Below are 72,089 nucleotides of genomic sequence, written 5' to 3' on the forward strand. Positions count from 1 at the left end.
GTCTATGGTTGGACGAATGATGAGTAGCGTGTGACAAGTTATCGGGTGCATTTAGGTACGAGTCGTCAGTCTTTTGTGAGAGCTGGGTTCGTTACCCTTTTCATTATTCTAGTCCTGACAAGGACGTCGGTTGTCCTATTGCCATGAATTCGGAATTTGATCGCATAACAGATCCATCATAGGTATGGTTCATAATGAGCACAGTGAGAGACCATTCTAGAGAGTTCAGGGGTGTGAAGCCTTGTTTCGGCCGACTGAACCTCACCGTTAGCCGATCAAAACCCTAGGTTTGGCTGACCGAACCTCCTTCACTAGCCGACCGACAGGCTATTTTTGGAAAGTCTCGAGAGCACCCATTTTTTATAACCGTTTTAGCTGCCCGACCATGTAGGTCAGCCGACCAAACCAGCCCTGTCAGCCGGCTGATTCTTTCCCTTTGACTTGTAAATTTAACCATCTTTATAAAGTTGTGCCTTTGGAGTATTTTAGACCTTGGATTGACTCCTGTGTCAAGTATTGACGTAGGAAAAAGACGGTGTTATCCTTAGTAGACCCCCGAGTTCGGGTCGTTACAAATGCCTTTCTCAATGGTGATTTGCAAGAGGAGGTGTACATGGTTCCTCCTCAGGGCTTTCGTTCTCCTGCTCATTCTGGTATGGTATGTCATCTTCGTCATTCTTTATATAGCCTCAAGCAGTCTCCTCGAGCTTGGTCTGATCATTTTGGCACTGTTATGCTCAAGTTTGGTTTCCATCAAAGTGTAGCTGATCATACTTTATTTTTACGTCATTCAGGCAGTAAGACAGTTGCTCTCATTGTGTATGTCGATGATATTGTTCTTACTGGCGATGATACTACCAGAATTGATGAGGTTAAGAGCTATCTTGGCCGTTAGTTTGAGATTAAGGATTTTGGTCCCCTATTGTACTTCTTGGGCATTGAGGTGGCTCGCTTATTTTCATCTCTCAACGCAAGTATGTTCTTGACTTGCTTTCTGCTTCTAGTCAGCTTGGTGCTCGTCCTGCTGATACTCCGATTGAGCAGAATCATCAGTTAGCTGATTCTGAGGGGGAGTTGTTATCAAATATTGGTCAGTATCAATGACTTGTGGGGAAGCTTATCTATTTATCCTTAACTAGACCTGACATTGCTTATGCCGTGAGTGTCGTGAGTCAATTCATCCACTCTCCTATTGCCGCTCACCTTGATGCAGCTATTCGGATCCTTCGCTACTTAAAAGGGTGTCCAAGCCATAGTATTTTGTTTGCCAGTCATGGTCACTTACGTGTTGAGGCTTGGACATATGCTAATTATGCAGGATCAATTTCAGATAGGAGGTCTACTTCTGGTTACTGTACCACTATTAGTGGTAACTTAGTTACTTGGCGCAGTAAGAAGCAAGATGTTGTCTCTCGATCTAGTGCAGAGGCAGAGTATAGGGCTATGGCTCTTGGGGTAGGTGAGTTGCTTTGGCTGAAAATGTTAATAACAGACTTATGCCTTCCAGTGTCATTTCCATTCTCACTCTACTGTGACAACAAGTCTGCCATTAGCATAGCAGCAAATCCCGTTCAGTATGACAAGACTAAGTATATAGAGGTGGACCGTCACTTCATTCGAGAGAAGATCATCACTGGTCAGATTTGCACTCCATTTGTCACAAGCTCTCAGTAGCTTACAAACATTCTTACAAAGGGCATTAGCAAGATTGTGTTTAAAACTGCATTGTCCAAGTTAGGCGTTTCAGATATCCATGCACCAACTTGAGAGGGAGTGTTAGCATATATGATATCACGATTTATGGTATGACTTACCATAGTAGCAGAGATTTGACTATGCATATGTTAGTATATATGATACCACGATTTATGGTATGACTTACCATAATAGCAGAGATTTGACTGTGCTATAGAATATGCCATAGAATATGCTTTAGAATAAGTTGTGATTTGATTACGATTTATGGTATGACTTATCATAATAGTAGAGACTTGACTATGCATATGTTAACATATATGCTAACAGTTTTGTTTTTTTTAAGATGAGAAGTCTTGTTGTACCATGTGGTTGGCTTGACTATGATGGCCAACCTTGTAGACAAGTCCAAAATCCTTTCTTATACTTAGTTTCTATGAATACCATTCCTTATAAATCCACATTTGGTTTAAAAGAACCACTACATGCAATTCTCACCAAAAAGGGAGGGAAAAGAAGAAGAAGTCACCAGAGGACTATGGAGAAACTTGTTTCAAATTGGTATAGTAGTGTTCAATCCTTACTTGAAATGTATGTGCTTCCACCAGACCAAAGACCAGGGAAGCTTATTGTTCCTCTATGCAAGACCATTCCAGTTATTGATCTTGGGAAGGCCATGATTGAAGTGATATAGTTCGACAGATTTTGAATGCCTGCCAGGAGTTCGGATTCTTTTAGGTTTATACATTTTCTTAATTTTGGCCACATCCAATCTCTATGGATGATTTATTAAAAAATGATCAACCAACTAATCTTTCTGCTAGTATCTTGGATTTTTTGAAATGGCAAACCATATACTACATTGTACAAGTGATTAACCATGGAGTTTCAGAAAATCTAATCAAAGATACAAGGAGTATATTCAACAAGTTCTTCAATCTGCCAGACGAGGACAAGGCAAGCTTTTATTCTGAGGACTCCAGTAACAGTTGCAGGCTTTCCACAAGCAGTTTTAACGATGCCAACCTAAAGGTTCGATATTGGAGAGATAACTTGAGACACCTTGTTATCCTTTGGAGGAATACATGCAATTGTGGCCTGAAAAGCCAACTAGATATCTGTATAATCCAAAAATTGTAAAACTCAATTGAACAGAAAACTATTTAAACCAGAACTCATATGACCATATAAATTTGAATGCCTAGTGAATCATATAATAGAAAAACTTAATAATTTTATGTTTCCTTTGCAGAGAGGTGTTCGGGAAATATTCAGTGGAAGTCAGGGAGCTGTCATTAAAGATTTTGCAGCTAATTTGTGAAGGACTAGGTCTTCAACCGGGGTACTTTGGGGATGAACTGACTAAATTTCAGTTACTGACAGTTAATCAGTACCCACCATGCTCTGACCCAAGTTTAACTATAGGATTACCTAAACATTGTGATCCTAATCTCATAACCATTCTACTCCAAGGAAATGTATATGGGCTTCAAGTCTTCAAGGATGACCAATGGACTGGTATTGAGCCTCTACCAAATGCATTCGTGGTTAACATAGGTCACCAATTACGGTATATATATATATATATATATATATATATATATATTTCTTTCTTTTTATGGTACATTTTATTAGTATTGTTAAGTTCTATGATGGCTCAATTTGGTTTTCTGGCAGTGCAATTTGATATTGAATATGCATACACATTTCTTCAACAAGATGTGTTCAATAGCTATTCTCAGTAAACTCATATTACTTTTCAATTATCCTGATTACAGGAAGGATACTGTATTTTGAGTGGGTGAAAGAAGTCCTAAAATACATTCATAATCAGTCTGCAATTAAATTTTATTAAATTATCCCTTGGTGCTCAATGTTTCCTAAATTATTTCTACTGTGATGATTAGATTTTCTAAACCCGGCCGTTTTTTTCAAAATTATTGTCGAATTACACTTATAAATGACTATCCCATAGAATGCATATCTTTAAAATTGTTGTGATGCTTATTGCTAATTCAAATAAAATATAGGATGGATAGACTCCTGTAACCGTGACATATTTGCAATCCCCCACTCTATAGAGCCTTCGAGTATGAAGAGTTTTCTAGTACCTGCACAGCCTGCAATGGTGACACGGAAACTGTATTGGAGGCTTATAAGCTCCGTATTTGAAGTAATTGTGTGAGAATAAAAATGCTAGAGTGTGAGTTGCCAAAAACGGTTCATTTTAACAGGCTCTTCAAAATTTAATGTATTGAATTAGTAAAATGTCACTGGTTTGAACAAAAGGCCTACTGATTCTGGTGGCTCTTATACTTGCAACGTCGAAAACAGTAAAGGTTATTTTATATGTTTTTGAATTTCAGGAAGAGTGCTTGAACCAAGCCACTATGTGTGGATTATAATAGAAAGTCAGTTTATATAATTTTCTGTTTGGATATAACAAACTAGTTTTATTCTATTCTGTACTTTTCAATTTAAGAATGTCTTCTATGGTTTTATATAAATTTTATTTTTATTTTTATTTTTTTTGGATGAATAGGTTAGTTTTAATTACAAGATAGACAGGGCATACCTAGTTTTTATAGACTCAACAAATGAAAATGGAAAAGGATTAGATGGACTGTAGTATAAATGGCAATAGTTTTCAGGTCAATATTATTTGTCCTGCAATGAATCACACGATCAACAATTAGATCAATTATTGTGATGGTGTTCCTAATTGATTATTTATTGTCTCAACAATTAGATCAATTATTGTGATGATGTTGGGGTGTCGTCAATCACAATGTCAAAATATTCTATTATTAATCTTCAATTAGATCAATTACTGTGATGATGTTTCTAATTGATTATTTATTGTCTCAACAATTAGATCAATTATTGTGATGATGTTGGGGGTGTCGTCAATCACAATGTCAAAATATTCTATTATTCATCTTCAATTAAATTTTCAAACAATAGCAGAATAGGAAGCATTAGAAAAGGAATACATATTTGTTTTTCTACCATATTGTGCATAATGTTGTACACTGTGGCTGGCTTGACTATGATGGCCAGCCTTGCAGAAAATTCCAAAACCTTTGCTTTTATTTATTTTCTATGCATTCCATTCCTTATAAATCCACATTTCGTTTAGAAGAATTACCAGAGAAAAAAAAAAAAAAAAAAAAAAAGGGGAGACAAAAAAAGAAAAAAGTAAAAAAGAAGAAGAACTAGTGACTAGAGGACTATAGAGAAATTTGTTTCAAATTGGTTTAGTGTTCAATCCTTGTCGGAAACACACGTGTTTCCACCAAACCAAAGACCAGAGAAGCTCAGTGTTCCTCTCTGCAAGACCATTCCAATGATTGATCTTGGAAAGTGAAACTCAACCATATTGTGTCTGGCCTTCAAAACCTAGGAAAGAAAGTGACAGATAAGAAGATTAACAAGAAAATTGTTAGGTCTTTGCATAAAAGGTTCAGAATCAAAGTTAAAGCACTGCAAGCAACTCAAAACATCACTACCATGCAAGTTGATAAGGTTGCTGGTCATATTAAGAATTATGAGATGAAGTACTATGGAAATTCCCTAAACCCTAAAGACTTATCCCTAAAAGCTTCAAAGTCTGATTCTTTTAAGTTTGAGGTTAGGTATAACAGTGAGTCTGATGAAGAAATTGCTCTCATCACTAGGAAGTTCAGAAATTTGATCAAGTCTGAAAAGATGAATGCATTTAAGAAATTGCTCTCATCACTAGGGAGAGTCAAGGTTTAGGAATAGAGAGTTTTCATCTAGGGGAAGTGAGAAACAAGATAAAAAGAGAGAAGAGGAGTCTAAAGGAATTGAGATTAAATGTTGGACATGTGGTGGTATAGGTCATACATCAACAGTTTGTCCAAGTCCTAAAAATAGTTTTGTTGCTAAGAAAGAGTCCAAAGTTAAAAAGAAAGATAAAGTAATGAAAGTTTCAACTTCTAAGGATAATGATACTTCTTTTTCTGATGATGACTCTTCTTGTGATAATGATAATGATAATCCTCTTGCTTTTGTTGCTATTGTGAACAGTGATGCTTCTAAAAGATTTTCTTTGTCTGACACAGATGACTCGGATTGTAAGGACATAGCAAAACCTAATAATGAAGATTGTTACAAGGAAGTAACAACGGAGAATTATGATAAAGACTTCAATGAATTGTATGTTACATATGTTCAAATGAAGAAAGGCTTCAATAAGCAAGCTAGAGAATTGAAAGAAGTTGAGAAGCAAAGAGATACTCTGAAAAAGGAAAGTGAACAGAAAAAAAAGGAAATAGAAGATCTTCAGGGAAAGGTAAAATTCCTAGAAGGTGAGGTAAGTCAAGTTAATTCTACAAAAGAATTTCTTGAAATTGAATTGAAAAAGTCACAAGAGAAATTGATTGGATTTACTTCTGGGTAGATTAAACTTGATGAGATGATTAATGTTGGTAAGAATATGAAAGACAAAACTGGCTTAGGTTTTAATGAGGGTTCATGTAGTAAAGAGGGTAAAACTTTTTTTGTGAAACCCAATAACTTGAATGTGCTTAAAAATAAATTTGAGGTTGTTGATTCATCACATGCTACTATGTCTTTTGTGCCTACTATTTTGCATTGCACTTATTGTGGTAGGAATGGAGATAGCCAATATTATTGCTTTAGGAAGAGAAGAGAATCTTTTTCTAAATTTCATGCTTTTGGTTTTTATGCTAAGAATAGAGTTCATGCGAGAAAGCAAAATTTGGTGAATCAACCCAAAAATTCTTATGCTAAGAATTACTCAAACAAGAAAAAGGTTGAAATTGAAAAGTCTTTTCAAAAGTTGAATGTAAAGACTGTGTGGATCAAAAAGGAAGACTTGATTAATTATGTGCCTGTTGATGCTATGGGACTTCGTTCCTATTAGGTCTATGGGTGCAAACCCCCCTAACGAAGTCCTAAAGAGTTTTTATGGTTATGGACTATGCTTTAATGTCTATCTTATTTCCATTGGACCATATCTTGTAGTTTAGGATTTATGTTATTTTTCTTGTCAATGTATGAGTGATAATTATTTCTCTTGAATTAATTATTTTTGAATGCAAATTGGGGATACATGATTATTTGATGAAAAAATTCTTGATGTGTAATCTATATGTTGAAAGACAATTTGCTTTGTTTATTTCTTTTTAGAGATGAGTCTCTTGAGTTCAAATTTTTCATGTGCACTAGTCCAACTCTGAGAAATTTAATCGGAAATCATTGTGAAGTTGACTAGGTCATATTGCTCATAAAAGGTATAAAGGTTATTGTTTAAAAATATATATATAGAGAGCATGTGTTTAAGGAAAAAAAAATGAAAAATTTTAGCATAAAACAAAAACAAAAATCAAAAGAATGCTGAAAATATTTGCTAAGGAAAAGGCTACCTATTGAAATTAGTTTGAAAGTTCCTACTAAACTTTGAAGAGGAGCTAATTGAGTAAAAAGAAAGGAGGAGACAAATCGAAATAGGGAATTGCTGTCTACTCTTTAGAGTGAAAGCCACCTTGCTTATAAAAGTTTGCTTAAAACAATCTTATCTTGATGCTTTTCGATCAATATGGTTTGGATAGTTGATCATGTTGTGATTGTATGCTTGAGAATTAATCTGATTGAATAATTTGTGGGGTCCAAAAATTGTGTTTTAAAATTCTCTTGAATTCTTCAGAAATTTTTCGATCTCATATATGCTTGAAATTCATCGAAATTGCTATCTCATATTTTTTTTTTGTTCGAATATCAGAAAAATGAAAAAAAAATTCAAAAATAAAAAAAATTCAAAAAGATTTTCCTTCTAGTTTTTATTAGGAATTGTTGTTTTTGATTGGATGGAGATATCATGTGTGTGATTTTAAGCATGATTGGTTCTATATATCTTATGAATGGAACATGTATTATCTTAGATACTTGTCTTTGCTTCCATTACTACTACATATCATCATGTTTTTGTGCTTATAGCAATATCTTATGCATGGATGATAGTTTTGATCTTTCTTCTTGTCAATTCTCCCGCATTTTTTTTTTCTTTTCCTTCTTTGGTGCGGTGAATGTAGTGAAGTGTGCATATTTGTTAATTTGTAATAAAAAGGGGGAGAGTTTTTAGAATTGAGGGGGAGATATATATATATATATATATATATATATATATATATATATATATATTGATATTCACACATATATATGTTGATTGAGGGGGAGATATATATATATGTTGATTGTTTATCTTTCTTGATTAAGCTTCATGGGTAGTTTTGTTGAGCTAATATGTAGATTACAGGTTACTACATGTGTTGAAGCTTCATGATGTTCAAGAAGAGTTTCATTTTTTTTCATTGACAATCATTGTAATTTGATTTTTCTGCTTGGGCAGATTACATTTTGCTTTCAGGGTTTTGTCACGAATTTGCCAAAGGGGGAGAATGTGAGATATATATATATTTTGGGAAGATTGTGAAAAATATATATTCTGTAATTACCAACTTTCGGTGTCAAAATAAGTCCTAGTCGAGTTGTAATTCAAGTTACTATATCGGAATCGACAGCGACTACGGAATTGGAAGGTTGTTCAAAGTTACCATGACTAAGAATCATGTTGATTCTTTGCTGGCCATCTTGAACCAGTTCAGCCTCTCTGAACCGGTTCAAGACATCGTGACAGTTTTGGTAACTTGCCTTTCTTGCTCTTTTTGATTCCTTTTTCGACTAGAATTCCTTCCAAGTACTATGTATGAATTTTTCCATATTTTCAGAGGGATTAGGACATTCTAAACTCTATATAAACCTTGTCATACACATAGGTTTATTCGTGGCTTTTGCATAAAAAATTCTAATTTACTTGAGAGCCTTTTGAGAGATATTTTTATTCAGAAAATCAATCTGTTTTTCTGATTTTATTTTTGAGAGCATACACATAAACACAAGAGTGATTTAGTAGTGTTGTTTTCTATCTCATTAGAATTGAAGCATAATTGAAGATTCAAAAATTCCAAAAAAACAGAATTCATTTATTCTTCGCCAAATTCAGATCTAGAAGAAAAAGGGTGAAACGATTAGTGGATCACACTTTAAAGGGGTCAGAGCATTCGTGGAGTGTTTTCTAATCTTCCTGTAACCCTTCTACAGAGATCGAGAGTAAGCTTGAGGTCGAAAGCTATTGGATGGGGGAGTCGCAATGTGATGTTTCAATTTTTCACCATTTTTTTTTTGATAATTTTGTCGTGCAAGGGCATTTTAGTCTTTTGCCTTTTTTCTTACCGAACACCGTGGGGCGTGTCAAGAGTGTCTGAGAGTTGGTTGGGGCATTTTATTGAGTTCAGGACACTTTGAAATCCAAGGTTCGTCATTTTACATTTATACAGTCTTTCGGGCCGGACGGTCCTGTGGGGACCGTTGCCAGAATTTTTGTGTACGGGGCTTATGGTTGGGTCCATTATATATTATGTATTTTACTTAATATGTTATATGAGGTTATGAATTATTAAATGTGTATACATGAAATTGTGATTGAATTAAATATTAAAAAGAAAAGAAAATTGTTTTGGTGGGGCCCACCCTATCCTCCCCCTTTTAAATGGTCAAGAGACCATTATTGGTCTCAATTCTCTCTCTCTATCTCATGCCCTCTCTCTTTCTCTCCTTCCAATTTTCTTCTCTTTTATTGCAATCTTCAAACCTTGATTTCTCTCAAACTGTTGAGAGATTTTTTATTCCATTTGCGGCAAATTGAAGAGCACGACGAGATCTACGGTTTGATCAGAGCCAACCTTTATTTGGCCACCAATTTGGGGATCACAATTCTAGGGTTTGGAGTGTAGAATTGGGACTTTTCATCAATTCGAGGTAGGGATCCCTAATCCATGACTTCTTAGGCCTTAGTGAGTCAATTCCTTCATGATTTGTGATTTAACATGTTACATTTATGTTAATTTCATTTTCCTAAAATGATTTATGTGTTATATATGAATTAGATGCTATGTGTGTTCGATGACTTAAGTGGGAAAACATGTTTGTGTGAAAATTTCATGCCTAGTATGTATAAATTATTGAAGTTGAAGTAGGGAAGCATGTTGAATTTGTGGAATGAAAAGTTCTTTCATTAACATATTATTGTAAAGCATGAGACATCCATGCATAGCATTGGGCAAGAGATTGGGAAAATTTTAGATTTAAATGAAAAGTAAATGGTTTTGGGAAAAAGTTTGGGGAAGGTTTGTGAAAACTCAGACGCTTTGGAGGCGCCTAGTGGTCCGTGGTGTTAATGTAATCTAGAGGGGAGTTGAGCTACCTAGGCCCAGACAATGCCATGGAGGTACCATGTGGTCGGGGAATTACTAGCCCACTCTCTCCTCGTGACGCCATAGAGGTGTTATGGGTCGGGTTACATTAACAGTTTTTGGAACAAATAAATGGATTGGTTTTGGGAAATTGGGGAGAGACACATCATAACATTATATTTCATTGCATGGCATGATTTAATTATGACTTGAAACATTGATTTCGTGCTTTGTTTAACCGGTATGGCATAATCCCGCTTCTATATCCTCTATTCATTGTTGGGATCGCTAGGTTTCAAGAGGTGTGTCTTAGGCGCCTCCTACTGAGCTTAGACTCACCCCGTTGTTATTTAACATTTTTTAGGACTCGAAAAAGAAATGGTGGAAGATCATCCACCACAGACTTAGCTTGGATTAGAGAACTGACCTTTTTGCTATCTTTTGTAACTAGATTCCATTATGTAAAACATTAACTACTAATGTATCATTTTGTGTCTCATGATGTAATTAAAATCTCTATTTTTGTATATGATCATTGGGGAATGTATGAATGACAGTATTGTGCTCATATTGTGACTATTAAATGTATAAAACTTCTTACTTGAAAGTATGGTGATAATTAGGGTGAGAAGATGGCATTAGTCATTGGTGTGAACACGGAATTGTAGAGAGTTTTAAGGCTTGTTCATAGCTAGCCTAGTTAATTTGATGTTTTAGCCGCAGGTAGTGAGCTCCCAAGGTTTGTCTGCCGGCTGACAAGAGCTACCAGCCGACTGACCCTCCTTCATCAGCCGGCCGAACCCCAAATTTCAGTCGGCTGATGAACTACTATAGCAATCCCGAGAGCATGTAACTTTGAGAATCGTTTCATTCGACTGATCATGTAGTTTTGATCGACCGACCATGTGGTTTCAGCCAGCCGACCAAGGGCCATCAGCCGACTGACTCTCTCTTTTTGACCAGTGTTTGACCCTCTTTCCTTGGGCTGTATTTTGTGAAGTGTCGTAAGCCATGTAACAATCTGACTATCACTCATGATCACTGGAACGACAATTTTACCCCTTGTGGATTTCGGGTTTAGGTAGGGACTTGGTCAATGATCCGGACCCATGGGTTCGGGTCATTACAAAATTGGTATCAGTGCGCTATGGTTCGAATACCATTAGGACGACGGGTAGAGGCCTACCTAGGATTGCATGGGAAAATGAGTTGCATAATTATCTATTTATGTGCAAGGTGTTAAATAGTTTAAGAAGCATGCCTACTTGCTTAATTGTTTACCTATTTATGTAATTACATGTTAATTATTAAAGTTAATATTTACCGTTAGCATGATCATGCTCATTATCGATTAAGTGTTATGGGAGTATGGAAAGTGTTTAAGTTTTATCATTTCCTGTCAAGTTCTTCATGTGAGGACTTCACTCTCGTGTGCATTCTAGTGTCACCGTTTTTGATCTATTCTCTGGTTTTATAGCATCATGCCACCACGAAGGGATCCCGGGGAAAGTTCTAGCTTTAATCCCATAGAAATGGATCAGGAGCAAGTTGATGAGGATATATTGTTTCGTGATTTGGTCCAACCAAAAGGGGGACAAGCGAGGGGGACCGTTGATCCACCTTTTCAGATAAATGAGGAGTAATTGAGGTTGGCCGTTTAGGCAGCTCTTTTTAATGCATTTCGACTGGTAGGTGCATCATCGTCACAGGTTGTGCCACCATTGGCACCACCACCGCCGCCACCACCACCTCTAAAGACAAATGAGTTAGATGATACTCTCTACCACATTGCTAAGTTTGTGAAATTGATGCCAACTCTGTTTGAAGGCGATCTAGATCCACTTGTTGCAACCAATTTCATGGATAGGGTGGAGAAGCATCTTAACGCCATGAATTTAGCAACGGATAAGTTGAAGATTATATTGGCAACTTATAACTTTGTTAGGGATATTGAGGTTTGGTGAAAGACCGTTTCTCACACCAACAATTTGGACACAATGACATATGATACATTCAAGAAGTTGTACTATGAAAAGTATTTTCTGGCACCCAAGTAGAGAGAGCTAAAGATAGATTTTGATAGGTTGGAGCAAGGAAATATGACAGTTACAGAATATGAGAATAAGTTTACATCACTTTAGAGGTTTGCACCGAGGATTGCTAATGATGAAGAAGGGACAACGGAGAAGTTTGTTAATGGCCTCGATCTTACCATCAGGCTAATTGTAGCTGCCTCAGAACCAATAGAGTATGCAGGGGTTGTGCAAAAAGCCTTGATGGTTGAGGCTGAAAGCAAGGACAGCAAGGCAATCAGGGAGTCCTACAAGCACAACAGAGGTATGAGCGCTTTCTCCGAGGGTCAATCAAGTAAAAAGCAGAAGCATTAGTAGTCAGGGTTCAGGGAACAGCAGTTAGCCAGGTTCGCACCCACAGCTTCAGTGTCTATGGGGTTTTCTAGACCGAATGTTACTTATTTCAGATACGGACAGCTGGGACACTAAAAGTCCCAGTGCACTCAGGCTCAGATAGCTCAGGTGATTTGTTTCAAGTGTGGGTAGGCAGGGCATCTTAAGTCTCAATGCACGTAGGTTCAAGCTACATCTGATGGATGTTTTGGGTATGGCCAGTAGGGCCATAGGGTGAGGGATTGTCCACAGCAGAACAGAGGCTCGGACCGAGGTAGGGGTTCGCAACAGAGGCAGACACAGTCCACCACAGTTCAGTCAAGGTTTCGACTACCACTCTACCTTAGCCATCGTAGCGAGTCATGACTGCTCAGAGTTCTTAACCAGGCAGAGGGGCTTCTTCGAGTGTTTTTACTCAGCAGTCTGGTTATCAGACGGGTGGTTCTCAGGGGCATAGGACTCAGGGCCGTGGTTTTGCACTCACTCTAGTCGAGCCATCATCTAGTCCTTCAGTTGTTAGGGGTATGTTCCTTGTGTCCCATTCTTGGGCTCGACTGTTGTTTAATTTTGGTGCTTATTGTTCATTTATTGCTTCATCATTCGCACAGCCATTAGGTTTGGAGGTCAGTCAGTTAGATAGACCGCTTTGTGTTGACATACCTATTCGGGGTTCAGTCACTCTTGGTAGAGTTTGTAGGAGTTGTTCTATCACCATTGCCGGACGGATTCTTGAGTTCGATCTCATCCTTCTCGAAATGATAGGGTTTGACATCATTCTTGGGATGGACTGGTTATCTTCCTTTAGGGTTGTTATTGATTGTTTTAGGGGTAGAGTGTCAGTGTATACCCCGGATGGGGATTGCTTCTATTTTGTGGGGGATCGGTGTGATTCTTCCATCTCCTCTTTCTATAGTGTTAGAGGATGGGATCGGCAGACATTCTTTTTGGCTAGTCTTTTCACTAATGACGATGTTAAGTTTGGTAGGGTTGATTATCCAGCGGTTGTATTCGATTTTCTAGATGTGTTTCCGGAGGATTTGACTAAACTACCTCCATATCGAGAGGTGGAATTTGCTATTGATTTAATGCCTAGTACCATGCCAATTTCTATGGTACCGTATCGCATGGCCCCGATTGAATTGGAAGAATTAAAGAAGCAGCTTGACGATTTAAGGGTGAAAGGTTTTATCCGACCAAGTGTGTCACCGTAGGGTGCACCGGTTTTGTTTGCAAAGAAGAAGGATGGTTCTTTGAGGCTGTGTATTGACTACCGGAAATTGAATCATGTTACTATCAGGAACAAGTATCCTTTGTCAAGGATAAATGATCTGTTTGATCAGTTGAAGGGAGTCAGTTATTTTTTTAAGATTGACTTGAGGTTTGGCTATTATCAGTTGCCGGTGAGGGATGAGGATATCCCAAAGACAGCGTTCCGTACACGGTATAGACACTACGAATTCCTTGTTGTGCCATTTGGCTTGACTAATGCACCAGTGACATTCATAGACTTAATGAACCGTGTTTTCCATGATTACTTAGACTAGTTTGTGGTAGTTTTCGTGGATGACATACTTGTGTATTCACGGACTCGGAGGAGCATGAGGTCCATTTGAGCATAGTGTTGCTGATTTTGCGAGAATACCACTTGTACGCCAAATATGAGAAGTGTGAATTTTGGCTACAAGAGGTGAAGTTTTTAGGGCATGTTGTCTCGGAAGGTGGAGTATCGGTTGATCCTTCAAAGATAGAAGCAATTCTGAACTAGGAGCAACCTAAGAATGTTTTTGAGATCAGGAGTTTCCTTGGCCTAACGGGATATTATCACTGATTTGTGATGGATTTTTCCCGTTTGGTAGCTCCTATGACCAGATTGACCAGAAAGGGAATCAAGTTCGTGTGGAATGAAGCCTGTGAGTCTTCCTTTCAGGAGTTGAAAACAAAGTTGACTGGGCTCCAGTGTTGGTGATACCCGAGCGTGGCTTGGGCTATGTAATTTATTGTGATGCATCACGCAATGGTTTGGGTTGTGTGCTAATGCAAGATGGTAGAGTAGTGGCTTATGGGTCTCATCAGTTAAAGACTCACGAGCACAACTATCCTACTCATGATTTGGAGTTAGCGGTAGTCGTGTTTACTTGGAGTGTTGGAAACACTACTTATACAGTGAGAGATTCGAAATGTTCTCAGATCACAAGAGTCTTAAGTATCTTTTCTCTAGAAAGGACTTGAACAACAGACAGAGGCGATGGGTTGAGTTCTTGGAAGATTAGAATTTTGAGTTGAAGTATTATCCGGGCAAGGCTAACGTTGTAGCTGATACCTTAAGCCGTAAATCTCGTGGGACTTTGGCCAGTTTAGCTATTCGGAAATGGAAAATGCTTGAAGATCTAGCAAAGATGGGATTGCAGTGTTATGAAGATGATGTTTGCAGTGAGTTAGCATCCCTGTTTAGTCTTGTAGCTCAACCCACTCTTATCGGATGAGTAATTGAGTCACAGAGACAGGATCCGAATTTAGATGCCATTTATACTTTAATCTCTAATGGCGAGAGAGTGAAGGATTGGACCTTACATGCAGATGGAGGTCTACGGTTCAAGGGTTTGTTAGTTGTTTCCACAGTTTGCCGCGAGGATGTTTTAAGGGAGTTTCACACTTCCTGTTTTGTAGTTTATCCAGGTGGTATGTATCACAATTTGAGGAGACAGTATTGGTGGAATGGGATGAAGAAGGATGTTGTGCAGTTTGTGGCCAAATGCCTTACCTATCAATAGGTGACGGCCGAGCATCAAAAACCAGTTGGTTTATTGCAGCCATTGCCGATAGCGCAATGGAAATGGGAGGAGATTGCAATAGATTTTGTGACAGGTCTTCCTAGGTCATAGAGGGGAAATGAGGCCATATGAATCATTATTGATAGATTGACCAAGACGGCTCACTTTTTGCCTATTAAGGCAACGGATGACGCGGAGGCACTTAGTGTGCTATATGTGAAGGAAATTGTGCGATTGCACGGTGTTCCAGTGGCAATTGTTTTAGATTAGGATGCCAAGTTCATTTCGAAGTTCTAGGAAGGACTTTAAGCAGCGTTTGGTTCGTCATTGTACCTTAATACGGCATTCCATCCATAGACAGATGGCCAGTCAGAGCGTACCATTTAGATTTTGGAAGATATGCTACGGGCATGTGTTCTTGACTTGGGAGGTAGTTGGGAGGATCACCTTCCACTCATTGAGTTTGCCTACAACAACAGTTATCAGGCAAGCATTGAGATGGCTCCATTTGAAGCGTTGTTTGGTAGACCTTATAGGTTTCCAGTTTGTTGGACTGAGGTAGGCAAGACACTTGCCTTAGGACCCGACATTGTACTCGAGACTACTGAAAAGATTAAGCTGATCTGGCAGAGATTGCTCACAGCTCAAAGTCGACAAAAGAGCTATGCGGATAGGCGGAGATGACTGCTATCCTTTAAGGTGGGAGATCACATTTTTCTACGGGTTTCTCTACAGAAAGGATTGATGAGGTTCGAGAAGAGTGGCAAGTTATCGCCACGGTACATTGGACCTTTTGATATTTTGGATCACGTAGGGGAGGTGGCCTACAGGCTTGCTTTACCACCACAGCTGGACAGGGTTCACAATGTTTTTCATGTATCGATGTTGCAGAAGTATGATCCAGATCCATCTCATATTCTCGATTAGATTAATGTAGATATTGATAAGGATGTTTCCTATGAGGAAGGGCCAGTTCAGATCCTTGACACTTGGCAGAAAGTGTTAAGGGACAAAACGATACCATTGGTGAAGGTTTATTAGAAGCATCACGAAGTTGAGGAGGCTACTTGGGAGCTCGAGCACAAGGTTCGCTCCAAGTATCCGACGTTGTTTTCTTCCCCAGGTATGGGCTGATTTTAGGGACGAAATCCTTTTAAGTTGAGGAAATTGTGATGTTTCCATTTTTCTTTTTTCAGGAATTTTGTCTTTGCAAGGGCATTTTTTTTTTTTTTGCCCTTTTTCGTACCGGACACCGTGGGGTGTGCCAAGAGTGTCTGAGAGTTGGTTAGGGCACTTCATTGAGTTCAGGACTCTTTGAAATGTAAGGTTCTTTATTTTACATTTTTACTGTTTTTCGGGCCAGACGGTCCCGTGTGGGACTGTTGCCGGAATTGTCGTGTATGGGGGTTATGGTTGGGTCCAATGCATCTTATTTATTTTATTTAATATTTTATATGAGGTTATGGATTATTAAATGTGTATACATGAAATTGTGGTTGAATTTAATGTAAAAAAGAAAAGAAAAATGTTTTGGTGGGGCCCACCCTATCCTCCCCCTTTTAAATGGTCAAGGGACCATTATTGATCTCAATTCTTTCTCTATCTCACGCCCCCTCTCTTTCTCTTCTTCCAATTTTCTTTTCTCTTTTATTACAATCTTCAAGCCTTGATTTCTCTCAAACCGTTGTGAGATTTTTGATGCCGTTTGCGGCAAATTGAAGAGCACGACGAGATCTACGGTTTGATCGGAGCCAACCTTCATTTGGCCACCAATTTAGGGATCACAAGTCTAGGGTTTGGAGTGTAGAATTGGGGTTTTTCATCAATTTGAGGTCGGGGTCCCTAATCCATGACTTCTTAGGCCTTAGTGAGTCTATTCCTTCATGATTTGTGATTTAACATGTTACATTTGTGTTAATTTCATTTTCTTAAAATGATTTATGTGTTATATATAAATTAGATGCTATGTGTGTTAGATGACTTAAGTGGGAAAACATGTTTGTGTGAAAATTTCATGCCTAGTATGTATAAATTGTTGAAGTTGAAGTAGGGAAGCATGTTGAATTTGTGGAATGAAAATTTCTTTCATTGACATATTATTGTAAAGCATGAGACATCCATGCATAGCATTGGGCATGGAATTGGGAAAATTTTTGATTTAAATGAAAAGCAAAAGGTTTTGGGAAAAAGTTTGTGAAAACCCGGACACCTAAGAGGCACGTAATGGTTTGTGGTGTTAATGTAATCTAGAGGGGAGTTGAGCTACCTAGACCCACACGACACCATAGAGGTACCATGTGGTCAGGGATTGCAAGCCCACTCTCTCCTCGTGACGCCATAGAGGTGCTTTGGGTCGGGTTACATTAACGGTTTTTGGAACGATGAAATGGATTGGTTTTGGGAAATTGGGGAGAGACACATCATAACATTATATTTCATTACACAGCATGATTTAATTAGGACTTGATACATTGATTTCATGCTTTGTTTAACCAATATGGCATGACCCCGCTTCTATATCCTCTATTCATTGTTGGGATCACTGGTTTTCAAGAGGTGTGTCTTAGGCAACTCTTACTGAGCTTAGGCTCACTCCATTGTTATTTAACATTTTTCAGGACTCGGAAAAGAAGTAGTGGAAGATCATCCACCACAGACTTAGCTTGGATTAAAGAACTGACCTTTTTAATATCTTTTGTAACTAGATTCCATCATGTAAAATTAACTACCAATGTATCATTTTGTGTCTCATGATGTAATTAAATCATTAGGGAATGTATGAATGACAGTACTGTGCTCATATTGTGACTATTAAATGTATGAAACTTCTTACTTGAAAGTATGGTGATAATTAGGGTGAGAAGATGGCATTAGTCATTGGCGTGAACACAGAATTGCAGAGAGTTTTAAGGCTTGTTCATAGCTAGCCCAGTTAATTCGATGTTTTAACCGCAGGTAGTGAGCTCCCAAGGTTTGGGCCGGCTGACAAGGGCTACCAGCCGACTGACCCTCCTTCATTAGCTGGCCGAACCCCAAATTTCAGTCGGCTGATGAACTACTGTAACAGTCCCGAGAGCATGTAACTTTGAGAATCATTTCATCCGACCGACCATGTAGTTTTGATTAACTGACCATGTGGTTTCAGCCAGCCGACCAAAGGCCATCAGCCGACTGACTCTCTCTTTTTGACCAGTGTTTGACCCTCTTTCCTTGGGCTGTAATTTGTGAAGTGTCGTAAGCCATGTAACAATCTGAATATCACTCATGATCATTGGAACGATAATTTTACCCCTTGTGGATTTCGGGTTCAGGTAGGGACCTGGTCAATGATACTGTAATGTCTGTAAGTTATAAAGAAAAAGAGAAAAGAAAACAAAAAAAATGTGGGACCCACAGCTTTTGTAAAGTTGTCATAAGACCACGTTTTTTTTTTTTTTTTTTCATTTTTTCTTGTTCTCTGTTTTCTTCTCTCCTACAGCCTCTCTGTTCCTCTTTATTTTCTTTTTTCTTTTTTCTTTTACAACTTCAAATCTTGATTGCTCTCTCAATCCTTGGTAGATTTGAGAGCTGTTTGAGGCAAAACGACGAGCACGACGAGCTCTACGTGTTAGTACCAGAAATTCCAGCTTTTGGTCCTCTTTGGGAGATCGAATTTAAGAACCCATTTCTAGGGATTTTGCTCATTTGAGGTAGGGGCATCTTAATCCACTCCTTTCTTGTTCTATTGTGAATTACACCTCCTTGTTGTGTCAAACATGTTTAATTGGGAGTTAATTGTATCTATGATTGTATGAATGATGTCTAGAGAATTTTCAAGAGCTTGACTATGACTTGTTTCATATGTAAAATATGTTTAGATGTTACTTTATCATGCCCACTATGTGTTAACATGCTGAAAATGACAAATGAGAACATGTTTATTTAAATTATGCCATACTTCCCATTGTCATAGTATTGAGATTACATGTACATCCATGCACATGTCATTAGGATGCATGATATGAGAGAATTTGTATTGAAATGAAAATGGGGAAAATTTTGGGAGAAGAGTTTTATCAAATAGTTTTGATAAACCCGGTCGCTGCGGGGTTACCAACGGGCCAGAGGTTAATATATCCTAAATGGGACTAGGGAGTCGCCCTAGCGTGGTTGAGCTATTCGGGCCCCTCGATGACGCTGCGGGGTTACCAAAGGTCTAGGGACGATAGCCAATCCTCCTCTCGTGTCGCGGCAGGGTTACCAAAGGGCGGGCTGTATTAACATTTAAAAGTGATGGTTTTGTGAATGAAAATGGGGAGTGACATTAGCATGCATTGCATTTCATTGCACTGCATGGTTTATAATTAGAATTGACGTGCATATTGTTTTAATTCCCTATATTGCATGATCCCTATTTCCCATTGGTTTATGCTTTGTTTGGATTCACAATGACACAAGAATTGTGTCTTAAGTGTCACCTATTGAGCTTTATGCTCACCCTACTATTTATATTATTTTTTTCAGGTCTTGGAAATGAACCGGTGGACGACAATCCACCTCAAGCTTGAAAGTTGTTAGAAGGTTGTTTGCTATTTTGTATTTTGACCGTTTTATGTATATTCATAGTTGTGGGGATGTAACTAAGTTAGTATTCATGGCTTTGTAACTTAAGAACAAACTTATCTTTTGTTTGATGTAAATGAAACTAATGGAATTATGGTATATGTTTCCATACAATTGTATCATGTAACGTTGTAAGACAGGGGCTTTAAATCTTAACCATGTATTTTGGGACTGTAATTATGTTAATTTAGATTAATTGGTGTGTGAATATTCCACCATGAGAGGAACTATGTTGAGGTATAATGAACGGATGAATGGGATGCTGGATGATTTTATGTGTTTTGTGTATTGGGACAGGTTGTTGAAAGCCCATTTTTAGGGGAGGTTCTACCGAATTTTTTAAAATTTTGGCATCAGTTAGGTTCGTTATAGATCCGGACCCATGGGTTCGAGTCGTTACACACAAAGTCAGGGATTGTCAACAATTGATTTTTGGTAGAACGATAGGGTGTGAGACTGGGTCAAAGTTCAGTATACTTTGCTTCAAACATAGTGAATTGTTTATCTCAGGACTGGAGAGTCCAACGAAGTTTTTCTTATTACAATTGGTTTATTCTACCAATTGGGGTTTCCTTAATAAAATATTGGTGTCATCTCTCAAACTCTATTTACTTTATTTACACTTTATTTTTGCTTTGTGGTTTGGTTTTAATTTTATTTCGGAAAAATTAAAATAAGTAAAAATTGGATAAAAGAGCAAGTTAAATCTGTTTACCATCACTCTATATTATCTATCTATATTATATTCCACAACCATTCCACTGCGCACACTCAACATGAATGATAGAACAACAAGCTTAAGACAAGTAATATATGTTAGTCTTCGTACCGTATTATACCTATTGTTGTACTATGTGGTTGGCTTGACTATGATGTCAAACCTAGGACACAATTCCAAAGCTTTTTCTTGTACTCATTTTCTCTGATTACCATACTATATAAATCCACATTTGGTTTAGAAGAATCACTACAGTATTACCAAAAAAAAGAAGAAGTCACTAGAGGACTATGGAGAAACTTGTTTCAAATTGGTATAGTACTGTTCAATCCTTGCCTGAATCGTATGTGCTTCCACCAGACCAAAGACCCGGGAAACTCATTGTTCCTCTATGCAAGACCATTCCTGTGATTGATCTCGGAAAGGCAGTGGGGCATGATCAAAGCAATATAGTTCAACAGATTTTGGATGCCAGCCAGGAGTTCGGATTCTTTCAGGTTTATACATTTGTTTCCTTCTTAATTTTGGCCACATCCAATCTTACTGAATGATTTTTTTTTTATAAAAATAATCAACTATACTAAACTTTCTGCTAGTATCTTGGATTTTCTGAGATGACATACCATATACCGCAATGTAAAACAGGTGATCAACCATGGAGTTTCAGAAAATCTAATGGAAGATACAAGGAGTTTATTCAAGGACTTCTTCAATATGCCAGATGAGGACAAGGCAATTTTTTACTCTGAGGACTCCAGTAAGGGTTGCAGGCTTTACACGAGCAGTTTTAACGACGCCAAGATAAAGGTTCAATATTGGAGAGATAACTTGAGACACCCTTGTCATCCTTTGGAGGAATGCATGCAATTGTGGCCTCAAAAGCCAACTAGATATCGGTATAATCCAAAACCTGTACAACTCAAATGAACAGAACACCATTTAAGCCAGAACTCGTATGATCACATAAATTTGATTGCCTAGTAAATCGTATAATAGAAAAACTAAATAATATTATGTTTCCTTTGCAGAGAGGTGGTTGGGAAATATTCAGTGGAAGTAAGGGAGTTGTCATTGAGGATTTTGCGGCTGATTTGTGAAGGATTAGGACTTCAACCGGGGTACTTTGGGGACGAACTGACCAAATTTCAGTTACTGACAGTTAATCACTACCCACCATGCCCTGACCCAAGCTTAACTCTAGGGTTACCTAAACATTGTGATCCTAACCTCATAACCATTCTACTTCAAGGAGATGTATATGGGCTTCAAGTCTTCAAGGATGTCCAATGGATTGGTATTGAACCTCTACCCAATGCATTTGTGGTTAACATAGGTCACCAATTACAGGTATTTTTTTTCTTTTGGTACATTTTGCTAGTATTGTTAAGTTGTAAGATGGCTCAATATGGTTTTCAGACAGAGGAATTTGATAACCTTGTTATTAAGACAGGACACAAAATATGCATGCATTTCTTGCAACAAGATGCATTCAATAGCTATTCTCAATTACGTCTGCGATCTCAACCGTTGGTAAAAGTCGCATTACTTCTCAATTATTCTGATTACAGGAAGGATATTGTATTTTTAGTGGGTGAAAGAAGTCCTAAAATACATTCATAATCAGTCTGAAATTAAATTTTACTAATTTATCCCATGGTGCTCAATGGTTCCTAAATTATTTCTACTTTGATGACAGGAGTTTCCAAACTGACAAGATATTTGACTCAATTAAAAATCAAAAAAGGGATTTAATATATACCACACTGTCGTTGTTTTCAATACATACCTTTGCAATCGTTGTGAAGCTTAGAGCTAATTCAAATAATTTTATTTATTCTTATTTGGTGTAGATTATTAGTAATGGGAAGCTTAAAAGTGCTGAACATCGAGCAGTGACTAATTCAAAAGAAGCTCGGACTACCATTGTCACCTTGATCAATCCTTCTTTTGACAGTGTCATAGAATCAGCAGAAGACTTGGTCAGTGAATGCAATCCCCCACTCTATAGAGCCTTCCAGTATAGAGAGTTTTTGCAGACCTATTCAGCCTCCGGTGGTGACACAAAAACTGCATTGGAGCCTTATAAGCTCCATGTTTAAAGAAATGGTGTGCAGAAGAAAAATGCTAGCGTGTGATATGTCAACCACATGTTCATTTTACCAGGCCATTTGCAATATGATGTTCTTTTATTTTTTTTTCCTGCAATGTGATGTATTTGAATAAGTAAAATGTCACTGTTTTGTACTAAGGGCTTATAGTAAGCTCATTCTACATGTTTTGGAATTTCATCAAGAGTGCTTCAGCCAAGCCAGTCAGTGTGGATTCTAATAGAAAGTTTGTATGATTTTCTATTTGGATATAACACAGCAATTTTCTTCTTTTCTGTGATTTTCAATTTATTGTCTTCTACGGTTCTATATGAATATTGCAGGGTTTAGGTCCTCTCTTGCTAGTGTAACTCAAAACCATTAAGTGGACATAGTATATTTAAATAGTGTAACTCATATTTTTCAGGTCAATATTGTTTGTCCACCAAATGAATAAACAAATAAGTGGAATTTGTTCTTTCAGTGATGCACATGATCAACAATTAGATTAACTATTGTGATTATGTTCCTAATTTATTATAAGTGGTTTGAAAATGCAATCTAACAACACTGATTAAAATTTTAATTACCTTGTCCTGCTATGAACCTTGATAAATTCACTTGTTTGTTTATCACCTTGAATTGTCAGACAGAATGGTCATTTTATATCCGTGGCTGCCAGATGATTGATTTATTCATTTTGTTTATACAAACTACACAGTCAAGTTCACATTTTTTGTTTATTTTATTTTCTGTCTTAGTTCACAAGAAAGGTTAAAGTGCAAGCTTTGCAAAATATACATATTAAATTTTTATTCTACATAATATAATATTGTTGGAGATGTTCTTGGCTGATGTGAGGGAATATCTTATATGCAATTCTAGGAACCATCAGCCATTGTTACCCACATTTTTTTCTTGTTCACTGAAACCAAAGTTCTTCTTAGAAGATTTAAACGTTGACTCTTGCAAAGTATACATACATATTAATCAAATTGATGCCCACTCGGCTTAAAGGTAATAAAAAGGAGGAAAAAAAAAAAAGGATATTCTTGAGCGTATGACTTGTAATATATTCTGAGTCTTTATTTTGTTAATAGCTAATTCAACCATTAGATTTTCTGTTATTGGCCATTTTCTCACAATTGTCAGCAAGAGTGTATCATATTCATATTCTTTTATAATAAAATCTTATTATCCGGTGTTAGATTCGCCTTGCATTACGCATACAGGATTGAGGGAAGGTGGGACTTGATACAATCCTGGAAATACCAATTGTTAGTAACACATCATCGTCATCATAATCATTATATATAAATATATATTATATGGTAGGGACAAGAACATCACTACATAAATATTTTTAAGATGGAATTATTGTTTTCATCCTCGTCTTCATCATTACTATATTTTTTTTTTGGTAATCATATAAGAACATTATGATTTTAATATTCATAGGATAGAGCAACAAGGTTGTTTGCTTGAAGAACCTCTGACTTTAAAGTTGGAATCCAACCAGAAACTGCTGGTGTACCAATTCTGTGGGTAATAGTACTGTACTAGTATATTTGAAGTTGGAAGCCCTGTATTTCAAGTTGCAGAACTTGGTAATAAAATACAAAATTAAGCTTTGAAAATACAATTTTTTAAGATTAAAAACATATATAAAAAAATGTTGTAGTTGACTAAACATAAGGGGCAAGGTTGCGTGCAGGTAATTCTAAGGACTCATAGTTGTTGACATGTTCTTTAGTGCCCATATGCCCATATTTGGCTGAGAAGACTTGCATTGAGACAATGGAGAAGCTTGCTTCAAGCTGGTTTGATGTTCAATCTGTGCCAGAGAGCTACATATTCCCACCAGAAAGAAGACCTGGCAAGCATATATTTCCTCTCTGCAAAACCATTCCAATCATTGACCTTGGAAAACTAGAGGGTACGGATCGAAGTAATATAAGCCAGCAGATTTTGGAAGCCAGCCAAAAATTTGGATTCTTCCAGGTATAAAATGTTTATCTTTTGCCTTAGATCAGTTCAACTGCTGAGAACTTAATGAAGTACTAACATTCCAATGTTGTGAGCAGGTGATCAACCATGGAGTCTCGGAAAATTTGTTACTTGATGCAATGAAAATCTTCAAGGAGTTCTTTAACATGGCTGCTGAGGACAAGGCAAATGGCCCCAACAAAGGCGGCTGGGTTTACACGAACAGCATCAGCTATGCAAAAGAAGGTGTTCATTTGTGGAGGGAAAATTTGAAAATCCCTTGTCATCCATTGGAGGAATGCATGCAATTTTGGCCGGAAAAGCCAACTAGATACATGTAAGATCTTCAAACTTGTATGTCCACCTATATTTATTCTTTTGATCCTGCAGTCTCTACCATCATAAGCCAGTTTTATCTAATCAGAACTACCAGAACTAAATGATGAATTGGGCAAAAAAAATAAATAAATATTTCAGGGAGGTTGTTGGGACATATGTGCTAGAAGTAAGGAAGTTGAGCTTGAGGATCTTGGAGCTTATTTCTGAAGGATTGGGACTCGAATCAGGGTACTTCAAAGAATCAAGCGAAATTCAACTGTTGTCGGCTAATCACTATCCACCGTGCCCTGATCCAAGTCTAACATTGGGTATACTGAGACACTTTGACCCTAGCCTCATTACCATTCTCTATCAAGGGGATGTGTGTGGGCTTCAAGTGTTCAAAGATGAGCAATGGATTGGTATTGAGGCTCTTCCCAATGCGTTTGCTGTCAACATAGGCAACCAGTTACAGGTATATCTCCAACCCTTAGTGCTAAAACTAGTTACAAACCAATAAATTTACCTTTTTGCAGCTCATTCTTTTTTATTTCTCGCAATGTGCTATGAAAACATTTTTATGTGCAGATAATCAGTAATGGGAAGCTAAAGAGCGCTGAACATCGTGTAGTTACAAACTCAAGTGAAGCTAGGACAAGCATTGCCACTTTCATCAATCCTACTTCCAACTGCATTGTAGAACCTGCGAAAAGTTTGGTTAACGCAATGAATCCCCCACTCTACGAGGCCTTTATGTACAAGAAATTTGTCAATTCTTCCAAAGCCTTTGGTGATGATACTGATGCAATTCAAAATATTTTAAGCTCTGTGATTCAATGCATGAAAGGAACATAGTATCGCGGTTGTTCTGAAACATAGTTTGCTATAGTATTGTGCTTGATCTGAAACATAGTTTGTTATAGTGTGGCGGTTGATCTGAAACATATAGTTTGGTATAAGAGCTTGTGTGAAATCCATTGTCATGAGGCATTTATTGTGATGAAAAAAAATATAGTAATTCTTTGTCTTGCCATCAATATCTATCATTTGAATTGCATGTTTATACAAATGTTACAAGTTTAAGAAAGTAGTTGCAGTTGTTACTTGTAGTAGTGGTAGTTGAATTGGTTGAGGGTAGAGGATTTGATAAGTGGAAAATCCAGGAGAGGGAGTAAAATTGAGGAAATTTAGAGATTCTTCTTTTCTATTCCTTTGGTTTGATAAGAAAAGAAAGGGGAGGAAAGGAAATTAGGAGGCAATGGAAATTAGTTCCAACTTTGCTCAAAAGTTGATGGAAAAAGAAAGAAAATAGCATACGTACCGAAATGGATCCTTTCCATTAGTTTTTCTCTCCAAGCATCTTTAAATTTCATAATGTTCATATCCGTTGAATGATGGCTTGGAGATGCTTGGAGAAAAATTAAGCTAACTAATGAAAATGATCCAAATCCCATATGTAATTTGTATTGCAGTTTGTGAACCTATGAACTATAAATTTTTCTTCCGCACTACAGAAGTACAAAGAATTACCTTATTGAAAGGAAATATTTTCTAGATAATTTTTAGATCAGATAAAACCAAAATTAAATGATCTTTTTTGTGATTGCATATAAATCACAAAAGTTTAAAGAACTAGATATGACCAAATAATATTTAATTTTATTAAACATTGATCAAAAGAAAAAAAGAACCTAGTTTGACAATGACTAGTCATCATTATTGGCTATTTCAAAATGATTGTCCCCCATGAGGGCGATAGGATTGGAGTCACTATGAACCTAGAACCTTCTTCCGATTAACATATTCAATGCATTCAAAGTGTCACAATCTTATGTCTTCGTGTTGTTCATTTTAACACAATTAACATAGTTTTACTATAATAAAAATAAGAATCCCAACCTCTTGTTGTCCATCCTAAGTTTTTACGCCATAACATCACTTTATGACTTCATTACAAAAGCTTTGATCGTCAATGACATTTTTGGAGATCACTTATTCGGAGTATATATTATTTAAATTGTGAGATCTTCCTTTTTCAAAGATAATCTGTAATATTTATGGTGTTAAAAAAAAAGAAAAAATAAATAAAAGAAGAAGAGATATTTTAAAGTATTGGACCCTACCACTACCATATTAGTGGTCTAACGACCACAATTGGTCTCTCATCCCTCTCTCACCCATAAGCTTCTCTCTCACTCTCTTATTCTTCCTTCAATTTTTCTTTTTCTTTTTGTTGTTAAACTTCAAGCTTTGATTCCTTTCTCAATACTTGGGATTTTTGGAAACCGTTTGCGGCAATTCAAAGAGCACGGCCAGATCTTCACATCCATATAAGTAATTTCAGTTTTAGGGCACTCTAGGAATTCCGATTTTGAGACTCATTTGGAGGTTTTTGGCTTAATTTGAGGTAGGGGTCTCTAATTCATATTTTTCTTGTTCCCTTACGAATTATTCCTTAATATTTGTTGCAAAGCATGTTTAATTTTGAATTAATTGCCTTAAGAATGATGTAAATGTTGTACATGAAGTCTATAATCATATGTGTTAATTGAGTTGTATAAAAAATATGCCTATGTTTTAATTTCCATGCCTAAGTGCTTTTTTTTCTTCTTCTTCTTCTTTTCTTTTTTTTTTTTTTTTTTTTTCCTAGAGATGGATATGTGGAAGCATGTTAAATTATGTGATAGAAATATTTAATTTGAGGTGATTGCTTTAGAAATGATATTAATATTGTAGATGAAAAATATGATTATGGGTAGTAATTAAATTGTATGAAAAGTATGCCTAAATATTAATTTCCATGCCGTGGTGTTTATTATTTTGTTAGAAATTTTCTATGTGGAAACATGTTAAATTGTGTAGTAGAAATTCATTTATTTTCATAGCAAGTCAAAGTATGTGACATGCATTCATAACATTGGGCATGGAAAAAGGGCAAAATGATTTGAAGTGAATGAAAAAGGGATTTTTGGGACAAAGTTTTGATTAATATGATTTTTATAAAAACCCGGTCGCTGCGGAGTCACCAAAGGGCCATGGTGTTAATATAACCTAGAGGGAACTAGGGAAACACTCTAGCGTGGTTTAGCTATCTGGGACCCAAATGACACCGCGGGGGTACCAAGGGTCAGGGATAGTAACCAATCCTTCTCTTGTGTCGCTGCGGAGTCACCAAAGGACGAGTTATATTAATAGTTTGAAAAGCGATGAATTTGAGTTTTGAAAATAGGGAGCGACATACATGACATTGCATATCATGGCATGACATTGTTTATTTGAAATTGGAATTTATGTTGTATTCTTTTCCTGCATAGCATGACCCCTATCCTCTATCCCTATTCATTATTTGGATTCACGAGGCCACAAGAGGTGTGTCTTAGGCACCACTTACTAAACATTTTGCTTACCCCATTACATTTAACATTTTTTCAGGACTCGGGAAGGAAGTAGGAGACACAGACCCTTCACAAACTTAAGGAGGACTAGGATTATATTTTTTGCTATCTTTTGTATATTTGCTAAACTTTTGTAAAGTCTCAAAACCATAGTGAAGTGTATACATTTTGCAAGCCATGGTCATGTTTTGTAAACTATAACTCTTGTCGGTATTTTGAGGGGAAGTGAGACTACGTAAATATTTTGTATTGAATGGAATGATGATGATGATGGGCCGTCTTGAGGAGATTGTTGATATGGTTGTTTTGGGAATGTATTATATATATATTTTTTACAGGTTGAATAAGTTTTGAAGGGGCAAGAAAGGCCATTGCATTTTTTATTTTATTTTTATTTAAGCAGGTTGTTGTAGGCCCCTTTTTAACAGATGTCATGTTGAATTTTTTTGATAATTGGTATTCAGTTTAGGGTCGTGACAAATTTGGTATCAGAGCAATGAATCAAATAACATTAGGACGACGGGTAAAGGCCTCCTTGGGATTGCATGGGGAAGTTGAATTGCATGATTATGTGCTACGTGTTAAAGTGTTTAAATGTTTTAGAAGCATGCCTACTTGTTTACTTGCTTACATGTTTATTTGCTTACGTGATCATATGCTTATTTGTTTACAGTTTTGAGGGCATACCTAATTGCTAAATGCTTACGTGTTTAAATGCTAAAATTTGTGTTACATGGTTATGTACGAGGAATAGTTAGATGATCTTACTGTGTAAATGAAATGTGAAAGAAAAGAAAAGTGTGTTGATTGTGTGAGGAATATGATGACGAGAAGTGGTAAGCATGGTTTGTGCAGTTCGAATTTAAATGCTAATGTAACAAGTAATGAGTATGGTATATGCCAACGTGTTTCGTATAGTATTATGGGTTCCATTCATTTTGTATATGCATATAGCTTTATTCTTATGTGGTTATGCGGTTAAGCATTGGGATAGTTGCTAGTACGGTGGGGTACTTGTCACAGCATTGAGGGTTGTGTAAGTTTTTACTTGAGTAGGCGAGGAACTTGGTCACTCCAAGGTTGTTTGGGTGCCGGTTCTTGTCGAACTAATGGCATGGGCTTCTAGCTCATGGATTCAGCTATTTGGCATGTAGTCATCCTGAACTTCTTAGTTGCATTTTGTGTGGTGCGTAGAGCACGACTTTAGAATGGATTCATATTTCATGGTAAGGTGCCCTTATTGTGTGTGAGTTTTATGTATTGGTGTATGGTTCTGGTGACCGTGGAGGTTAAGTGTACGAGTGAGGGTTTCGGTATGACTTTAAGAGGTCGGTGTTTGTAACTTATGTTTTGGTTTGGTGTGGAGGTTCTCTTCAAACCAGTCGTGGTAGGTGTGACGAGGGTTGATTGAGTCACAAATGTAGTCTATGGATTGTAAAGGTGTATCTCAAGCATATTGGAACGGCTTAAAGAAGTGTGTTGTTTTGATTGTCATAGGAACTTGTTGGATTCTGTAGGTCTATGGTGATTTAGGACCGGTTATCCGATGTAGATCATTTTATTGTCTTAAAGGAATCTGTTTTGGAGACTGGTTTGTCAAGGAGTGATTCTCATTTAGGATAGTTATAGGAGTGTGTTATGGGTGATCGACTCTCGGTGAGTTGGTTGTATGGCTCAGTCGATGAGCGTGGTTTTGGGTTGGCAAGGCTGTCTAAAGGGTCTCGAGGTGAGGTATAATGGTCAGTTTTAGATGTATAGTGCAGGGTTGCACGATAAAGCAGGTAGTATAGGGTCCTTGGAGTGCTTGGTTGTTTATGGATGAAGTGATAATTGGTGAGTATTGTGTTACCAAATGAATTATGTTCTAGAATTTAAAAGCTTTGGATTTAGGTTGTATTTCATATTGCATTTGGCGTATTAGGAGGTAGTGCTTGTTATTTGAGGGTTCGAGGAGATAGACTAATGGTTGGAGTGATTGGGATGAGGTTGATCTTGTAAGTTAGTTGGTAGCCCCATTTGATTTTTATCAGGGCCAATGATGTTTTAAGGAACGGGAATGAGGAAAAGTAACGATGTTGAACTTAGGGATGAAGTTTCCTTGTTTGGATACGTAGATCGATTAGAAAGAGTGGTTTGATGTTATTGGTTAAGCATTAATGATTGATGTCATCGTTGATGGTATTGAGGTGACAATTGGGTGTTGAGTATTTTGGGTTTTATGCTCATTTTTGTTTTAAGGATTTATCAGTATTGAGGTTCTTTTCTAGTAGTATGCAGTGATCATTATGGGGAGTATCGAGAGTAATGGTTATTTTCTTGCTATGATGGTGTTACCTTAAGCATGATGGGAGAAGGATTGCTTGGTAGTGACTTGATGGTCCGGTGGGATGATAGGTTTGAGCTATCGATTTGGATGAGTGACAATGAAGGTGTTATGGTGCGATGTTTAGTGATGAAGAGTGGAACAATTTGAGGTATAGTCCAAATGTGGTTTAGGATTGTAAGTGTTATTATATGTTGTCAGGTAAGTGATGAGATTGTGCACTAATTGAGGAAATTTTGGTTAGCCTAATCTTTAAAACCAGAGAGCGAGGTCTTTCCAGGTAGGCATCTTTTTCTTTTGAAGAGTCAGTGGGTTGTTGTGACCGAGGTCACGGATCTTGTGTGCAGGGTGATAGAGGCAGTGTCGCCTGGGTAGGTAGAAATGACATGGATGGTAAAGTATCATTTTATGGCGTAGAGGTTGTCGATTGGGAGTGACTGATTCTAGGCAGAATGGGACACGCTGTCTGAAAGGTTGTGATTTTTTTTAGTGTTGGTATGTTGTGAGCATTGGTGCTCTTATCTGATAGTTGTGTTGTGAGTTCTATCTTAGTACTCAACGAAGGGGTGGTGTGGACCTGATTGGTTTGGGTTAGCACGGGTGTTGCAGAGTGCCGTATGCGAGGTTTTATGTTGATAGTGTGTGACGATCCGTTAGTGGCAAGGTCGCCTAGAATTGAGGTCGTAGTCCCGTATGTGTTTCCAATTGGTTCTCCTCCTAGTGAGTAGGAAGTTCATTTCATCTCAGGTGAGATTGGGTATCTATGGTTGGACGACTGGTGAGTAGTGTGTGATAGGGTGTCTGGTTCATTCAGGTGCAAGTTATTAGTCTTTTATGAAAGCGGGGTCCGTTACCCTTTCCGTTTGTTCTGGTCTTGTGTCTTTTCCTCCATCTGGAAGTTTTGTACACCCGCGGATTGACGGACCAATATGTGGGTTGTTATGCTGTTGGCGTTCATTGGTAAAGGTTTGGTTGTATGGGTTGACTCACTCCCACGAAGGGATGTGTAGTCTTTGGTTTTTGTAATGCCTGTTTTGAGAGTGGTTTTGACAACACGAGATACCGAATAGGAATTGTGTTTCCGGTGTCTGGTACAACTGGTGATGGCTAGGGATGTGCCGTGAATTGTAAATTTAAGGATGGTTAGGTAATATGATATGAATCATGTCTCGGGTGTTTCTATAGATGTTTGATTTGACTATTATCTTAAGGACAAATGTTAGTATTGTTTGGGTGTTATGCAGCTAGAAAGTGATTATGGGGTTTCATTGAAGAATAATAGGAATGGTTGACTATGGTTTTAAGGTTTCAGGCATGAGACGATCGTATTGAGTGTTCTGAAGAGGTAAGAATTGAATCGAATGATGATATAAAGTCGTTTACCTGGTATGGGTGTTATGAGGAGATTAGAGATCTTTTTTGCTAGTTGATGTTTGTGACGTTTGGTGCTGTATTGTTTCCAGCTTGTTAGTGGTTGTGTGATTAATGTGCGATTGGGATTTTTAGAGCTGGTATGTAACTGTATAGTTGTTGAGGTTTTGTAAAGCAATTGATTGTTTAGAGAGTGGATTTCGTGGTTGCTTTGAGAACGATGTGGGGTTGTGTTTGAGGTTTAGACCTGATGACAGGAACGACATCTGTGTTGAGATTGGATCGATGATAAGAATAGCCTGGCCAACCATTTCTCCTGAGTCAGTCTATCTTTAGCACGATGTCAGGTTAAAGGTCAATGATTGTTCTGACTTGTTAGTGACTATGAGAGCATAGTTTTACGCGTTGTGTCGGTGTGGCAGTGTGGATTTGGATGATTTGTCTCGGGTGACGAGGTGTGTTATGGAGGATCAAGTGTCCGATAAAGGGGTTGTGATACAACCATTGACTATTGAAGATTGTGTTTTGAGGATTTGTGACCTAGGTATAGGATAATACGTTTTATTATTTTGGTGACTCATGATTATGTAATCGTTAGGAAATTCATTGTTTAATCATCTTGAGGTTGTTGAGTGTAATGATTACCGAATGTTGCCGTTGGTGGTCGCTTGTATTGATATGTGATGGTATAGTTAAGTATTGGATAGTGAGTGTTTGGTCTGACAAGGATGTATAGGATAGAGTTAAACTTGATTGAGAGATGAACGAGGTTTTTTGTCTAAAGTCTAGTGTTTCCATTGAGGATGAATTGGGTTTGGATGTTGTCTTATTCGGTGGTCTGATGACTGTTCTTTTCTTGGGCTTTGGAGCCTTATGTGACTGTGTAGAGTAAACTGATGTTCCATTTTGAGTTAGGCGTGAGGTCTAATTAATCTTGTGTTATGACGAAGGGAGAGATGGGTGACCACATTGGGTTTTGGTGGCAGCGGTGTGCGATTTCCTGGTGACATCCGGTGTCAAGGGCAATAATGTTGGCGAGTTCATGGCTTTGGGGTTTTATGAGGTATTCTCGGAAAAAGGTATGTGGCTATGGGCCTTTTTCATAAGAAGGGTAGATTTCGAGGACAAGATCATTTTAAGGAGGATAGATTGTAAGATTTGTGGTGTAAAAGGAAAGAGAGAAAAAAAAAAAAGAAAAAAAAAAGAAAGAAAGAGATATTTTAAAGTAGTGGACCCCACCACTACCATAATAATGGTCTAGAGACCACAATTGGTCTCTCATCTTTCTCTCACCCATAAGCTTCTCTCACACTCTCTTGTTCTTCAATTTTTCTTTTTCTTTTTGTTGTGAACTTTAAGCTTTGATTCCTCTCTCAATACTTGGAATTTTTGGAAGTTGTTTGCGGCAATTCGAAGAGCACGGCGAGATCTTCACATCCATATAAGCAATTTTGGTTTTAGTGCACTCTAAGAATTCCGGTTTTGAGACCCATTTGGGGGTTTTTGGCTTAATTTGAGGTAAGGGTCTCTAATTCATATTTTTCTTGTTTCCTTGTGAATTTTCCCTTAATATTTGTTACAAAGCATGTTTAATTTTGAGTTAATTTCCTTAAGAATGATGTAAATGTTGTACATGAAGTCCATGACTATATGTGTTAATTGAGTTGTATGAAAAATACGCCTATGTGTTAATTTCGGTGCCTAAGTGTTTTTATTTATTTTTTATTTTTTTATTTTATTTTTTATTTTATTTTATTTTTTATCTTCCTAGAGATGGATATGTGGAAGCATGTTAAATTAAGTGGTAGAAATATTTAATTTGAGTTGATTGCTTTAGAAATGATATTAATATTGTAGATGAAAAATATGATTATGTGTAGTAATTAAATTGTATGAAAAGCATGCCTAAATGTTAATTTCCATGCCAAGGTGTTTATTATTTTGTTAGAAATTTCTATGTGGAAGCATATTTAAGTAGAAATTCATTTATTTTCGTAGTAATGTCAAAGTATGTGGCATGCATTCATAACATTGGGCATGGAAAAAGGGCAAAATGATTTGAAGTGAATGAAAAAGGGATTTTTGGGACAAAGTTTTGATTAATGTGATTTTTATAAAAACCCGGTCACCTCGGAGTCACCAAAGGGCCGTGGTGTTAATGTAACCAAGAGGGAACTAGGGAAACACCCTAGCATGGTTGAGCTATTTGGGTCTTAAATGACACCGTGGGGGTACCAAGGGTCTGGGATAGTAGCCAATCCTTCTCTCGTGTCGCTGTAGAGTCACCAAAGGACGGGTTTTATTAACAGTTTGAAAAGCGATGGATTTGAGTTTTGAAAATGGGGAGCGACATACATGACATTACATATCATGGTGTGGCATATTTGCTATCTTTTGTATATTTGCTACACTTTTGTAAAGTCTCAAAACCATAGTGAAGTGTATGCATTTTGCAAGCCATGGTCATGTATTGTAAACTATAACTCTTGTCGATATTTTGAGGGGAAGTGAGACTATGTAAATATTTTGTGTTGAATGTAATGATGATGATGATAGGCCATCTTGAGGAGATTGTTGATGTGGTTGTTTTGGGAATTTATTATATGTTTTTTTTTACAGCTTGGATAAGTTTTGAAGGGCCAAGAAAGGCCATTGCATTTTTTTATTTTTTTATTTTTTTATTTAAGCAAGTTGTTGTAGGTCCCTTTTAAACAGAGGTCATGCCGAATTTTTTTGATAATTGGTATTCAGTTTAGGATCGTTACATAATCCTAGGCCAAAGCCCACCTATTGTTCTTTGGGCTGGATTGGGCTAGATTATAATAGTTTGAAATCTCTTTATTTTCCAACCTATTGATCTGAAGCCCAAAAGTGGAAAATAAGCAAGACTTTCAATATTCAGTGGGCCCAATTCAAGAGTGAATTACAGATACAACATGGCTATATGTTTTGGCTTTAAAACTTGTCATTAGAAGGTCTGGTACAATATCATTATTTTCGAGTATTTTTTTCAACGACTGTGGTGTCACGTGTTGTAGAAGAAGAATTGAAAATGGAATGTGATTTTACTACTAAAAAGGTTCCTTTTTTAATATATATATATATATATATATATATATATATATTTATTTTCATTTTTATTATATATTTATTCATTTTTGAAGGGCTTCTTCCACCATGTTAAGTAACACATATTTATTTTATTCCACATATTGTGATTGGTATGACATAGTGTGTGTAACAACCCAAACCCGGGGTCCGGTCACTAACCGAGTCCTAATCCGACCTGGGTACAGCCAACTGTAAAATGGTCATTTTGACCAATGCAGTGTACTAAAGGTCATAATGACATCATATTGGTCATTAATAATCAAATTGTTTCACTTACAGATGATAGAATTAACCCGTCCTTAAATCGGTCCACTTAGGGTTACAAGGGTAAATTGGTTTTTTTGGATCATGCGAAGCATTGGGAACCTTACAACTGCAATCTAAGTCATATCTAGTCACTTAGATTCATTTTTAAATGAAAGGAAACAACTTGGTTCGATGTTACCCGTTTTAGGGCTAAAACGGGTAAAAATGTCATTCCGGCCCAATTCGCTCCTATTCCGATGGGTCCATAGTGATCTAAGCCCCTTAAATAACTTGTAGGACCCATAAGTTGAAGCTTGGGGCCAATGGAAAACTTTCAAAAAAAACAATGCCTAATTTCTAATACAGAGTGCTCTATCGACATCCTCAGAGCGCTCAGAGGATGCCACGAGCACCCTAGTGCACGCCCCTAGCACTCGGTGGACACCCTCAGAGCGCTACGTGTTTAATGTTTGTGATATATATATATATATATATATATATATATATATATATATATATATATGTGAGGTAGTAAATTTAAAAAAAAAAATGGAAGAGAAAAGTCAAAGGAAAAAGGTTTTTGGTTGTGGGACCCACCACTAATTTTTTTTATTTTTATGTGGCCAGGAGGCCATGTTTTTGGCCTCACTTCTTATTATTTTCTCCTTCTCCCGTAAGCCTTCTCATTCTCTTCTCTTTTTCTTTTTTCTTTCTTCTCAAATTTCAAGTTTTGATTAATCCCCAACTGTTAGGAGATTTTTGGTGTTGTTTGCGGTAAAACAAAGCTCTCAGCGAGATCTACGCATGGGTGTAAGCAATTTATCATTTGGTGCACCCTAGGAAATTCGAAATCTAGGGTTCAAATTGGGGGTTTTCATCATTTTGAGGTAGGGGTGTTCTAAATCACAATTTCTTTGATTTTTTGTGAATTTTCCCTTCTAAAGTTGGTTATAAGCATGCTTAGTTTTAGTTATTTTAAATATGGTGATTGTATTTAGTTGTGTGCATGATGATAAGTGATGTGGCGTGTTAAATTGAGCCTATGAACTTAATTAATTTGTTGTGATGAAAAGCATGCTCAATTAAAAGAAGTTGTATGTATAATGTTTGCTAATTGCTATGTAAAATTGGGATTATTAGTTATGGAAATAAATGTCAAATTGGGTTTAATAGTTGTGGAAATAAATGTAAAATTAGGATTATTAGTTGTGAAAATAAATGTTTAGAATTTCTTCTCAAAATGTGAATATAACGTTGATGGAATGTGTAGAATTTAATTGTTAGAATTGCGAATTGAAAGTATGTAAAATGCCATGATTTGGAAATATGAGAATGCGATATTGTGTGAAAATTTATGTTTTAAACATGCTTAAATGATGTGGATGATATGTATGACATTTTTATATTGTCATGGCATTGAAAAAAATTGCATAATTCATGCATTGCCATTGGGAAAGTAAAGGGAAAAGTTTGTTTTAAAAATAAATGAAATTGTTTTGGGAAAAGTTTTTGAAAAGTGTTTTCAAAAATTGGACACCTAGGAGGTGCCTAGTGGTCAGTGGTGTTAGTGTGGTCTAGAGGGAAGATAGAGAGAGACTCTAGTGTGGTTGAGCTACCTAGGCCCAGACGACGCCATGGAGGTGCCATGTGGTCGGGGAAAGCTAGCTTACCCTCCCTTCGTGACGCCTTGGAGGTACCTTGGGTCGGATCACACTAATGGTTTGGAAGTTGAAACGGTATTGTTTCGGAAATGAGGAGTGACATTGCATGGCATGGCATTGCATTGGCATATATTGTATATTTGGTAGTTAAACGACTTGCGTATGTATTTGTTGATTATTATCGTTACTTTGCTTGTTTTTCCCGGGATATGATCCAGTTCTCTCATATCTTATTCATTGTATGGATTCATGGGGTTGTAAGAGATGTGTCTTAGACACTTCCTACTGAGCTTTATGCTCACCCCATCATTTTAACATTTTTTCAAGTCACGGGAAGGAAGTGGCGAACGACGTTCCTCCACAGGTTTTGATGGGTTAATGGACTGTTTGACCTATTTTGTAGTTATGATCTCATTTTATTATTATTATTATTATTATTTATAAACCCTGGGATGACACATATATTATGTATTGCCATAGGAAAGGATAATAACACCTTTAGTTGACCTCAGATTTGGGTAAGGACTCGTTTAGCGATTCGGACCCTTGGGTTCCGGTCGTTATAAATTTGGTATTAGAGCAATGGTTCAAAAACCAGTAGGACGATGGGTAGAGGCCAATCTATGGTTGTTTGGAGGTGGATTGCATTGTTTATATGCTTATGTGTTAAAGTGTTTTGATAAGCGCCGAATATTGCATATTCAAGCGCCCTTATTTGCATTAGTTAAGTCCATTAGTTGATCATATTGTATATATTAGCTTCACTTGCATTTTTTTTTGTTTACTTTTAGGTTAGTTCCCCAAAGATAGTTAAAAGTGCGGTTTTAATGAATTCTTGAAGAATCAAAGCATATCGTTACCGGGGATCTTCATTTTGGCCAAGCCTGTGACCCATTAAACTCATGGTTATCCCTGCAAAAAGCACTAAGGACAATGGTTGCACCATCAGGCCAAACAGAGCTCATTTCAAGAAGCAAAGTGAGGAATCAAAGCTATAACATTGTGGGAGCCCGCCAAACCCTTGCGAGCGCCCACCAAATGAGGCAGAATGTTTCCAAAGCTGCGGGCCCCTGCCGAATGCCACTAACCAAGCCTCAAATGCCTCTGCGACAACCCGCAGGCTCCCACCCTACGCTGCGGGCGCCCGCTATTCTGTAGACAAGAGAGTATGGCCCTCTTTATCTCACCTAATGTTATCCCCTTAATTGGAGGGATTGCTCTGCACTTATTTAGGAGTTTTGGACCATGAAAATGGAGTTATTGGATGGCTATGGTTGATTATTAAGGGCTTGATTCAATGTAATAAATAGATCTCATTTTGTAAGGGGTTCTAGAGAGAGAAATATTGAGTGTTAGAAGGTTTGAGTTGTTCTTGGCCTCTAGGTGCAAAAATGGAAGGTGTGGCCATCTCTTCTCCTTCCTCCTTTGCATCCATGGGTAACTAACTCATTTTCTAGGGAGGTGATGAAGCCCCTCCTTGTAAACATTCTCTAGTTTTGATTTTATTTTGGGGAATGATGTATATATGCAGTAGTTTTACAATCTAGAGCACTCATTTTGATGTAATGAACCTAAATTTATATAAATGATCATGTTGAATCTATTATCTTGTCTTAGATTTTATGTTCTCATGGTTGTATGGCTTGCATTTTTATAGTGACACTGAAAATGAGATTGTGAAATGGTTTTAAGGGTATGATTTATGAGAAACTTGTTAGCCCATAGTTTAGGGTCTCCCTTTAATGGATTAATCTTGACTCTTGACTTCATATGCTTCCATCATTTGATTGAGGGCTTGATAATCTCTAGCTTAGTGAGCATGTTTAAGGCTACACTCTAGTTTAGGTAGTTCAACCATGTAAAACTTTGATAGGTTATTCTTGCCTCTTAATTTCATGATTTTCTTGAAGATAATGTAGCAATTTTGTGTTGCTACATATCATGGCCATTTATATATGTTGTTTCCCCAAGTTAATCATATTTTAGCATGTTTATAGGGTTGGTAGTGGATTCACTTCCCTAGTCCTCTCTACTTACGTTTCACTCCTTTTAATCTCATTCAATTTATTGTCTTATGCACATTTTAATTCTAAGTCACCTAGTGACAAACCAAACAAAAACTCTACATAACCTTCATCAAACTAAGTGGTTTTAATGACCTAGGTTGCCATAAACTAGCAATCCTAGTAGTTCGACTTACCCGAACAATAGCTCTATTTTACAATGATTCGTGATATATCAAAGGGTTGATTATTATTGAGATCTTCAACTAGAATGATCAATTTTTTGTGCCGTTGCCAGGGATTGCTAACGCTTATGTAACCGAGGTTCAAAGATTAACTTTGGTTTGATTGTGATGAGCGCTGAAAGGTACACTTTTAAACCCCTTAAGCTTGAGTGTTCTAGGACTTTTATATATCTTATTTTCCCGTTTCAGTACTTATTTGTGTTTTTGTCTATTTCAGGTCAATAATGTTAAAATGGGCTAAAAATGGTTTCTTAAAGCCTTTTTGGAGTCAAACTAAGTCTTAGTGATGATCCGGAGCAAAAAGAGGACGATTTGAAGCAAAAAGAGGCTGAGGCAGAAAATCTGTCAAGTTGGATCCATCCAACTCTCAAGTTGGATCCATCCAACTTTCTGAGAAAAATTGGATCGATCGAAAATCAAAGTTGGATCGATCCAACTTTCTGAAAAACTTAGATCGATCAAAAATCAAAGTTAGATCAATCCAACTTTCTGAAAAAGTTGGATCGATCGAAAATCAAAGTTGGATCGATCGAACTTTTACTGGCAGCGAGCTATCTTATTCCGTGCGTGCCCAAAAGTCCACCTATCACATAGTACGGGATTAGATATTTTTGGGCCTATATTCCTGACTTAATAACTAAGAAAAGGATCTTCTATATAAAAAGAAGTGACCCATTTGTAAAGGAGTTTTTTATCTTTTTATTTTTTACATTGTATTTTTTATTTCTCTCTCTAGTAAAGTTAGAGATTAGGGTTAGAAGAAAAGAAGGAAGTGGAGGCACATCTCAAGACCTATCTCTAGACCCACTCTCTCTCCATCTCTAGAGCTTCAAAAAAGAAGAAGAAGAAGAGGAAAAAGAAGATGGAGCCATGTTTGAAGCTTGATTCCATGACCACATCCACCTCCTCCATAATTGGCTAGATCTATACTTAGGGCTTGGATGAGCCCTAAGTCTTGTGTAATCTAAACCCTTGTATTTCTATTTTTGGGTATTTATATATATTGTTGTGATTAGTATTCTAGCCTTGTGAATTTAATGAATCTTGGTATATTTCTATGATTTCTATGGTTTAATTCTTCCTATTAATTCTTTAGTTTATTTACATGTCTATGTGTGATTAAATTGGCAATTATTTCTTACATGATTCATATGGATTAATTATTTCTATTGATTCTCTATTTGATTACATGTTGTCTTATATGTGATTATTTTGGGAATTAAGCTCTACAGTGGATTCTCTATATTAGTTGCATGTCTATGTGTGATTAATTAAGGATTTAGTGACGGCTAAGCATAGGTTTTCATTGAATGGGTTTGTCAATTAATTTGATGGTTTATACTTATGCTTGATGGGTTGTTCTACAATTTAATTCATGCTTGTAGGTAGGTAGACAATCTATGCTTGCTTAGATATTCCATGGCTTATTGTTGCTATTTCCATGATTCTCTAGATTGATGTGTGCTACAATTGTTGCTACTGAGATGGGTCATGCTTAAAATTGATGGGTTGTGCTACACTTAGTTTAGGTAAACAATTCATACATAAATTAGATGGTCAATGCTTAATATTGCAAATTCTATGATTCTCTAGATTGATGTGTGCTACAATTGTTGCTACTTAGATGGGTCATGCTTAAAATTGATGGGTTGTGTTACACTTAGTTTAGGTAGACAATTCATACATGAATTAGATGGTCCATGCTTAATATTGCCATTGGTAGTCGCATTTTATTCACAACAATGTATTCCCCATTAATGCAAAACAAGTGGTTAATTACATGAGTTTAGTGGTGATTCCAACACCTTATGACCTCTCTTCATATCTCTTAAATCCCTATCTCTAACTAGTTTACTTTACTTGCATTTTAATTTCATTTCACCTTAGTTTAATCAAATCAATCTCTCTCTTTGAAATCTTGTGATACATTAGAGTCAAAGTTAAATTCCAACACGTATAATCCCTTGGGACGATCCCTACTCAATCTTGCTACGTTAGGAGTAGTGTTGGTAGTGGTTTTTATAAATTTAAGCTTGACCCAAAAGGCTTTTCTTGAACCGCATATTCACTACATCAATTTTGACGTATACAAGCGGCCTCGTCAAATTTTGGCGCCGTTGCCAGGGATTAACGGTTTTGTTGGAATTAAACTAAACAATAGTGTTCATTTGATTGCTTCTATTTTTATTTTATTTTCCATTGTATATTCTTTTCTCTTATTCTCATTATTATTTGTTCAATTAGGTACTTGACTATAAGGAAGGCAAACTTTGGAACTTGAAGCAATAATTGGAGCTTAAAGCTAATATTAAAATTTGAAGTTGCTTAAGGACCATTGTGAGCAATTCTTGGAACTCTTGTATTTTAATTGTATCACTTCTTTGAATGCTTGTGATAGCCCTTGTTGAGGCTCATTATATTGCTTTATCTTTGTCCAAGCATAGGCCCTTGTTGAGGCTATTATTTGTTGCATTTGGATTTTGAATGTGGATGGAGCCAATGTTTGATCCAAGTTTGGGGGGGAAATTACATCCCTTCACCTTATGCCCCTCCATCATATTTTAATCCTTATGAGATTGAGTCTAATTCATTTCATGCATCATCTTATTATGGACTTGATCACTCATTTAATCCTTCCTATGACTATTGCCCTCCACCACCATTTTATGATGAACCAATTCCACCACCTTCTTGGTACTCACCCGGATTTGAAGAAAAAGTATTAGCTTTACTTGATATGCATATTTCACAAACTCCACTTATTAATTCTCATTCTCGAACTTTAGCCAAGCTTGAAGCTCAAGTTGAGCAAATTGCAAGTATTCTTTCTCGTCAAGAGGAAGAGGAAGAGGCAAATGAAAAAATGACAAGAACTTCAATGTATATAGATGAGGATGATGAGAGTGAAGAGGATGAGACAAGTGAGCTAATGCCTAATACTCTATCTTGTATAGAGGAGGAAGTGGCAAATGAGTTAGTAACTAATCCAATAGAGCATAATATGATTAATGAGGACTTTCCTTGCTTTGATTATGATTTTATCTATGACCTTGCTACTTTAGAGAGTGAGGAGATTTTATTTATGACATTAAGGTAGGAGAGGAAGAAGAGGAATTTGTTGAAGAGGGCCTTCCTTCTATTATCTCTAATGACCCTCTTAAGACATGTCTTTTTGAAATGTATAAAAATTGTGGTTTTAACCTTGAAAGCTCAAAAAATGAAGTGAACTCTCTAATGGACTCCTTAGCTAACTTGGAAGGTAAAGAGATGGTGATTTTTTAGGAGGAGAAAAAGGATAAAGAGAAGGTGTTCCTTGATATTCCAAATGAGTCTTTGAAAGACATTGACTTGCCAATTCACAAAGGAAGTGATTCTTTAAATACACTTCAAGAGTACAAAATTAAGGCAAGGCTAACCATAATTGATTTTGTTTTCAAGACCGTGGATGAAAGGAACGAAATTAACTCTTTCATTTCTTTTCAAGTCATTCTTTTGGAGGATGATTTCATTGTCATAAGTGAGGCATCAAATGAGAAAATGCAAAAGAGGGTCAATAAGGATGTTTCATATCCAGTTTTTGATTCGTTTGATTAGTGAGTTGACCCAACGTCTTGCTAGAGACGTTAAATACTAGTATTCGTAGAGTTTCACAACTCTATTCCTCCCTCATTTTTTTTTGTTTTTCATTTCTTGCGAATTCTAGATATTGGCTTTGGGTTCATATACATTGCTAGGAACTGTGATAAGGATTGCATGCACTTTCTTGTTGAAATTGAGCATTTTATATAAGTTCGATCGATCTCAAATGAGAGTTCGATTGATCGAACTTTATTCCTGCAGCAAACCTGCATCCAAATCACTCTCTGTCTCATTAATCCAAGGAAAATTTAGGATCTCAGTTCTTTGTTAGATTGATCAGAAGACCTTCGATCGATCCAAACTCCAAGTTCGATTGATCCAAACTCCAAGTTCAATCGATCTTGAGTTCCCACACTAAGAAAAATTTTGAGCCTCCATCAACCTGCATATTTCAGCTCTCTATCAGATCGATCGAAAACATTCCTAGATCGATCTAAAGTTCTTCGATCAGTCTAACTTCATTATTGAGTCAATCTTGAGATTCCATACTCAGAAAAAATTTCAAAGCACTGCAAATTTCATACTCTCTATCCCATCGTGCGAGCATAGATCGATCACAGCTTTGCCCCTTTGACTTTTTGACTTTTTCCTTTTTCTATTTTTATTTTATTTTTTTCATTTTCTTTTTCCAAAAAGAAAAAAGTTTTAAAATTTGTTAAAAATACAAAAATATTTTTGTTCAAAATATTTTATTTTCGAAAACTCCAAAAAGATTTTTATTTTCATTTTTACTTTTATTTCCAAGATTTATTTTTATTTCAAATAAAAAAAAATCCCAAAAACATTTTTCTTTTATTTTATTTTCCTTTTATCTTATTTCCAAAAATATTTTGTTTACTTTAATTTTTAATTTTTAATTTTTAATTAAAAAAAATATATATCTTTCTTTGCATTATTTATTTCTTTGCATTTTTACTTCTTGCATTGTTATTTACTTGCCTTCTTATTTTTGTTTGTGTATATATTTGTTTTGTCTAAATAAAAGAAAAATAATAAATAAAAGAGATGGTTATCAAAGAAGCATTCTGTCTTGCTAGAGACGTTAAACTTAGCACCCATTTTGCATAGTTCTTGCATTTTTCGTTTTTCTTTGTACTTAATTCTAATAAAATAAAATAAAATAAAATAAAGGTATTTATTTTCAATTTTCATTATTTTGTTCTTGCATCCTTTTTTACTTTTTAGTTTTCAGTTCTTGCATTGTATAAATTCTTTCATTATATTTTACCTTCTTTATTTTTCTTTTTGAATTTTGTTCATGCATTTTATTCTTTGTTTTTCTTGTATTTTGTATATACTTGTTTTCATTAAATGAAAAAAAATATAAAAAATTCATCATTGTGCCCTTATGTATATTCATGCATACTTTATGCTTTAGTTAAGACTTGATCTCATATCTCTTTTTCATCTTGTGCTATATTGTCTTGGAATGCTCGATTTGCTTATCTTATCCCATTTGATATTTGATGTGAGTTTGCTAGTGTGGTTATTCAAGTAGGTTGTTGATTCCGAGTTTGGGCGAGACGTTTTTCGAATTGGATCATGACCAGGCTTCATGTCTTTGCTACCACGGTATACTCTTTCCATCTTTTTCATTGTTCTCATTGCACATTGAGGACAATGTGTGGTTTAAGTTTGGGGGTAAAATGACTTTGTTGCATTCTAGTCAAAGTTGAACTTTAAATGCATGATTGAGATTGAAGATCTATGATTAGTGATGATTTTGATCTTTTGAGGACTATATTGCTTAGAATTTAAAAATTACTAGACTTGAGAGTCCAATACTCCTTGTATGCCTTGTGGATGCCATTTATGAGTAAATTTTTCAAAAAATTGATATCTTGCTTACACTTGTGATCCACATCATCTTGATTTTGTGATTGTTTTGAGATTCATTCTAAGATTCTACATTAGCACAGGCGCACACTAGCATTCATTTGTGGGGTACATGCTTTATTGATTATTGAATTGGTTATATCCCAATTGAGCTAGTAGTGCATTGAAATCTTTCATTCTTGATAAAGGTGGATAACAACCCATTTTCACTAAGTAGTCAGGATTCTAGCCTTATCAAGCATTTAACTTCTTACGCCGAAAGGTGGAGGGCCTGAACTCTAGGTTAATAACTGAACTTGAAAAAAAAAAAAAAAAAAAAAAAAAAAAAAAAAAAAAAAAAAAAAAAAAGAAGAAGAAGAAGAAAAGTTGCAAAAGTAATAAAAAAGTGAGGACTTCTCTCAAAAGGTGAGAAGTGGGAAATGATTAGATAGAGGTTGTCTCAATTTGTAGCCAAGTTAATTTGAGCTTCTAAGTCCGTAGGGGTGTTTGGACACCTAATGCCCTAAAGCCATCTGGTTTGGGAGTCATTGACCTAACGCTCGACCTCATGGATCGCTAGAAAGCTTAATAGATCAACACATTGCACCATACTTCCATCTTTGATCCTATTAAAAAAAATAATAATAAAAAAAAATAAATAAATAAATTTCTAGTGAAAAGAATAAGCGCACCTAGAACAATAAAGCTTTAATAAAAGGTCCACTTTTTGTCTTGATGATCGGTACTAGATTTGTGTGCTAGTTTGAGGGTAAGGATGTGATCATTTCTTTAGTTGGCTAAGATAGCAACATATTTCATGCCGGTCCACTCAAAAAGGATTCTAGAGTTGTTTTGATTTGCATGATCATTTTCTTGATGTGTGGAGGACCATATTTGCTTGCTTGATATTGAGATTTTGGGAGATTGTTTAGAAATGTTTGAAAAATTACATACTTGAGGTAGTTTTCTCCCGATGCTTGTTTGTAATATTGGTGCCTCTTTAGAAAGAATGAGCTTAATGTTTGTGGGTATCATTTCTGGAAACCCTCACGAGACTTCACTCGTCCACTAGGGGTAACCTAGGGGTTTAAAAGGCTTGTTGCATATGCTAAATACAATCGTGTTCCCTACAAAAGTGGCATTATACATTTATTGCTTTCCAGTTACAGGTGTTTACTTGTTCATTTCATTTCTTTACTTCGTAGTTCATTGCTAGGGACTAGCAATATTTAAGTTTGGGGGTGTGATGAGCGCTAAAAAGTACACTTTTAAACCCCTTAAGCTTGAGTGTTCTAGGACCTTTATCTATCTTATTTTTCCGTTTTAGTACTTATTTGTGTTTTTGTCTATTTCAGGTTAAGAATGTTAAAATGGGCTAAAAATGGTTTCTTAAGGCCTTTTTGGAGTCAAACTAAGTCTTAGTGATGATCTGAAGCAAAAAGAGGACGATTTTGGAGCAAAAAGAGGCTGATGCTGAAAATCTACCAAGTTGGATCCATCCAACTTTCTGAGAAAAGTTGGATCCATCGGAAATCAAATTTGGATCAATCCAACTTTTTGAAAAAGTTAGATCGATCGAAAATCAAAGTTGGATCGATCGAACTTTTACTGGCAGCAAGCTGTCTTATTCCGTGCGCGCCCAAAAGTTCACCTATCACATAGAACGGGATTAGATATTTTTTGGCCTATATTCCTAACTTAATGACTAAGAAAAAAACCTTCTATATAAAGGGAAGTGACCCATTTGTAAAGGAGCTTTTTATCTTTTTATTTTTTACATTGTATTTTTTATTTCTCTCTCTAGCAAAGTTAGAGATTAGGGTTAGAAGAAAAGAGGGAAGTGGAGGCACATCTCAAGACCCATCTCTAGACCCACTCTCTCTCCATCTCTAGAGCTTCAAAGAAAAAGAAGAAGAATAGGAAGAAGAAGATGGAGCCATGTTTGGAGCTTGATTCCATGACCACATCCACCTCCTCCATGATTGGCTAGATCTATACTTAGGGCTTGGATGAGCCCTAAGTCTTGTGTAATCTAAACCCTTGTATTTCTATTTTTGGGGATTTATATATATTGTTGTGATTAGTGTTCTAGCCTTGTGAATTTAATGAATCTTGGTATATTTCTATGATTTCTATGGTTTAATTCTTCCTATTAATTCTCTAGTTTATTTACATGTCTATGTGTGATTAAATTGGCAATTATTTCTTACATGATTCATATGGATTAATTCTTTCTATTGATTCTCTATTTGATTACATGTTGTCTTATATGTGATTATTTGAGAATTAATCTCTACACTAGATTCTCTATATTGGTTGCATATCTATGTGTGATTAATTAATGATTTAGTGATGGCTAAGCATGGGTTTTCATTGAATGGGTTTGTCAATTAATTTGATGGTTTATACTTATACTTGATAGGTTGTCACATAGTACTAGAATTATTGAGACCGTAAATGTCAGATTCATTGAGAATTGTGAAGTCAGTAGGAGTGATAAAAATAAGAATGTGATTATTCAAGAACTTAGGGTATAAATTTCTTTACCCATAACTTCTAAGGAAATAATTATTCCTATAGTTGTTGAACCATATAACAACAAAGAATAATTGAACGACTAACAACTCCATGATGAGATTATCACCAATGAATAGATTGGAGAAGAACTACAAGGAATAACATTAAGACGTTATAAAAGAGAAATAAGATTTGCTATTTCGGATGACTATGTGGTATAATTACAAGAATCTGATTTTAATATTAGGATATATATAAGGATCCGACTACATATTCACAAGCCATTAACAGTAATAATTTTACTAAATGGATTTATGTCATGAATGAAGAGATTATAAAGAAACCTTCTCTACAGTATCTAAGAAGGATTCTCTTAAAATATCATGGCATTAGTAGCTTATTATGATTTAGAGTTACATCAAATGGATGTGAATACAACTTTTATGAATGAGAGTTTAGAAAAAGGAAGTCTATATGAAACAACCTGAAGGCTTCACATTAGAGAGTAATGCCATAGAGTGTGTTCTGGCACATCCACTAGGATCTATTTTATATGCATGAAGTATGGCCAAGGGCGAAATGGTCATTTAAAACCATTTCATAAATTTTGGTTTTCACATTTTTCATTTCAAGTTCATTTTTGCCTTTTCGGCCGTTGGGGGGTCAGATTTTGACTCGGCCATTTTCGGGAGCTGCAGACCATTCCCGCACGCTCAAAATCACCATTTACGTCTGTATGCATGATCATTTTTATAAAAAAAAAACCTCTTCCTTTGTGAAACGAGCCTCCGGTGGACTCGTTTCACACTTTTTTGAAAAATATTGTTTATGGGCATTTTGGGGATTTCCTTTGGAAAATAAATTCCGTTCTCAACTCTATCGCATAGAAAAAGTGATTTTAGGGGGATTTTCTTCACGACATTTTTTCAAAAAATGTCATCTTGATCTCGAAAATCGCATTCTAAACTCATTTTCCTACATTTTCTACTGTTTCTGCTGAAATTACTATTTCTACCCAAGTTGAACCGGTTCAAGAAGGTTGAACGGGTTCAAGAGTCAGTTTTTGGTCCAGTATAGGTGTACTGCCCATGTTGAACCAGTTCAAGGGGGCTGAACCAGTTCAAGTCTTCCAATTTTGTGTTGTAGGTTCAGCCTTAGTCTTCCAACTTTGAACTAACGTAACTCTTTTATTTTAACTCCAAATTGGTCCGTTCTTGAGTCTAAATTGACCGTGTCAAATTAAGCTTTCCAATGGTACCAATTTCAGTTTCATATTCTTCTCGAGATTTGGGCATGAAATCAGTGTATATATAGAAAATATATACATATATATACATCTATATGAAAACCGAGAAGGATGGAGAGATTCATACCTTTTTGATGTAGAATCGAAGCCTAAGATGACGAAGATGAAGAAAGGGATGAAATTTAAGAGATTTTGGGAGAGATTGGAGGCAAGAAGACCAAAGGCACGAGGGTTTCATCTGTGGCTTGAGGGTTTTTTTTTTAATATTTTAAAGTACAGAGGCTCGAGCCTCAAGTGTAAGGCTCGAGCACGGCCACTGCAAAACCCTATAGTTAATGATGATGAAAGGCTTGAGCTTGAGGTACTGATGCTCAAGCCTGTAGTAGCTGATGCTCGAGCCCCAACTTTCAGGCTCGAGCATTGTGACAAATTTTTTTTGGATTTGTGGATGTTTTCAATTTTTATTTTCTTTTCCTTTTTCAACCTAAAACTAGACTTTAAATAAAATAAAATAAGCCTAAAAATTACTAAAACCTAAAAAAAAAAAAAATTAAATCACAAATGAAAATAAAGATGCAATAAAACTACGGTACAACATATAAATGCTAAGTTTAACGTCAATAGCTTGACGAAAATTTGACCTCTCTCGTCTAAGTAAATAAGATCATGAAGTTCTACTGCCTCAACTGTGCCTCTGCACACTACCCTCTATGTAGGGTTTAAGTCTCTATCCATTGACCTTGGACAGTTGTCCAGTTTTGCAATCTTATATCTCTATTGCACCATAAGGTGTAACAGAAATAATCATGTATGGACCTTCCCAGTGTGACTTTAACTTACTAGGAAAAAGTTTTAGTCGTGTATTAAACAACCAAACCTTCTTCTCAGGCTCAAACATCTTATAGAAGATATGCTTATCATGAAATGCCATAGTCTTTACTTTGTAAACCTCAGCACTTTCATAAGCATTATTACGTAATTCTTTAAGCTCAGTTAATTGAAGCTTCCTGTTAGAACCAGCAGATGTCATATCGAAGTTGAGCTTTTTTATGGCGAGAAAGCTCTCTGCTCTAACTCTACAGGAAGATGGCACCCTTTACTATAGACAAGACGGTAAGATGACATACAAATCCGAGTCTTATATGCTGTTCGATAAGCCTACAAAGCATCGTTCAGTCTAAAAGACCAATATTTACGATCTGGCTTAACCGTTATCTCAAGAATTCTCTTGATTTCAAGATTGGATATTTCTACTTGGCCACTCGTTTGGGGATGATAGGCAGAAGCAACTTTATGAGTGATGGAATATCTTTGGGCCAAGGTACGGAAGTACCTATTACAGAAGTGAGTACCATGATCACTAATAATAGCTCGTGGCATACCAAACTGACTAAAAATGTTCATTTGAATGAACTCAACCATAACTGGGTGATCGGCGGTTTTAATACCCACTACTTCAACCCATTTAGAAACATAGTCAACAGCCACAAGAATGTACTCATTTTTATTAGACAGAACAAAAGGACCCATGAAACCAATACCCCAAACATCAAAAACCTCAATAACTAAGATTGGAGTCAAGGGCATCATGTTCCTTCTAAAATTGATCATAATTGCTAATATCTAAGGCATGACCTACAGAATAAATATGAATCTTGAAAGAGTGAAGGCCAAAAGAAACCACATTGAATAATTTTAGCTATAGTTTTCTTTGCACTGAAATGACCTCTGCATGCCAAACTGTGACAGAAGGTCAGAATACTATGAAACTTACTCTCAGGATCATATCTACGGATGATGTAATCAGCACAGTATTTAAATAGCTGGGGATCTTCCCAATAGTACATCCTAATTTGGGAGAAGAATAGATCTTTTTCCTGCTTTGACCAAAATAAAGGAATTTTGCCTATTACGAGGTAATTCACAATATCATCAAACAAGGCAAATCCTTATGAGAAACCTCAAACAGTTATTCATCTGGGAAGGAATCACAAACTGGAAGTGAAGTTGAGGTATCTGTAATCAGAATTCTAGAAAGATGGTCAGCTACAACATTCTTTGACCCTTTCTTATCCCGGATTTCATAATCAAACTCTTGAAGCAAGAGGATCCATCGAATCAAATGGGGTTTGGTTTCCTTTTTAGAAAGAAGATGTTTCAAAGCAGAATGATCAGAATAAACTATGACTTTGAAACCTAATAGATATGATCTGAATTTGTCCAAAGTAAAGACAACTGCAAGTAACTCTTTTTCAGTAGTGGTATAATTCAATTGCGCATCTAAAAAAGTTTTGCTCACATATTAGATAACATGAGGAAGCTTATCCACTCTTTGTCTTAAGACAGCACCTATAGCATAGTCAGATGCGTCACACATAATCTCAAATGGAAGAGCCCAATCCGGAGGATTCATGATAGGAGCTGAAGAAAGAAGAAAGCGAAGCTTTTAGAAAGCTTCAAGGCATGACTCATTAAAGACAAAAGGAGTGTCCTTTGCTAGTAGATTACATAAAGGATGGGAAATTTTGCTAAAATCTTTAATGAAGCGTCGATAGAACCTGTCATGTCTAAGAAATGATCTCACTTCCCTTACGGAGGTAAGAGGAGGCAATATGGAGATCAAATCTACTTTAGCTCTATCAACTTTAATACCTCTCTCTGAAATGATATGTCCTAAAACAATACCCCCTTCAACCATAAAATGGCTCTTCTCCCAACTAAGAATAAGATTGGTTTCCCTACAACGCTAAAGCACTAGGGAAAGATTTTGAAGACAGTCTTCGAATGTGGACCCGAAAACAGATAAGTCATCTATAAAGACTTTGAGAAACTTTTCAACCATGTTTGAAAAGATAGACATCATACACCTCTGGAATGTTGCTGGCGTATTACACAATCCGAAAGGCATTCGTCTATATGCAAACGTACCGAATAGACAAGTGAAATTAGTTTTTTCTTGATCCTTAGGATCAATGGCCACGTAATTATAGCCAGGATATCCGTCTAAAAAGTAATAATAGCTCTGGCTAGCTAATCGCTCTAGAATCTGATCAATGAATGGAAGTGGAAAATGATCTTTCTAATATCGGAGTTAAGTTTCAGTAATCAATACACACACGCCATCCAGTGGTGATGCGCTGTGGCACTAATTCTCCCTTAAAATTCTCAACTACTATAATACCTGTCTTTTTAGGTACTACCTGAATAGGACTTACCCACTTGCTATCTGAGATAGGATAGATTATTCCCGTATCTAGCAACTTCACAACTTCCTTTAAAACTACCTCCTTCATATTAGGATTCAATCTTCATTGGAGTTCCCGAGATGTTCAAAAATCCTCATCCAAATGAATATTATGCATACAAATTGTGGGGCTAATTCCTATCAAATCAGCAATACTCCACCCAATAGCCTCTTTTTTTGCTCAAGAACTTTTAAGAGACTACTTTCTTGAAAACTTGTAAGATTGGAAGTAATGATCACCGGGAGGGTGTCATTTAAACCTAAGAAAGCATACTTGAGCCATGATGGCCCTGGTTTTCAAGCCAGTGCGTCTTGTGATGAACTGTAGTTTGACCCGATAACGAATCCGAAATGCGGAAGTGAAAACAGAAAACAAGTCTTTAGGGATGTACAACATCCCTAGGACACCAAACTGACCTTTCATAAGGTCACAGAACTCCACGACAACCGACGCGGAAGAAAAGAATAGAAAAAAATGACCAAATAAGCCCCCAAGGGCAAAATAGTCTTTTACATGGAAATGACGTCCCTAAAATGTATATCATTCCTGAGACACATCCATGACATCCCATAAAGTCACGGAACTCAAAAGAGAGTAGCGGAAGCAGAAAGTAAGAAAAAACTGGACAAAAAATAGCCCCAAGGGCAAAATAGTCATTTCTAAAAATATGGATTCGGGAGTCACCTAGCACACCGCTGGAAAGACAATGACAAACTAATCAAGATGGACTCAAGAATCACATGATTCGGAGTCCAAACAAAGGAAAAATAGCATGACGAAGAAAAATGAGCAGTTAAGGCTAAAAGGGTAAACTGGTAATTATTCAAGAAGATCTGGGTGCAACCGAGTATACCGTTGGAAAGACAGCAAAAAATTAGTCAAGTTTAAAAAAAAGTTTACTCGATTTGGAGTGCGGATGAAGGAGAACGAGCGAAATAAAAAATCAATGTCACGACGTCGAGACGAGACACCATGAGCACCTCCTGAGTATCTCACGAGCATCCTGACAAGCACCATGACATGCTAGGAAAAAAAATAAAAAATAATAATAATAAATTCAGCAAGAATTGAGAGCAAAAACGAGGTCCAAAATGAATTTTTCTGAAAAAACATGAAGAAGAAACCCCCTAAAATCAAGTTTTCTACCCGATTACGTAAAAGGAAACGAAAAAAACTCACTGTGAAATTCCCAAAATGCCCCTAGATCCGAAGAGGTTAAGAGGGTCAAAAAGCTGTTACAATAACTATCCACATCTGAAAGCAAAAACGAGCTATGAAACGAATTTTTCTGAAAAAACATGAAGAAGAAACCCCCCCGAAATCAAATTTTTTACTCAGCTACGTGGAAGAAAATGAAAAAAAACACACTGTGAAATGTCCAAAATGCCCCTAGATCAGTAAAGGCTTAAAAACTCAAAAATGCAACTTTGCCCCAAGATGCATTTGACCCTAAATGCATTTCTAGGTTGAAACGAATGTGCACACAAGTGTAATAAATGATTATAAGCGCGCGGGAATGGTCTGCGGCTCCCGAGAAGCCTCGACTCAAAATCCGACCCCCCAACGGCCAAAAATGATAAAAATGAACTTGGAATCGGAATTTTGAAAACTAAAAATATAAAATATAGTCAAATTACCGTTTGGCCCTTGGTCACACTTCATACAAGATTAATGAGACTCTATGAAAGAATAAAAACGGAATTCCCACACCCGATGCAAAAGTAATGAAGTAATGAGTTATGAATTTTCAAGATTTTCATAACATTTCATGAAATCAAGAATTACATAAGATGCAATATAATTGTCATTGGCCTCCGGCCTCATCTCACACAAGTTAAATACATCGTAAAAGGTGTACTTATGTACACATTACATGTATGGAATCAAAGATACAAGTTTAGACATAAAAGGCTACAAAATGACATTTCATGCTAACATTTGCATGAAGTGGAAACTTAAAAGCTACAAGCCATCCAAGGAATGATGAGCATCATGTACCAAGTCTTCGTACCTGAAAAATGTCCCCATTAATTTTTGGGTAAGTAACATAAAGCTACTCATAGGAGATGAGCATGCATAGACCTAACATTTTACAATAATATCACCTTAAGGTGAAACATGTTAAAGGAGCTCATGCCACCTAATGTCTATGTCAAAGTAAGACTCAGGGAGCATCCTAAGCCACCTTAGAACATTTCTAGTATAAACCACATCATTCATACAATTTAACAACATAAGGGCATATAGTGTAACGCAACAAGACATAGGTATTCAAAGTTATCAACTTGTGACCTAAAATGAGAAAACAGCCAAAACGGTTCATGCCACCTAACGTCTATGTTCCAAATGAGTCTAAGAAATCATCCTATGCTATATTAAACAATTAATACCCAAATTATAATATGAATGCAATTTTAACTAACATTAGAACTTCTAATACAACGCATCAAGTCATAGATTATCAAAGTTAACAACTTGTAATCTAAACTACGGAAATAACAAGTTATGACAATTTAGTGCTATTAACTTGTATTAAGAAACAAGGCATGCAAATATACTAAGCACATGTATACTGCACCTAATTGAAATGTCAAACACCACATCACAAGCCATGAATAATCCTTATTAAACAACTTGGAATTGAATACAAAATCAAGTAGTGGCAGAAAGATAAGGACATACGGTCTCAATGACCAAGCAAGCTGATCTCGGGCTACTAGCCCGCAAGGTACTACTTATGCGCACTAAACCAGGAATCAAACCGTATATTGGTGTTTTAGGGTTACTAGCCCTCAGGGAACCACCCAGTGGGCACTAAATGTTATAGGGGGAGCTCTCATCCCCCGTACTAGAGCCATGCCTTAGCCGTAACATATTACAAAACCTTGTAAGCTTTCCTAAAATTAACAAGTTATGCATCAAGGTATAATACATATACATAATATATTAGCCAACTACCATGCATAAACAAGTCAAGTAAAACACACAATATTCATCCTATGTCTTCAAGCTACAATGGCATACAGCATGTCAAGTGTATAATGTGTATATAATTAAGTTAAACTATAACTTCTACTCATGGAATACTATAATGTAATCATACAACAAGTTCCAAATTTACAAGCTAAGCATGGAAATAACTTCAATACCTAATTACCTCAATGGAAGCATATAATGGGATTAAATAAAATTAAATAATTAAATTCTCAATATTACAAAGTAACTCCAAATATTCTAAAATTAATATAAGTTAAAGGTCATGGCAATGTCAAGTTTAATATCACATTACAAGTTATTTCTACCAAACTTACAACTAGGTAAATTAAACTCCATACAAGAAAATAATTAAATTAAAGTCTCCACACTCATTTAAATATTCTTATTTTCATATATGTTAAATAAACATATTAAGGCCTAATTTAATATCACATTGTAAGTTCATTCCAAGCTAGGTACAAGAATGTGAATTAAATTCCATACAAAGAAAATAATTAAATAAAAGTCTCAAAACTTATCCGATTATTCTCAATTTGATATACGTGAAGGAACTTGTCAAATAAATCGTGAATACCAAGTTAAAAACTTAATCAAGCTCATAGAACCATTGAATATGTTTTAATTAATTCCTTTAATTAAAATCTCTAAATTTTAAAACTCATCCAAATGCCCTCAAATTAAAGTATGTTATAAAACATGCCAAGACTTGATTCAATAGCCTAATACAAGTGATTTCCATGCAAGCTACAACCATAATAATTAAACCTTCATACAAGAAAAATAATAAATGAAAGGTTTCAAGATCTAATCAAATATTCCCGATTTAATATATGTGAAAGTATATGGCATGCACATCAATAATATCTAATCGAAAATCCAATGGAGTGAATAGTACACTTAGAATAAATTAATTAATCAAATTAATTAATTATCTCAAGATTTTAAAACATGTCCGATTACTGTCAAATTCACATATGTTGAAGAGTATGCTAGGGCCTAATACAATATGATATCACATATTGATTTCAAACTAGATAAGGCCACATGAACTAAATTTTCATTCAAGAAAAATATTAAATAAAACCTTCAATACTTGTCCAAATTCTCTTAATTTAATATATGTCAATGAACATATCAAGGGGTAATTTAATGTCATGCCAGATGTTTAAACCAAGCTATAACCAACCGGAAAAATCAAATCTCATACAAGAAATATAAATAATAAAGTTTCTAGATTTAATACATAGACATGTAAATGAGTTGTATAAGCATCAATAGCATGCAATACATCAAAAATATAAACTATAACACCCCCTACCTCAATTTGAAATGAAATCTCAAATCCCCACCGCAAGAAAAATGCTCCGAATCTGACGATACCGCGGGGTTATGTCGAGGACAACGAGAGGAACAACTTTAATCTTTGAGGTACCATGACAATTCAAACCCAAACTCGAAACCCAAACTCAAAAATGGTCAGAAATGGATTCTAATAAGGGGGAAAGGTGCGCGTCGTCAAGGCCTTCGATAAACGCTAAGGCACTACGACATTTTACACGAGAAAAGAAAGTGGAAAAGAATAAAAGAAGGTGATAGCCATGGATGCCAAGGATGGCCATCCAAGAGAGGGGAGGAAGATGATGAAAAGTGATTTTTTGACTTTAAGTCATTCTATTTATAGTAAACCCCTAAAACTGCCCCGAAAAGGCCCCGTCGGGTCCGGAAAAGTGGAATTTTAGCAAATGCGCTCAAACGGCAAAACTCCGTGAATGAAAAAAAACCAAAATGAGAAAATATGAACAACGGAAGATATAGTGTCAAAAACTGAGTCCCGAGCAGAGAGATATGCCCCCAACAAGTTCGACGTCAACCGAGGTCAGAAACCCTAAAACTAGAAAAAAAAATGACCAAAAGAAAATTCTAAGAGTTCACAACTCAACGAAATGTGAAAATGAATCCCGTACAAGGATTCAAGCTCAAAATGAGGTATTTTTGTAATAACTTTCGTTAATTGCACAATGGCTCCTCTAAAAAGGGTTAACTACAAAACTGCCCAGAATAAAAATATAAAGATATTTTCTTAAAAACCCCCGAGATAAAATATCTTCAAAAGATATTTAAAAAAAACACCCCAAGAAAAGAAAATATTTCTGAAAAACTATGCATCCATGCCCCTATGGACACCAGGAGCAACCAGAGTACTTTTTTACAAAAGTAAAGATACATATTTCATAGAAACCACTTAGAATAAAGGTATGTGAAGTCAAAAATCAACTCTGAGCAAGAAAAGTGAGGTTGTGCCAAAAAGTGACCAACAGGAAAAAGACTAAAATGAATAGTGTACGGGGACAAAGACGAAAAGTGAATAATGTCGAAAAAAACGAAAATATGGAAATGACTCGATCCTTAAAGGAAGTTGTCAATCTAAACGAAAGAGTCTGGGAACCCACTTCCAAGCACTCAAGACGACACCCAGTGACGAGAAACAAAACTCAGAAAAGAAAATTAAATAAAAAAAATTTATCCGTAAAATTTGAGAAAAAGGAAAGGGGGGAAAATGACCGGGTCATTACATGAGCTTTTCCGGTAGTGGCTTAAGCTCAAGCTTAGGTGGAGACTCTAAAGAAGGAATAGGCGAAGTACTAGAAAGTGGTAGAAGAGGCTCTAACCTAGATTTCCATGGATTAAAATCTATGATAAGAGTGGAATCAAGCAAAGAATTCACTTCAGCTACTGAAGAATCAATATCGAAATCTTCATAATTGAAGTGATTCAGACAAGCTTCTAAAAGATCCTTAGATAAAATAGTTGGGAGTGATTCCTCAACCAACTCATCAATAACATCAAGGAAGAAGCATTCACTATCATCATGGGGATGATGAATAGCATTGAAGATGTTTAACTTGACTTTCATATTTCCAAAAGATAAATCCATGGCTCCAGTTCTACAGTTAATGCAAGCATTCGCTGTAGCTAGAAAAGGTCGCCCAAGAATGACTGGAATATACTTTTTGGAATCGTGGACTAGTTCTGTATTAGAACTAGGAGATCGACCGAAAAATAGAACTTGTCCACTTTTATGAGTACATCTTCAACAATACCTCGTGGTTATCTGACATAACAGTCAGCAAGTTGTAGAACAACCGACGTAGGTTTTAACTCTCCCAAACCTAATTTCTCATACACCGAGTAAGGAATAAGATTAACACTTGCTCCAAGATCAAGAAGTGCTCGCTCTATCACATTATTTCCAATAATGCAAGAAAAAGTAGGAGCACCAGGATCTTTAACCTTTAGAGGAGTGTTGTACTTAAGAATAGCACTTACCTACTCAGTGAGACAAACATTCTTAGGAACTTGGCCGTTTGATTTTCTTTTAAGAGTGCATAAGTCTTTTAGAATTTTGGAATATAATGGAATTTGCTTTATAGCATCGAGCAGAGGAAGATTGATTTTGACCTGTTTAAAGACCTCCATCATATATTAAATTTTCTCCCTTTGTTTACCAAAGTGGAAGGGTTCCTTGAGATGTTCAAGATAAGACGCTTTTGGCTCATAAGCTGTCTCAGGGTTAGAAGTAGATGAAGAGGTGACTCTACCTTCAACTCCTTTTGTATATTTTGGAATAGCACTTGAGGAGACAATCCTTAGGAAGTGGATGATGAATGATAGGAACAATAGGAATCTTAAGCCTTTCTTTTTCCTCCTGTCCTTTTTCAACTTGGTTATCAACCACTCGACCACTCCTTAATGTAGTGATAGCCAGAACTTACTCATGATGAATACCTGAGGAATTGGTTTCATCAATCATGTAAGTCTGCCCTTTCGGGTCAGCTATTGGCTGACTAGGCAGCTTTTTATCCTCTCTTCGAGATAGAGTACTCACTATTTGCCCAACTTGTGCCTCTAACTTTGCTATGGCTTGAGAATGAGTATTAAGAAGTTGGGTACTGGCTTTAAGATTAACAAGAGCATTAAGTATTTGTTCCTCAAAAGCAGAATTTCTAGGAGGAGGTGGAAGATTAGGAGCTTGAGTGGGTTGATTCCTAAACTGAGGTGGACTGTAAATACCCAATTAGTTGAAAGAATTATTTTGTGGAATAGGATTAGATGAATTTTGATACTGCCCCTGAGATTAGGAAACAGTGTTTCCTTGATTTTGATTATGCCATGACAGATTGGGATGATCTCTCCAGCCAGGATTATATGTAGAAAAATATGGATTATAAGCTGGCCTAGAGAATGCAGCATTCACTTGCTCTTGTGGGATCTCAGATGATTGTCCCAGTATAGGGCAATTGTCAGCAAAATGGTTAGGATTAACACAGATGGAATAAACTTCTTTTGGAAGGCAGTTTGTGGATTAGCAACAGGAGAAAAACCAGATGATAAGATTTGATCGAACCTACGGTTCAAGGCTTCTATTTGAGCGGTTAACTCACTAGATTTATCTACCTCAAAAAGTTTTTCAACCTTATGCATTCCAGGTAAAGACCTAGACCTAGAGGAAGAAGCGTGTTGCACTGAGTTTTAACTTAGGACCTCAAACAGTTCCTAAGCATCAGCCGGACTCTTACGCATAAAAGCTCCATTACTGGAAGTATCAACCACATTTCTATAAGAATCTGTAAGACTGTAAAAGAAGATCTGTATGAAGTGCCATTGAGTAATATCATGGTGTGGACACTTTCTTAGAAGATCATTATACTTCTCCCTTGTATCATGGAGCTGTTCTCCCGAGATTTGGGAAAATGCCATGATTTCTCTGCTCATTTGTGTGGTTTTACCCACAGTGTAATATTTCGTTAAGAACTCCTGTTATAACATGTCCCATGTAGATATGAAATTTGTTGGAAGGGACTACAACTAAGTTCTTGCTTTATCTTTAAGAGAGAATTGGAAAAGTCGCATTCTGAATGAATCATTGGTTAGAGTGGTCAACTTGGTAGTTGAACACAATTCCAAAAACACATCCAAGTGCTTATAAATATCCTCTGTTGCAAACCCATGGAAGGTAGGAAGCATTTGGATCATAATAGGCTTGATCTCAAAATGGGTTGCATCAGCATCCCGAAAAACAAAGCACGAAGGGGAAGTATACGTGGTAGGAATAAAATGGTCCCTTAATTGTGGTTGTGGAGGGGGAACAGGTGGATCCCGGTCTCCATTACCATTACCATTATTACCCGGTGCATTACGTTGCTCAGCCATGTTATCAGAGGAACTATCTATATTATTCAAATGTTTTTTTAAGTTTTCTTAACTGACTCAAAGTTCTCTCTATTTCAGGATCATGCACTAAAGGTTTTGACCTATTTTGGCGAGTTAACATGCACTAGTTCCACTAATCCTAGCAGTAACAAACAGAAAGTATTCCAAGTAATAGAAAAACAATAAGAACTCTCAAAAGGCTTAATAAATCGAAGCTTTTCTCCTTTAAGCGTCTTTATCCTCACTGCTAATTTGCACCTGAAAAGAAAAAGAATTAAAATGAAATATCAGAAAGTTTGAAGACTGGTAAACCAAAATAACTAATTGTGTCTTAAAATTATAATTTAACCACTCGCAATAGAACGATTCCATGTAGGATAGCACTACGTAAAGAGGAAGTCGAACCCACAGGGAGATAAGATTTGCATTAGTCTTTAATGTCGTTTTATGGTTTACAGTAACTTAGTTGGAAAGTTTGTTAGTTGTCATGATTTAACAAACTAAAATTATAACAAAATATTTAACTAGAACGAATAAACTAATTTAAATGATCATAAAGAGAGAGTCTTAGGGATTTGTCTTCACAACAACCATCATATTATGGTTAATTATACTAACTCTGGGAACTTAACAACGATATTTTTTAGATGAATTGAACTCAACAACATTCATTCAATTTGGGTTTTTAAAGAAAGATGTTTTACAAGATTAGCTAACTATAACCTATCTGCGGTTAGCGTGGACTATCCGCCTACCTACTCTACATATTTTAACTACTTTGCGAATGAACCACTTTTCCTAAGTATAGATTATGAAAACATTATTTTGTAAAAAACATGAAAGTACCATTATATGACCTCTATTCTTATGTCCGGCAGGACTCCGCCAGATACCGCACAACAAGATAGGTTAGGAATAGAGAATAAACTATTACATCTAAGACACGAGAATAACAGTTTATAATCTATTAAAGCATGAAAATCACTTAAGTTGTCTCAAGTGCTCATAGTTATATAATCAAGAAAATAATCATACATTAAAATAAACCCAGAGTTAAAATAAACAAACCATAATATTAGGTTGGCTTACATCAGTGCCCTAAGAGAGGAATTAGCTGCTCATGACTAGGATGGATATCATCTGTGTTGAGTTCATCTCCATCGTCACGGACGGCACATCTCTTCTCAAGATCTTCACTTCTAAGGTTGTAGGAACCCTAAAAGCCACCACACCTTCAGCCTTCTGAATAACACAGTCAAAGGAGGTTGAAATTTTGGAGCTTTTCTATCAAGGCTTACACCTTCTTTTATAGAAGAAAATAAGTATTTGGTGGGTTTTTAGGTCTTCTGGCCCAACTGGGATGAGATACAGCTGATAAAGAGAACAATCCTGTAATATTAATCTGACATGTCATGGAAGGCTCGAGCTTTAGGAACAAAGGCTCGAGCTTTAAGGTTTAGGCTCAAGCATTAGTAACAATGCTCGAGCTTCTCTGGATTGATGCTCTAGCTTCAAGAATTAGGGCTCGATCCTTTCTCTGACACTTAGCCAATTTTCTTCAACTATTTTTCAAAGCATTTTTTTCTTCAATGCTTAAAATATTTTTGGGGTTGAACTCTTTTAACATTGCTCGATCCAAGCTTCATGGGCTCGAGCACTAGGTACCATGCTTAAGCATTTAGGGCTCAAGGCTCGAGCATCAGTGGATGGTGCTCGATCCTTAATGGATGGTGCTCGATCCATGGAGGTGAGGCATAAGACCTGGGAGCATAGCCTTTCAATTAAATAAACTCTTTTATTTCCAACGCCTCATGCTTGAGCTTGAGGGTCAAGGCTCAAGCACCCTTGGTTAAGGCTCGAGCACCCCATAGTAAGGCTCGAGCACCAAGGTACAAGGCTCGAGCTTTTGGGTCTTGTTGACTTTTCTTCTTCTTTTTGTTGTGATGCTCGAGCCTTAATACTTGGGCTCGAGCTCTAAGACTTAAATTTCTTTAAACTTCACCATTTAAGCTCTTGGCTTGCTCCAAATGACCGGTAACGACTCTGTAAGCTTCGATATTATCATAAAGTCCTAGTTTTAACCATTTTTCTGGGAAAGTACCTACAAACACACATTAAACACAAATTAGTCTAATTGTGGATAGAAGTATCACTTTAGGCCTTAACATATACGTATTTAGGGGCTCGAATATGCATATATTCGGCGCTTATTAACTAACACTTGGAACGATCGCAGTATGTTGGACATAGCGTCCCATTCTACCTAGAACCAGTCATCCCCAAATGATAACCTCTATGCTATACAATGACACGTGATCACCCATTCCATCTTTACCTTTTTAGGCGATACTCTCTCGAAGATTGTGTACACAAGACCCGTGACCTCAATCACAGCAACCCACTGACTTGTCAAAAGAAAAAGTTGCCTATATGGCAACATCGTTATCACTGGCTCTAGAGATTAAGCTGTTCACCATCACCTCAACTAATACACAACCCTCATCACCTACCTAATAACATACAATAACAACTCATACTCTCCAATCCACCCTCTGATCATATCCCAAACCATTCTACTCATCAACACTAAACATCACGCCATAACGCCTCTATTATCATCATCCTCGAATGACAACTCAAACCTCTCATCTCACCAGATCACTGAGTCACTACCAAGCAATTCTTCCTATGACACCATCATAACGAAAGAATAAGCATTACTCACAATACCTTCCACAACAGCCACTACGTGCCCCTAGAAAAAAAATCTCTATACGGCAATACCATTTTGACAAATCCCAAAGGAAAAATGAGCGTAAAAAACCAGAATGCTCAACATCCAATGTCTTCTCAAACCATCTACAACATAATCAGTCATTAACACTTAGTCGACTATTCCGACCATTCTTCCTAAGACAATCTTCATGCCTAAGTAAGATAACTTCACACCATTGGTTCAACATCAGTACCTCTCCTCTTCATCATTCCTTAGAACACTCTTGATCCTGACAAAAGTTAAATAGGGCTACCAACTAGACCTATGAAATCACCCTCATCCTAATCATTCCAATCATCAGTCTATCTCTTTGAATCCTTAAACAACAAGCACTACTTCCTCATACCCCATACGTAATGTAAAGTTCAACTCCAGTCCACAGCTTACAATTTCTAAAACACAGTTCATTTGGTAACACAGTACCTACCATCTATCACTTCATCCCCAACCATCAAACATACCAATGATTACATAATACCTAGCTCATCATGCAATATTACACTACACAGCTAAAATTGACCACTATACACCACCTCAAGACTCTCTCAACAACCATGATAACCTATAACTCCGCTCATCCACCGAGCTATGCAATCGACCCACCGAGAGTCGATTACCTGTAACACACTCCTGTAACTTTTTGAAATGGAAAATCACCCTTCAACCAACCGTAACCAACACACTTTCTTAGACCGCACCAGAACAACCACAATACAGATATACAACCCATAGACTACATTCGTGACTCAAACAACTTCTGTCACATCTACCACGACCGGTTCAAAAAGAGGCTCCATACCAAACCGTGACCCAAGTTACAAACACTAACCTCCTAAAGTCATACCTTTCTCCCTCGAAACCCTCACTCGTACCCCTGACTTCCACGGTCACAGGAACCCATCCACCGATGCATGAAACTTACACACAGCAAAGACACCATGCTATAAAATATGAACCCGTTCTAAAGTCGTGCCTTAAACACAGCACAAAATGTAACAAGAAAATTAGGATGACTACACATTGAATAACTCAATCCACAAGCTAGAAGTCAACATATGTCGTTCGATAAGAACCAGTACCTAATAACCCTGGAACAACTGAGCTCCTTACCTACTCAAGTCAAAACTTACACAACCATTTATGCCATGACAAGTACTCTGCCGTACTGGCAACCATCCCATACTCAACCGTATGTACCAACCATCACATGGTACACCAAGACTTCTCATCTTAGAATAACAAAACTAACATAAGAAAATAAGCATTGATGGTCTCCATCTCTATCAGGTATCTCTATCACTCAAGGGTACCTAAAAAATTGGTAATGAGGTGAGCTTACAAGATCAGCAAGAGTATTACTAAACACCACCATTGCTTCACAAATTAACCTACTATGTTTCTTTTCAACCACATTTGAAGTCAAGTATGAAATCTTAAATCAAGCTCAATCCATAATTTAATTATTATATCAGTCATTAGCATAAACAGTCTCTAATAATAGTAAATACCTCATTAATTATTACATTAAACAATTTCTCCATTTAACAAATTTCTCAATTATAAATTTGTTAACCATTGTGAATAAATTTATTAAGTTTCCACTTATTAAACAAGATCCCCGGGCTCCAATAAAACAGTTGGCTTGCCTTCAAAGCCACGAGCATATGATCACACTCTCCTATACTCTAACAAGGTGTGCATTTCATAGTCCCAAACTACCAGAAACATACACGTGGCTAGGTTTATAAGTGTACTCACCCAGATAGTCCTGGACTATGTCCACATCGTAAGGACATGCTCAGCCCAATGGCAATAACAAGAAAGGTAGTGCACTTCCAAATAGGCAGGTCTCGAACCGTACCTAACAAAGCCATCATAGGGTCTATCTATAATGTTTATGATTTTTGCCATTTTTCATTTTATAGAATTTTTCTGTTTTACGGGGGTATTTCTGTCATTTCTTGTTTTACGTGCTGAACACCATGGGGTGTGCCGGGTGTGTCAGAGTATCGATTAGGGTGTTTCTTTGAGTCCAGAACTCTTGGAAATGTATCGGTTGCCATTTCAACATTTTCTATTTTTTTTGGGCGGGGAGGTCCCAGGTGAGACCCGCTACCGGGGTCGTTGTGCACGGGGGTTATGTCACGGGTCCATTGCATTTCATGCATTGTTATATTGTGCATAAATTAATTATTTAAATGCTTATTATGGTTGTAAAATGATTTGTTTATATATATATATATATATATATATATATATATATATATATATATATACATAAATGTTAAAGTTATAAGATATTTACTTAAGGCTTGGGACCCACCATTTTTGTATGTTATTTCATATGGCCATTACAGACCACATTCATTCCTCTGGGGCAGTTTTTTCTCTCTCTCTCTCTCCCTTAGTTTCTATTTTCTTTTTCTTTCTCCACACTTTAAGCTTAGATTAAGGATTTATTGTTGGGAATTTGGTATTGCCGCTTAAGGCAAAGTTGGAGAGCTCGTCGAAGCCGTCATTTTGATCGAAGTGAATCTCCATTCAGCCACCAATTGGGAATTCAAAAATTGGGCATTTTTAGGGATTTTTCACCAATTTGAGGTAGGGGTGCTCTAATTCATTTTCTCTTGGATTTCTTGTGAATTTTCCCCTTTAATTTGACTTTAAGCATGCTTAATTTTAATTTCTTTTAATTGTGTTTGTTAGGGTTATTTGTATTTAAGGTGATAAATGTGTGTTATGTGTTAATTGGGCTAGTTAGTATGATAATTTTCATTTTTGTAAAGACGCATGCTTAGTGTTGGTATATTGTATGTTTTATGATTTTAATTGCTATAAAAATTTATATTATAATTATGGAAATAAATGTTTAGAACTTCCTATCAAGAATGTCATGATGATGTAGATGGAATGTGTGAAAATTTTAGTATTGAATTGGCATTCAAAAGCATGAAGCATTCATGCATTCATTGGGAAGGAAAAAGGGAAAAAGTGTTTTTAAAACAAATAAAATTGTTTTGGGAAAAATATTTTCAAAAAGTGCTTGCGAAAACCTGGTCCATAGCTTTAGTGTGGTCTAGAAAGGTTAGGGAGAGACTGTGATGTTTCCAATTTTCAGCATTTTCCATTTTCTGGAAATGCGTTGATGTAGGGGTATTTTCACTTTTTCACGTTATGCGTGCAGGATTTTAGTTGGGTCCATTTGTATCATAATTATTTTATTTAGTGATCGCATGTTAAATGTGCATTTATATGTGTATAAGGTGTAAATGTAAGTATAAAGAAAAAGAGAAAATAAAAAGAGGTGGCGGGACCTACCACTAGTGCATATATGTGGCTAGAGACCATTTTTGATCTCTCATTTTTCTCTCTCCCCGCTAGTTTCTCTCTCTTTCTCTCAAACTTCGTTTTTCTTTTTTTTCTTTACTTCAAATCTTTGAAGCTTGATTACTTCTTCATTACTTGGGGTTTTTGGAAGCCGTTTGCAGCAAAACGAAGCCCACGACGAGCTTGACGCGTTAGTACCAACAATTTCAGTTTTGGTGCTTCCTTGTGCATTCGAATTTGGAGACCCATTTCATGGATTTTGCTCAATTTAGAGGTAGGGATTCTTAATCCATGCAATCTTGTGCTTTAGTGAGTTACCTCCCCTTAAATTATTATTTAGTATGACTAAATTGCGTAGAGTTTAGTAAGTTGTTGGTTGTTGTGTATATATATATGTCAATTGTGTAATTATGGGTATTAAATGAGCTATGTGAAGAGCAAGCCTAAGTGTTGATTTTTTTTTATATTCATCATGCTAGATTTTTGTTGCATAAAAGTATGTTGTGCTCTACTTGGAAATCCTTGTGAATTATGCCTTGTTGATTAAATTTGAACTAGTTATGGGATGATGAACATCTACATGGCATTGATGCATCCATGCCCTGGCATTAGGCAGGAAATGGGAGAAATCATTTTGAAATGAAAAAAGGGAATTTTGGAGAAATGTTTTGATGAATTAGTTTTTAGAAAACCCGGTCGCTGCGGAGTCACCAAAGGGCTGGTAGGTTAATGTAACGTAGAGGGAACTAGGGAGATTGCCCTAGCGTGGTTGAGCTATCTGGGACCCAAATGACGCTGCGAGGGTACCAACGGTCAGGGACAGTAGCCAATCCTTCTCTAGGCTTTGAGGGGATACCAAAGGGGGTTACATTAACAATTTGAAAAGTGAATGAATGGAAGGATTTGAATGTGAAAAGGGGTAGTGACATCAGCATGCATTTCATTTCATTATATTCTACCGTTTATGTTGAAATTTGATATGAGGTTGTACATTCCTGACATATTATGATCCCGATCCTTATTGTTCTATTCTTTGTTTGGATTCACGTGGACACAAGAAGTGTGTCTTAGGTACCACCTACTGAGTAAATTGCTCCATCATATTTAACATTTTTCAGGTCTCAGGGAGGAAATGGCGGAGGACATCCCTCCATAAGCATGATAAGGAAACTTGGAGTGTGTTTTAGCACCTTTTGTAGAGTTGGGCCTTCATTTTGTAAATTAGCACTTCAATGTATAATGATAGTGTCTAGTAAAGCCTTGGAAATTTAACTATGAGCCATAGCTCTATGTTGATGTAAATTGTTCATAATGTAAAGCTTAAGTTTAAAAATCATGTAACTGATTTCAATAATGTTTTACTTGATCACATGTTAGTACTCTAGTCCATGATCGTTAAGTAACTCATATCTAGTGATTTAATTCGAATTAGAATCATTGTAAAGTTTCCATTTCAGGTTCCCTTTCATTTTCATAAGACAGTATGTCAAATTCCAGTTTCAGGGCTTGAGGGAGCCACTTCGGTCAACCGAAATGGTGTATCGGTCGACCAAACCAGATGGGTGCTCTCAGGATCTCTTGTTTTGGTCGACCGAAATGGGGTTCGATCGACCGAACCATCTTCACACTCTCGGGATCTCTCATTTCGGTTGATCGATGGAGGGTTTCGGTCGACCAGTTCTTGAGAGTCTGCTTCGGCCGACCGAAGCTCCACTTCAGTCGACCGGAGTGCCCCTGTTATGGTTGTTTTGTTCTTCCTTCTTGTTATTCTTCTCTCGACTCGTGGGGAATTGTTTTAAGCCTTATGAAAACTCAATGATGGTCCTTATGATGATGATGTTTGATGCTAGAAATGATGTGTTTGACGTAGATAACCATGGGTTCGAGTAAGGACTCAGCTAACGGTTCGAGCCTCTGGGTCTGGGTCATTATAGAAATGGTATCAGAGCCAGGTTCGAAAACCTAAGGACGACGGGTAGGGTTGACCTAAGTAGGACTTGAGTTGATTTGGATGCGTTATATGTTAAAGTGTTTATCATTTTAAGAAGTACACTTACTTGCTTAGTTGCTTTTGTGTTTACGGTTTTGAAAAGCATGCTTAGCTACGTACTTGCTTATTTGCTTACGTGATTACATGCTTATATGTTATATGTGTATAGTACTGACTTAAATGATTCATGAGTAGGTGCTATGTTTTCAGTAAGTAAATGTTTAGCAAGTACATTTTCATTTTGTATTAGCTTTACGAGTTATCCTTTACGACAGGAAAGGTGTCAGCATTGTGAGCATGGGTGATGTGAATAGCATGATCTATTGAGTCTGGTTTGATCTGGACGCATTGTTTCATTAGAAGTCTTTTCTCTAGAGACTGGTAACGGTGGAAGGTTTGATCTTAGGTGTCTTCCGGGATGGAAGCTCTCATTTTTTTACAGGGACGAGAGTTAGTGTCGTGTTTTCTTGGTGTAGTAGGTGGACTCTTGGAATGATGGATTCGTAGGGTATGGTGTGTAAGTCATTGGATCCTTCAATGTAAGCAAAGTTGATTAAATGTCATAGGATGTGAGGTGGTATGTAGTGTGTGAATTGTAAGGTTTAAGTGTTGTACGGGTTAAGCAAGGTTTATATTTGGATTTTTGTTTAGAAGTATACTGATGTTTAAGGTTGAGAGTTATTTCTTAGAATTGTCGTTTTGAGAGTATGAGTTGTGGTTGACCTTGAGTTGGCGACGAGATAAGTAGGTTGCACCTTTTGTTTTGATTTCTAGTTAAGAAGACAGAAGTTTAGCGTGGCATTGTTTGGTGACCATAGCATGTTGGTCATAGGTTGTGTTTAGCCAGGATGAAGAGTGACTTCTTAGGCTTGGTGGCCTATCTATTTGATTTATTTGTTTTGTGGCCTTGTGGGCGAGTGTGCGTGAGCGTGTGCAGGTGGCACCAGAAGGCTACTACACTGAGCGAGCTGCAGGAACCTAGATGAAATCAATGTGAATATTCCATTGTGTTGGATATTAGTAGTCTTAGTGATTGATTGTGAAATGACAGTGTTAGGGGTATAGGAGTTGCATACCCTGTTGTTTGGTCAGAAATGTTAGTTGTAGGTATGACCCGAGTGTCCAGTTAGTTATCAATGAGAGACCACTATTTGTAGTAATCGTAGACTGTAGTTTGTGTGCTTAATCGTTTAGCGTGGTGTCTGCTATCCCTCTTAGGGATTGTTCCTGTAGCATTATCGTATAAGATTTTTATTTTCTTGTAGCGGTTTGTTGACTATGGTGATGCGTATCATGAGTGATGTGTGTTTTCATGTCGAGTTAGCATCACTTGTGAATGAGCGGTTGGTTAGTGGAGGATTGTTGTTTCTAGGGGATTAGGGTTTGTGTAGTTATCCTAGGAAGGATGATCATGAGGTATTGGAACTTAAGGTTGTTGTATTGAAGAGTAAGTCAGTTTAGGGCTGACCCTAGTATTTGGGGTGAAAGTGGTGATTGATTGCATCATTGACGGATTTAAGGAGACAATTGCGTGTTGGGCATTTTAGATTTTTATGCTCATTTTTTTTATTTTGAGGATTTGTCGGCATGGCATTGCCATATGGATATTCTTTTTAAGTGGTAAATAGTGGTCGTTGTAGGAAGTATTGAGAGTAGTGCTCATTTTATTGTTGTGATGGCATCACATCAAGGATATTAAAAGAAGAATCGTTTGGCTGTGGCTTGATGGTTTGATGGGGTGATAGGCTTGAACCATTGTCTTAAGTGAATGGCAGTGAAGGTGTTATAACTTGAAGTTTGGTATTGACGAGCATAATGGTTCGAGGTATGATCCAAATGTAGGTTGAAAATCATGAATGTTATTATGTGCTGACAGGTATGTGATGGGATTATGTGCCAGTTGCGGCGATTGTGGATGGCTTAATTTTTAGAACTAGTGAGAGCGGTATTGCCCTATAGGCAACTTTTTCTTTTGAAGAGTCAGTGGATTATTGTGACTGAGGTCACGGGTTTTGTGTGCACAGTAATCGAGGCAGTGTCGACTTTGAAGGGTAGAGGTGGAACAGGTGATCAGGTGTCGTTGTATTCCATAGAGTTTCTCTTTGGGAGATTATTAGGTAGGATGGGACGCAGTGTCCAATGTACAGTGATGGTTCCTAGTGTCAGTATGCTAAGGGCGTTGGTGTTTTTATCTGATTAGTTTTGGTTAGCATAGTGTTGTGGAGAAGTGTGTGCGAGGTTTTTGTGTTGATTGTGTAGGATAGTCCGGTAGTGGCGAGGTCACCTTGATTTATGTTCGTAGTTCTGTATGTGTTACCAATTGGTTCTCTTCTGTGTGCATAAGAAGTTCATTTCACCTCAAGTGAGATTGGGTGTCCATGGTTGGACTACTGGTGAGTAATATGTGATAGATTGTCGGGTGTATTCAGGTACGAGTTGTTGGTCTCTTGTGAGAGCGGGACTTGTTACTCTTTCCGTTTGTTCTAGTCCTGGCAAGGACATCCTTTGTTGTGGGTCTTGTCTCTGTCTAGGAGTTGAGCGCGTCCGTGAACGGACGAATTTATGAGTGGGTGTTGCTGTAATAACCCGAATTCGTGGATCCGGACCGCTACCAGGTCCTAGCCCGAACTCGAGGGCAACTAGGTTAAACTCTTCATTTCTTATGTTCAAATCTGTCGTAAGGCTCACTTCGAGACTCAAAATACTCAAGGAAACAAGCTTGCAATGCTGGTCAACACAACTAGTCAAAATGGAACAGTCAGCCGGCTGGTAGCTTATGGTCGGCTAGCTGACAGGACAGGATCGGTCGACCGACAAGGCAAGATTGGTCGGCCGAAATAATGGTGAGGAAAATGGCTCTCGGAACTTTCACCGTGCAGGCCATCGGCCGACTGGAGATTAGGGTTCAGCCGACTGGAGATTGGGGTTCGGTCGACCGAACCTAGGGTTTCGGTTGGCTGATGAGGAGGTTCAACCGGCCGAAAGGCCCTGAGATGCAACCCAACTCTCTAGAATCTGCATTTTGACTGTACACTATGCACACAAAACCCACATTGAATCTATCATGGAGTCAAATTCAAAATTCACGGCAAATACCCATCATTATACAAGGATAGCTGTCACTAAATTTACCAACAATATAACATTATTCTCCCATTCAATACAAGCAATTACATCATTCTCATATATATCAAAAGATGGTTAAATGTCTTAATTATATTACATGACCATGCTTACGTGGAAACGTGCCGCATGTACCCTTGATTTTATCTATATGAGTAGATTTACTTTCTTGGTAGTTTCATGACTTCCATGTTTAGGTTTCCCTTTTATTTCCCCTCGGTCGCACGTAGTGTGAATGTGGGTTTTTGTAAGGATTTCATTGTGAAATTCCTTGTAGAGGAGTTGTCACATTTGTTTTGTCTTGAGCTGTCCACTTCCCTAAGGTAGGAAGGGTGCTCTATTTTCGTGATTGTCATATCAACACTTTGGGAGTATAGGGTTTCTCCTCTTTTCTTGGTTCGTGTTAGGGACTTCACAAGGGGTGAATCTCTTCTCTTCATTACGTTACGTACGGTTTTAGGGTTTGTTGGTGCGTAAGGATCATTATCGTTGTCTTGAGTCCTTGGTGTGGATTTGGTTGCTTTTGGTCGACTTACTTCCATGTAGGGGGTGAAGTCTTTGACTTTGTTGTCTTTCATTTCAGAGATGGAGTTGTGGTATTATCCTTCTTAAGACTGGTGGTTCCCTTTCTTTCATGTCTTCCCTTAGGGAGTTTTTGCCGTGGTGGTTGACGAAGTTATGGTGCTCAGAGTGAGTTGATTGGTGTGAGATCATTTTTACAGGGACTTATGTCCATATCATTGAGGATTTGTTTGATTTGTGAGACGAGCTCGATGATCTTTTGGGAATGTCTTTTAGAGACTTGTTTTCATTTTGGAGACCTGGATATAGTTGACTCTTAGGAGGAATTTTGGAGGATCATTGTTGGATATGACTTGTTTATGGAGTTTTCTCGTTCTAGTTATGACTAGGCGTGGTCTTGAGGAATCGTAGTTCCAGTGATTGTTCTTGGATTGAAATTGAGGGATT

General features: G+C 36.8%; 2 protein-coding genes, 3 long non-coding RNA genes and 1 pseudogene across 5 annotated transcripts; all 6 read left to right on the forward strand.

Moving 5' to 3' along the window:
• The first annotated feature begins 2,233 nt into the window (after positions 1-2,233).
• On the forward strand, positions 2,234-3,492 carry LOC132309457 (protein DOWNY MILDEW RESISTANCE 6-like; annotated as a pseudogene).
• Positions 3,493-20,778: 17,286 nt separating this feature from the next.
• LOC132309458 (hyoscyamine 6-dioxygenase-like) lies at positions 20,779-22,587 on the forward strand. Its single transcript, XM_059807764.1, has 4 exons — positions 20,779-20,985; positions 21,134-21,384; positions 21,517-21,835; positions 22,339-22,587. The coding sequence occupies exons 1-4, from the start codon at positions 20,779-20,781 to the stop codon at positions 22,585-22,587; spliced, it is 1,026 nt and encodes a 341-aa protein (XP_059663747.1).
• A 1,711-nt stretch (positions 22,588-24,298) lies between these two features.
• Positions 24,299-25,910, forward strand: LOC132310212 (hyoscyamine 6-dioxygenase-like). The gene is made up of 4 exons (XM_059808415.1): positions 24,299-24,576; positions 24,660-24,898; positions 25,039-25,354; positions 25,468-25,910. The coding sequence occupies exons 1-4, from the start codon at positions 24,373-24,375 to the stop codon at positions 25,732-25,734; spliced, it is 1,026 nt and encodes a 341-aa protein (XP_059664398.1). The 5' UTR covers positions 24,299-24,372; the 3' UTR covers positions 25,735-25,910.
• Positions 25,911-26,743: 833 nt separating this feature from the next.
• Positions 26,744-33,209, forward strand: LOC132306809 (uncharacterized). The gene is made up of 2 exons (XR_009482105.1): positions 26,744-27,286; positions 28,312-33,209. It is a non-coding gene; the product is annotated as an uncharacterized LOC132306809 (long non-coding RNA).
• Positions 33,210-38,843: 5,634 nt separating this feature from the next.
• LOC132306810 (uncharacterized) lies at positions 38,844-40,257 on the forward strand. Its single transcript, XR_009482106.1, has 2 exons — positions 38,844-39,356; positions 39,452-40,257. It is a non-coding gene; the product is annotated as an uncharacterized LOC132306810 (long non-coding RNA).
• Positions 40,258-41,499: 1,242 nt separating this feature from the next.
• Positions 41,500-46,794, forward strand: LOC132306811 (uncharacterized). The gene is made up of 2 exons (XR_009482107.1): positions 41,500-44,445; positions 46,044-46,794. It is a non-coding gene; the product is annotated as an uncharacterized LOC132306811 (long non-coding RNA).
• The last annotated feature ends 25,295 nt before the right edge of the window (positions 46,795-72,089 follow it).

Source organism: Cornus florida, unplaced genomic scaffold (genome assembly GCF_030987335.1).
Source record: "Cornus florida cultivar Cherokee Brave unplaced genomic scaffold, ASM3098733v1 CherokeeBrave_3.0.0_Hap2_Chr05, whole genome shotgun sequence".
Classification (NCBI taxonomy): Eukaryota; Viridiplantae; Streptophyta; class Magnoliopsida; order Cornales; family Cornaceae; genus Cornus; species Cornus florida.

Coding starts and splice junctions, on each gene's coding strand:
- LOC132310212 (XM_059808415.1), top strand. CDS start 24,373: ATGGAGAAGCTTGCTTCAAGCTGGTTTGATGTTCAATCTGTGCCAGAG. Junction 24,577..24,659: donor AAAAATTTGGATTCTTCCAG/GTATAAAATGTT, acceptor TGTTGTGAGCAG/GTGATCAACCATGGAGTCTC. Junction 25,355..25,467: donor ACATAGGCAACCAGTTACAG/GTATATCTCCAA, acceptor TTTTATGTGCAG/ATAATCAGTAATGGGAAGCT.
- LOC132309458 (XM_059807764.1), top strand. CDS start 20,779: ATGGAGAAACTTGTTTCAAATTGGTATAGTACTGTTCAATCCTTGCCT. Junction 20,986..21,133: donor AGGAGTTCGGATTCTTTCAG/GTTTATACATTT, acceptor AATGTAAAACAG/GTGATCAACCATGGAGTTTC. Junction 21,385..21,516: donor CAAAAGCCAACTAGATATCG/GTATAATCCAAA, acceptor TTTCCTTTGCAG/AGAGGTGGTTGGGAAATATT.